Source organism: Miniopterus natalensis, chromosome 9, assembly GCF_054644295.1.
Source record: "Miniopterus natalensis isolate mMinNat1 chromosome 9, mMinNat1.hap1, whole genome shotgun sequence".
Taxonomy (NCBI): Eukaryota; Metazoa; Chordata; class Mammalia; order Chiroptera; family Miniopteridae; genus Miniopterus; species Miniopterus natalensis.
In genome coordinates, this window is record NC_142089.1 from 79,843,507 (window position 1) to 79,914,096 (window position 70,590).

General features: G+C 52.2%; 1 protein-coding gene across 2 annotated transcripts; it reads left to right on the forward strand.

Annotated features, from left to right (window-relative positions):
- The first annotated feature begins 3,228 nt into the window (after positions 1-3,228).
- On the forward strand, positions 3,229-16,510 carry IRF4 (interferon regulatory factor 4). 2 transcript variants are annotated; one of them, XM_016206376.2, is made up of 8 exons: positions 3,229-3,444; positions 4,730-4,916; positions 5,703-5,791; positions 6,437-6,581; positions 8,748-8,855; positions 10,994-11,347; positions 14,207-14,319; positions 16,141-16,510. In XM_016206376.2, the coding sequence occupies exons 1-8, from the start codon at positions 3,229-3,231 to the stop codon at positions 16,282-16,284; spliced, it is 1,356 nt and encodes a 451-aa protein (XP_016061862.1). In that variant the 3' UTR covers positions 16,285-16,510. The 2 variants fall into 2 exon arrangements, with proteins under 2 accessions (XP_016061862.1, XP_016061863.1); XM_016206377.2 differs by having other exon boundaries at positions 6,440-6,581.
- The last annotated feature ends 54,080 nt before the right edge of the window (positions 16,511-70,590 follow it).

The following is a 70,590-nucleotide window of genomic DNA, read 5'->3' on the forward strand; positions in this document are numbered from 1 at the left end:
CTGGACAATTCACTGAAATAAATAATCTCCTGAGCAAATATGATCAGCCTTTGTTTCCGACAGACATTCAGTCAACCGACTTCCTATTTGTTTTCACTTTTTAACAAGCTGTGACGTTTGAAAATAAATATCTAGTCCTTTACTGAAGAAAACTTTGATTTCTCAAGTTTGTGGGGGCAGGGTCGCCTTTAAAACCCTTTGTCATCTCTGTGTGAGCTATGACTAGATACGAAGTCTTCAGCGAGCGCCAGCAGCGTGGCCTGTCCACTCCCTCCCCGCCCCCAGGGGTAACGAGGGCGGCAGGAGTTTTCGTGATTGGAACATTTTATTGTTTGTACTCACCTCATCATAAAAAAATCATTTATGGCAGATCAATATGACAAATGAGTGAGCCAGAAGATGGCGTTGAAGATTAGCAGTCAGGGGAGGAAGACCGGTGAAGTCTCAGAAGGTGTCATTCAGTGGCTGCTGTTTTGTTTGAAATTCTAAAAGTGGAAGAGGGAGAAAAGTGCTGAAACTAACTGGGCACAGGACCAACGGACGAAAGTGTGAGAAGCTCCAGGCCGCCGTTCTTGTTCTTAGCCACCCCCCTGCCTGTTTGTGAGCGCTTTGGGGAAAAATAGTTCACTGACTAAAATGTAATGCAGCAGGAGGGCAGCTTTGTTTACCGAAATATCCCAGTTCCTAGAACAGCTCCCGACGCGTGGCAGGTGCTCAACACGCATTTGTTGAAGGAGCGAATTGGTAACAGCACAGGAAAGAACAGGTTATGGCCAGAGTTTCCTCTGAACAAAACCCTGCTGTTTACTACAGACACTCTGATCATGGAAAATTTACTCGGGTGAATAAAAATATGTCACCCTGTTAATTTCTGAGAAAGTCCATCCCGTTTCAGGAAAACTGTGCCTAATCTATGTCTCATTGCCTGTTTTGTTCTACACTAAACTTAGTGTTTTCTTTGGGTAGGAGATATTGACCCATCATATGAGATTAAAAGAAAAACTGAGAAATAAGTGAAATCAAAAGCTTTTCAAAAGTTGTGAGTTGACCTGGGGTGATGGTGGTCTAAAATCATATAGAAACTGGTGCTCTGACGGCTTACCTGAAATGTCTAAGTAAATAAACATGCTCGGAGTATCCAAAATGCTGTGGTGAACGTTTCGTGGACAGGTGTTCGGGCGATTTAACTTTGATACTAAGGACAGCTTGGAAATTATGTAGAATTTCTGGTCCACTTAAAAATTACCCCTCTTCTGGACATTTATACTCCACTAGTAAGTTGCTTCCTACCCGGCTGAGGTTAAAACTATGTCATTTTAAGGTGAAGTCCGGAAGCAAGTCAGCCCTTGGATACTTCAGGACCCCCCCAACTCTCCCCTGCAGCCATCGCTGAAACTTTGGGGGCTCTGCACTGTCTGACCAGGCACCGCAGTTCACCAGCTGAATAGACGCAAAAGCCTGAGCCCTTCAAGCGCGCGGACTTCTGTGAGCCACAGCTCGCGGCTGGGATCTGGGCCATTTCCTTTCCCTGGAGGAGCGCGCCCTGCTCTAGACGCCGCGGGGCGCGGGCGGCGAGGGCGCCCCACCCGCCCGCCGCTCGGCGGGGCGCGCGTCCCGCCCTGGGCTGCGGCGCCGGCCCCGCGCCGGTCCCGCTCCGGTCCCGCTCCTGCGCGCCCACCTCCCGCCCCGACCGCACGGCTGTCGCGCGGCTGCTGCCGGCCTCCCGCGGGCCCCGGAGCAGAGCCGAGGTCGCCATTTCGCGCCCTGCCCCTCGCAGGAAACCGCCGCGAGCGAGGGTCGCGGGGCGCGCCGCCCCAGCGAGCCCCGGCCCCCGCGCGGCCCGGGCCCGCCGCCCGCTCGCCCGCGGCCCCGCGCGCCGCCGCGCCCCCCGCCCCGCGCGCCGCCGCGCGCCCCGCCCCGCCCCGCTCAGGCCCCGCCCCCAGCGCGGCTTTTAAGCTCATAAAGTTCCTCTTTCGCACCTCGGAGTCTTAGTTTCACCACTTGAACTTGGGACTCACTGCTACCCTCGGCGCCGAGTCCGGGGCAAGGTAAGACCCGGGTCGGGCAGGAGCGTGAAGGCGCGGCCGGCGCGCGGGGACCCTGGAGAGCGAGGCCCGGGGTCCCAGGGTCCCCCTCGGGCGGCGCGTGGGACCCGCCTCGGAGCCGGGAGAGAGCGCCCTCCCCTCGAGGGAGCGCGACCCGTGCGCGCGGGGCCCGGGGCTTTGTGCCGGCTCCGTGGAGGCGCCCCGGGCACCCCGAGCATCTCCGCGGCTCCCCCGGGTCCCGCCGCTCTGTGGGCGGCGCGGGCCGGCGGGGCGGGGCGCTGGCACGCGCTGGACCCGCGCGGAGGACCAGGCTGCCCGGGGCTCAGGGCGGCCGGGCCGGCCGTCGAAGGCAGCCCCCGGGCGCAGGCTTCCCGCGAGGACAGCCCGTGCTGGTGCCGGCTCCCGTGGGGCCCGAGCCCACCGCGGCCTCGGCGCGTGTTCCCCGGCCGGTGGCGCAGGAGGAGGAGCTCCAGATTCGGGCGCCCGGGGCCTGCGCCCTGGCGCCGCAGCCCCAGCCGCCCTCGCCCCCTCGCCGCCCCCCGCGCCCCAGCGCCGCTCTCCCGCGCGGGCTCCGGGCCGGGCCGCCCCTCCTCCGGGCGCCCGTCTCCCGCCGCCCGGCTGCGCTCCTCGCGTGCTGCCCGCAGGCCCACTGGACCCGCGCTCTCCCGCGAGGGCGCCGGGGTCTCGGCGCAGAGGACGCAGAGGCCGGGAGACGGTTGTGGGTGCGGGGCACCTGGCCCCCGCCCGCAGGCTGGCCCGCATGCGAGACCCGCGGGGGCCACCAAGGGGCTGTGAAGTGGGGTGAGGGCAGGAGTGGGAACGGGCCGTGCGAGGGAAACGGCGGCCAGCAGCTTCGGGATGGGCAGAGAGCAGCGGGGACCACGGGTGAGGCGGACTCGCGTGGCCTGCCGAGAGGGTGGCGGCTGGATTGGGGACGGCGCGAGGCGAGGGCGCGCGGGCTGCGGTGCGTGCCGGCGGAGCCCAGGGGGTGGGGAGACGCTGGGGGCGGGACGGTGCTCGACTAGGGGACCCCGGGCGGCTGAGAAGGCGACCTCGTGGTCGCTGCGGGGCGGCTGGGGACAGGGCACCCCGAGCGCTGCGCCGCGGTGCTCAGGGCCCTCTCCCGGCAGCGCGGAGAGTGCGGGAGGCAGAGCGGCGAGAGGACGCCGTCGGCGCGCTGGGCATGAACCTGGAGGGCGGCAGCCGAGGCGGAGAGTTCGGCATGAGCTCCGTGAGCTGCGGCAACGGGAAGCTCCGCCAGTGGCTGATCGACCAGATCGACAGCGGCAAGTACCCGGGGCTGGTGTGGGAGAACGAGGAGAAGAGCATCTTCCGCATCCCCTGGAAGCACGCGGGCAAGCAGGACTACAACCGCGAGGAGGACGCCGCCCTCTTCAAGGTCACGCGCGGGGAGCCCGCGGGGGTGCGGGGGGCCCGGGGAGCGCCGCGGCCCGCGCCTGGTCCTCGGGGTTCTGACGGACGCGCGGCCGGCGGACCGCGCGCTGGGGCGGTCCCGGCAGGGCGCCCGGGCCGCAGGGGTCCGTGGGCCGGGCCCTGGGAGCAGAGAAGTTTCACCTTCTCCAGCGATTTCACCCACGGGGGGCGGGGGGCGTCCCGGATCCTGAACCCGTGGAGCGAGCAGCACCCCGGGGCGAGGGGCGGGCAGAAGGCTCCGGCCGCGGGCGGCACCTGGAGGCCGGGTTAGCGGAGGGCGGCAGCCCCAGGACGCCGCCTTGAGTGCTCTTGGCTGCGTCTCGTGGGTTTCTGTTTCCATCGGAGCCTCTTTCTGGGCTCCCGGGCCCCTCCTGCCGCCTCCGTCCGCCGCGTCCCCCTCGCCGCGCCCGTGCGCGCCCGCGGGTGTGCCGGCCCCTCTGTTTTTGCCTCTGGCTCGCTGCACGTTTCGCTATGTTTTCGCTGTTTGTCTCTCTCCGAATTTTTTTTCTTTGATTCACTCTCTCTGGCAGGGGCGCTGTCTGGCCCCAGCTCTCTTTGGCCCCTCCGTCCTGCCTCTGCATCCCTGTCTCTCTGCCTGCTTGTCAGACTCCCTCTTTCCAAGTCTCCCTCTCTGGAAAATGCGCTCTGCTTCTCTGTCTCTCTCTGCCATTTCCCTCCCCACCCTTTTGGGTTTTTCTCTTTGCCTTTCTCCTCTCTCTCCCCCTCCAGGATCTCAGTGTTGGACCTCCCTCCCGATCTCTCTTGCTCCGGTGCGTGGCCCTGCACCATTGTTTTCCCCTAGAGCAGCTTGCCCAGTGAGCTGTGGGTTAGGGCCAGCCCAGCCCCTGTGGGCAGAGCAGCAAAGGGGACTTCCTCAGGGAATTTGCTCTCAGAAACCTCAGACTGTCAGCCCAGGCGCGCTCTGGGAGCCCCAGGGCTCTGTCCCCAGTTCCAGTCACACCCTCCTCAGAGACTGGGTGAGCAGGTCCTTTTCCAGGGGTCCTCCACATCTCACCCACCTGTCACAGATACTTAGAGGGTGCTCAGACCCCTTGTCTTCAGTCAGCAGTGAGAGACCAGGGGGACAGCACTGTACAGAGAAGACACCTGATGTATTTCTGGCCTGCATTCTGAGCAACAGTGTGAATCTGAAGCACTGAAGCATCATTTTTTTTCTTTAGAAATACAATTCCCAGGTTATTTTTTAAAAGACCTTGTATTTTAACTTTTCCCCGCTTCTTTCCCACCAGGCTTGGGCACTATTTAAAGGAAAATTCCGAGAAGGCATCGACAAGCCAGACCCGCCTACCTGGAAGACACGTTTACGATGTGCTTTGAACAAGAGCAATGACTTTGAGGAGCTGGTGGAGAGGAGCCAGCTGGACATCTCGGACCCCTACAAAGTATACAGGATTGTTCCCGAGGGAGCCAAGAAAGGTAGGACTTCCTGGGTCTGGGTCACAGGATATTGGCAGCCTGACACATGTAGCACCTTAATTTCATTCTGAAGCTCACTTTTCTATTTTGTCTTTTATAGCGTGCCTGCCATCTGCCCCATGGTCAAGCCCAGCAGGCTCATTGTCCGAGTCCTCTGGTCACTAAGAAATCCCTGTGTTATGAGTGTAGGATACTCTCTCAGACTCCATGTCTGCACCTGCATGTGTGCACGTGTGTGCACACATGTGTGTTTTCCAGTTAGTTCTATTAAGTCACGGGCCAAGTTTCCTAACAAGAAAATGGGAAACTTGTTGGAAGCTTTGCTTATTAGTCTTTCATGATGAACCTTTTGTAGGGGGACGCATGCATATATTTATACATTGCTACTATTTATGGTAATGAAACTGTCAACTTTTAGGGTGCACTGTGGTCAGCTGGGCTGCTTATTCAAATCCACATTCCCTCTTTTCAACATGCTGACTGTGTGAGAGTAGAGCCCAGGAACCTGCATTGTAACACCCTACAGGTGGCCTCATTTGCAGCACATTTTGCTGGTGGGGCCCTGTCTGTCACCAGGTGCATTCACACACCATGGGACCTTGTACAAGTCAGTTTAATGGAATGACCAAAGAATGGCCCAAGGGAATTGCTGGAAAATGTCTTATTTGTCAACACTGTTGTGCACTCTAGGAATTGAATTCTCAGACATTTTTCAAAGATTTGATGTTTAGTTATGTTGGTTCCTTTTTTCACACTGTGCCATTTCTCTTTTGCAAAAACACATAGGAGCAAAGCAGCTCACCCTGGAGGACCCACAGATGGCCATGAGCCACCCCTACACCATGCCGACTCCTTACACCTCACTCCCAGCTCAGGTATGGTGCAGGTGCCGGGCTTCTAGAAGGGAAGGCCGGGAAGTACACAAACAAAACCAGCATCACTTTGTTTCTGCTATTGGTCAAATAGCCAGACCAAATCCCTGGCTGTTGAATGAAGGCCTCACTTTCCACCTGGTGGGCTCTCGGTGCTGGTTTGAAGTGAGGGAGGCTGGGTGTGTCTGCCTGTTGGTGTAGACTTCTACTGGTTCTGGAATCTGGGAAACGACCTGTTGTGGAAGTTGAAGATTTTGGAAGTAGTACTTATATCATGTGAAACCACAGGGCAGCTGACCTCCTTAGGCTTTTCTGCTGTGAATCAGAGCTCTGTTGCATTCACTTTGGTGGGGAGAAGGCAAGTTTCTCTACAGGACTTTTGGTGCCAGGTTTAACCATATGATAGAGCTTCACATAAATCATCACTTTATAACACTGTCTCCATTGTGCCTCTTTGATTCTTTATGGCTAGTTTTCACCTAGTGTGATGAGCCACTCACTCCAAAGTCTTTCAGATGATAAAGTGAGTTGGCTGCCAACCGAATAAGAGATTGCCTGAGGAGTTTGGGAGGGTATAAAAGCATCTGCTCCCTTTTCTCAATGCCCAGGAGCTGTTCTGTGCTGACCTGGTTGCCTTTGCCTCTTTAGCAGGTTCATAACTACATGATGCCACCCCACGACCGAAGCTGGAGGGAGTACGTCCCTGACCAGCCTCACCCCGACATCCCATACCAATGTCCTGTGACGTTTGGACCCCGAAGCCACCACTGGCAAGGCCCGGCTTGTGAAAATGGTGAGGACTGTGCTGGGGCTGGTTCTTGTGGCTGCCATTTGAGCCAGCAGAGCAAACCTGGCAAACGGGCCTTGTGCCTCCTGTTCGGTCCTTCTGAGCAGGACCACAGCACTCTCTCCTATCAGAACCACTGGGAAAGATGGCCTGTGGGATGGTAAGGTCCTCGGAGGAAGGATGCCAAGGGTTAGCGACACCTGTCCACTATGTGCTAGAACCTATGCTTACCAACTGCCTTATGTGGAATCTATTTAAACATCACAGGGATCATTCCAGGGAGCTAAAAACTACTCCATTTTTGATAGAGTCAAGCTCACAGAATGCACTCTATGAGCATGAAGGGCTGGGATCCTTTCAGATCGCCTAACGCCAAAGCGCAGCCTTCCACTTAAGACAGGGGATGTCAGATATCAAACTGGTTAGCTCTGTTTTTTTAAATTATCTGTTCAATAGGTTAACATTTTTCATCCAAGGTGAATAATCTTAAGCTTTATTTTTAATCTTTGGCAAAAAAAAAAAAAAAATAGTAGATTTTAGCAGCCTTTCGTCCCGGATTGTCCCTTAATGTTGACTGAAGGCCACAATATTTTGCTTTATCTGTTTCTGTACGTATCTGTAAAATGGGCTTACTCCAGCTGTGCCCAGCCCCTTCCTCTACAGGGACACCAGGAGATTGTTGAGTGATGTATTTCTCTTTAACAGTGGTGTGCCTATTGTAGTTGTTCTTGGGATTAGAGGTGATAAGAGGAAGGGATTGAATACATGCTATGAAAAAAACAACAAGTCTTCACAGGGTGCATAGTGCTGGTTTGGATCCCAAAGGGCTTGACCTGTTCTTGATGAGACGTGGCTCCATGCCCCTAGGGCATCAAGACGAGCTCCCTCAGCAGAAGCACTGATCAGTTAATTCTCTGAAGAGAGAATTTCACATGGTATCTTCAGTACAGCAAACACAAGCTTTTAGAACTTTTTTTTCAAAAGTATTTATTGATTTTTAAAGAGAGAGAGAAACATCGATTTGTTGTTCCACTTATTCATGCATCACTGGTTAATTCTTATATGTGCCCTGAGCAAACCTCGAGCCCACAACCTTGGAGTATTGGCACAACGCTCTAACCAACTGAGCTACCCGCCAGGACCAAACTTCTAGAACTTTTGGGTTAGTTATTTAAGTAGAAATCCTGAGAAGGATCAATGCATAAATTCTTTTGTATGTTCTGGGAATGCTTGGGCAGTTCCCGTTTCCCTAGTCCTGTTCAGGCCACTCTTGGCGTGTGGCACTGAAGACGTGCGTCATTATTTAAGACTTGTATTGAGTCGCATGTTCACAGAAAGACTCAGAATTCAGTTTTATTAGCTTTCAAGGATGACTTGCGACAGAGATTGGTTTTCTGTGTCCTAGTGGAGGAATCCGCTAACTTTAAACCAGCTTCTGAAATTCAGACCGTGTGCGTGCTCAGGCCGTGCTGAACTAATACCCAGTAAAGAGTGCCTAGAACAGTGAAAAAAGATGGGACAGGCAGATATAGTTCGAAGCAGTAGGTGCCATTAAATAACGTGCCAGCTTTTCACTGGGCTCTTTGGCGTGTGAACTCGTGCAGACCTGAGCTCACAGTGTGGCCGTGAACTTGCTGTGTGAACAGGGTAAATCAGTTCATCTCTCTGAGTCTCCATTTCCCTGTTTACCAATTATGGAGGGATGTGGTCACAGGGTACAAACTCCCAATTATAAGATGAGTAAGTTCTGGGGATCTAATGTGCAGTGTGGCAACCAGTTAACAATGCTGTATGATATTGAAAGTGGCTAAGAGAAAAGATCTGAAATGTTCTCACCACACACATGCACCACAATGGTAGTTGTGTGTGGTGATGAAGGTGTTAATGAGCAGGAAGGAAGAAAGGAAGGGAGGGAGGAAGGAAGAAAAGAAGGAAGTTACAGAGGGAGAATTCAAGTTTCCTTCCAAAGCTGTCAAAATACTCCTTCCTCCTTGGACTTTGGTTTTTCCCACAGGACTTCAGCTTGCCTTTGCCTGGTGGTCAGCTCTGGAGGGGCCTGAAGCCCTTCCCTCCAGGGTTGGTGCACCCCCACCAGGGGCTAAGTGGCCACACCTCAGGGAGAGGAGATGTCCCTATTTGTGGACAAACTCTGACTTTTATTTGCAAATGCAGGTTGCCAGGTGACCGGAACCTTTTATGCTTGTGCCCCGCCTGAGTCCCAGGCCCCTGGAATCCCCATAGAGCCAAGCATAAGGTCTGCCGAAGCCTTGGCCCTCTCAGGTGAGTGTGCGGTTCGGTTGGAGGCACCACAGGAGGCCGGCGTATGTGGCACTCGCCCTCACGTCTGGGGACACTTGATGGGACAGGCCGTGAGCACAGCCCTGGGACTGGCTTTCCTTCAGCTGGTGCCTGATGTGTGTGGACACACCTGACTCCCGTCTGTGTGAGTGAGGAGCTCCGTTAGAGGCCTTAGCACTGAGCAGCCAGCTTGTGATCCTGATGCAGTGCTAGGTGCTGGCTTTGTCGTTTAAGTCCTTCAGGCATCTCTCTAGAATATGCGGGCACTCCAGTTTCACTTACGGGGGCCCCTTCAGCTCACAGACTCGCAGTGTAGTCCACCTTCTTAGAAAAAGGCACCAGGACTTCTCATCTAAAAAGCTGATCATCCTTCTAGGTTTAGCCACAAACAGGTCTCACCATCCACTTCCTGGGGACCCTAGTTCTGGCTGCTTTGCCTTCACCGCATCTGTATGAGCATTGCAGCCTTCCTCTGAACTTTGACATACTTGTAAAAGATATGGATTAGATCTGATTTGTAAAGTTTCATTTCTAAAAGACTCCTGGCACCTCAGAGAGCTGACCTGCATTAAGGAAGGGCCTCAAGGTGTACTAACCACATGTGGTATATGCATGTTTTTTTTAGATAATGTGTTGCATTGTTTAAAAATGGGACTTGTAATTATATTAAAAATGAAAAGCTTAAGTTTCCAGATTCCTTGCCACCCCCCAACTTCTTCATAAGTCAGTGATGGAAAACATAAGTTAAATTCTCAAGGTTTCAGGGAGATAGAGTTGGGGGCACCTTTCTCACTCCCAGGGGAACTGTAGTTTTTATGGTTCCGTTCTTTCAGGTTCCAAAGTTCTGAATGAGGGGCCCTTCTCAGATGCTCCTGAGTGATGGGGAGAGGACAGTTTCCAAGCAGAAAGGCTGGTGTTTGTTTTTAGAAACTTTCAGACCCTTTCTTAAGCACCTACAACTTGTGTGGGTGCCTGAAGAGTAGGAAATAAACAGCTATTTATATCACTGTGACCTTGTGATTTCTGATGACATTCAATGAAATGAAACCTGCCCCGAAAGTCACCTCTAATGGCCAACGCCCACTCTCCTGAGGGTGCACCCTCCCAGCTAGCTCTCCGCCAATGTTTACGACAGCAGAAATCGAAGAGGAGAATTGAGATAGTTATGTGGGTTCAAGTCTCAAGACCTGCCATTGAAGAGTAGGAGGGTTTTGTGGGTTTCTGTTTTGGGCATGCACAAGACAGAGTAATTAATCTAGTACATTTATTAGACATCTGCAACTCCCGTTCCTGTTTAAATCCATGCAGTTGCCCATGAGTGGCTTTTGCCTATCCATGATGCTTTGTGTATTTCAGTGAGGGGGCCCTTTGCAAACCTAGCTTGGTCCTTCCAGTCTGTGGGTCATAGTTAGAGAAGGTTCTGGAATCGGCAGAGTTTCATAAATGAGTTCATCTCTCTTAATGTTTTAGAAAGCATTGTTTTTGAGTTATTTTCAAACTTATATATAATTATTTTAACTTAATGGCATCTTATTGATATTTTAGGGTAGTTTCAGATATGGGAACATATTTGCCTTTTCCCCCCGAAACATCATTTTACTCCTTCTGCTGGTAGGAATTAAACTCAGGAAGTAAACTTTCTCCAAAGTCAGAATTGATCGCCATGCCTAAAGATGAATTTTTGTTCAGTGGTACATGACTTGGTATTTTAGACATTACCACTACCTTCATCACCAAAGGGGAAAAAAAAAAAAAAAGACAGGAAGTTCTTAACTAATACAAGTCAAATGTATTTTGCAGAAAACTCATGAAAGGTATACTCCTTGACCCCCCAAAAAAACCATGGTCACATGAATATGGGAAATGTGGAGTTAGTCAGCATCAGATTGCCTTCCTGTGGGCCTTCTCTAACTTCTCGATGTCTGGGAGCCTCGGGGAGGGAGAGAAAAGCACACGACATCCCAGGATTCCTCCACCCTGGAACTTACTCTGCCCACGGAGCAGCTTGGGACAGCAGTGTCCCGCCAAGTACTCCGCTCTGGCTGGTGGTCTGGCATCGGGATGGGTGTGCAGTGCTCCTCAGCCCCTTAGCACTGACCCTAAGTGTTCTGTGTTTGCAGACTGCCGGCTCCACATCTGCCTGTATTACCGGGAAATCCTAGTGAAAGAGTTGACCACGGCCAGCCCCGAAGGCTGTCGGATCTCCCACGGGCACACCTATGATGCCAGTAACCTGGACCAGGTTCTCTTCCCCTACCCAGAGGACAATGGTCAGAGGAAAAACATCGAGAAGCTGCTGAGTCACCTGGAAAGGGGTGTGGTCCTCTGGATGGCCCCCGATGGGCTCTATGCCAAAAGACTCTGCCAGAGCAGGATCTACTGGGACGGGCCATTGGCCTTGTGCAGCGACCGGCCCAACAAACTGGAGAGAGACCAGACCTGCAAGCTGTTTGACACACAGCAGTTTTTATCAGGTAATGCACCTAATTATTGGTTAGAACAGAGTGCCCCTGACCTGTGAGCCTTACAGAGAGTAAGGGAGGGCAGGTGTGTCTGCCACAGTGGTCAAAACAGCAGGTCACTTGCCTGGGCAGAGGTCTCCTGTTGACCCCTGAGCCCACCCACTGGGCATGATCCCAGAATAGGTTTTTTGCTTGGATTGCATCTCACTTCTCCTTTTACCACCTGCTTGTCTCCATCAGCAGAAGGGTGTGAAGAGGAGGGAGGTTGGTCAGGGGGACTGTGGTCCAGGTGCTGACTTGAAGTTCTGGAATTCAACAGTCACCTAGTAATAAGGTTTTATTGGCAGGATGGCCCCAGCGAGCACATCTGTTTCTGTTTCGGCTCCTTCAAGGTCCTTAGGGAAAGTATATTGGCGATAAGATGCGTCATCCTGGTGCAGGTGCCCTCCAGCAGGTGGGCCCGGGCTGCAGCCTGCTGAACTGATTTTGAAGGGAAATTATGAGAAGGCTTTGAGCTATCTCTATATGTGTGTTTCAAGTCACATTTTCCAGAACCAGTAAGGTTTGTTTTCCTACTCTTGATTTCATGACAATTAAATTAGCCCTGGGCTGGCCTGTGTAGCTACTGGTGACGTTATTGTTGGAGCTTCACGCAAGGTGTCCATGTGGCCATCCGTGTGGACACGGCCACTTTGGAGAGGGGGGAGCTGTACTAAGCTGCCCACTAACTGTCAGTTCTTTCTCTACCTTATCCCAACCTACTATTTTCAAAGTGTCCCCTTCAGAAACACCCTGTCTTTGAGTTTCCTTGTGCCTCTCCTTTCCCTGAACGTGCCTCTTAACTCAGTCCATTTGAAGTAAAAATAGGAAGCTCATTTTACCCTAGCACCATTAGCATTGGCTCAGCCTTTTGGGTTTAAGTTGCCCAAATTCACTTGGGCTCATTCAAGTTCTCTTTTGGTGCCCCAAACAAATACCTCCCTTGATGGCTAACCCTGCCGCAGAGGTGTGGCAAGAAGAGGGAGCACTGGATGCTGGTTCCCCGAGGCAGCCAAGGTGAGAAAGCCACCTGGGTTTGAGTGCCCCTCCCTGACGGAGCTGCAGAATTGCCTCCAGGCCAGTGTTGGGACTGTTCTCTCTGTCCACCTGTCTGGAGCCCAGCATGGTGGTCGTGGCGGGCTCGTGAGAGCCACTGAGGGGCGCCTGTCTGTACCTCCTGTTCTGCGGTGGGGTCTGAAGGAGCCCACTGGGTTTGGATCTCCTCAGAGACTGTGGATCTTGATTTCTTTGGGTCCAGAAGCTACCACAGAGGTAGGGCTTTAATTAAGGGACCCAGAGATATGGCCCTTGTTTCTCTGAGTTTCTCTCCCCAGGCATCTTAGGAAGGTCGATTCCTCCCATTCTAATGAGGCTACAAGCTCCTGTTTGAGTCACAGCGAACTGAGAGGTAGATACAGGCAAGGAGCGGGCAGGCAGGATGCCGGCTGTCAGCATCCTCGGCTGTGAATCCGCTTGCCTAGAATTTAAGACTTATCTGTGAGCAAGAGTTGTTCTGGTTTCTTTTCCCTTCTTCCGTAGCCAAGAGCTGTGCTTTTGTCCACAGCAGGCTCTTATCTGGAGTGTTCAGGAGGCGCGGGGAGGAGCCTGCGTTGCTGAGCCTGTGGCCCAGCCCGGTGCCATCGCGGGCGCCCTCAGGTCAGCCAGCTGGGAGGCAGGGCCTTTTCCGAGCGCTGCACCGCTCAGCTCACATTCTGAGGAGCTCCTGCGGGTGTAACCTTCGGGTGTCGTCTCAGACCTCCCAGCGTAAATGCTTTTACAAGCTCTAAGTCGGTGAGGTGTGATTTGAATTCTGGAAGAAAAAACAAGCAGGAAGTCAGATGGTCCAGTGAGTTAGCTAGAAACTTCTCTTCAGTTGAAGAGAACAGTGGAAATCTTTGCTATCTACCCAGTCGGGATTTGCAGGCTGCTAGGGACAGCCCCGAAGGCAAGGCTGGGGTGCAGATCTGATAACAGCAGCAGCTGCTGTTCCTCAGAAGTCGGCAGAGGCTGTCAGCGCTTCTTTTGCAGACATGACATTTGAGTCCAAAGGAAAGAAGCGGAGCCGCTAGAGGCTGAGTTGCCTTGAATGTGGGTGAGGGGACAAGGCTCAGCGTCAGGGCTGAGCACATCTTTCCACAGTGCTCTGTCCCTGTTTTGCATCCTGAGGGTAGGAGTGACTCCCACAAAAGTGGGCCCCCTAGTGCTTCATCGCTACCCTTCTCTTCTCAAACCATTGTCTGCCACCGAAGACGAGACAGGTCTGCTAAAGTCACACTTTTGGGCCTGATGCCAAGTGGGACGCCGCTGCCCGGAACTGGGGCTCTGTCTCCAAGATAACATCAAACACTGTCGATGGAGCCTAAGTCACACAGGGTCCTAGGCCACAAACACTGGATCGTGAGGGCTCAGCAGTTTTGAGATGAGGATTTTAAGAAACACTGGGACGAGTCAGAAATTTCGATTGTTTTAAAAGAAAGTTTCTTCTTTGTATAAATTATTTTCTTGCCTTCACATGGCTGTATTTCTATTCCTTTCTCTTCTTCACTCCGTTCTGCCACCTTTTGCATCCTCATGGGTTCAGTGTTGCAAAGCGAGGTTCTTAACCTGAAGTTTTATTCCCCTTGGGGAGCCCGGGGCCCCTGTGCGCTCTCAGGGACCCGCACACAGGAGCGCGCACAGGCTCCTGCCCCGGGCCTGAGGCTAAGAGCCCGCTTGGAGAAACCAAGCACTCGTTCCTATTCTAGTCCTCAGAAGCTCCCTGTTTTAGCCTGGCGTGCCCAATGGGGAGGGTGTCTGACATGTTTTCTGTTTTTCCTCGTGGGCTTTCTCTAGAGCTGCAAGTGTTTGCTCACCATGGCCGCCCGCTGCCAAGATTCCAGGTGACTCTGTGCTTCGGGGAGGAGTTTCCAGATCCCCAAAGGCAAAGGAAGCTCATTACTGCTCACGTGAGTATCAGTCACATTCCAGGGATTGTCTCCCTGTTTTTCCTCGAGGACAGGTGTCCATTTAGAGAGGTCTCAAATGAAAGTAAACATCAGGCAACCTGGGAAAATGGTGAGGGAGGACATGGGACCCAGTGAACGGCGCAGGGGGTGCGGCCAGAGGCCCATCCTGTTCCCGGCCCTAGAGACCTGCTCATCAGAAGTGCAGCTAACCTCCAACCTTGGGCTTCATTTCTCCCATCTTTTTTATTTTTCAAGGAAATTGTCCTATTCCCATTTTATAAGGACTTTAAAGGATTGATGCTAAAAGTTGCCCTTTAAAATTCTGCAGTTTCATATTGCGTTTAAAATGCTGATTTTCACTGGATAGAGAAGTTTTTCCCAAGTGTGTATTTAGTAGTTGCTTCAGGTGTTTCCCAAATCCTCTTTTATTTCTGGATTTAAAAAATATATAATTTTTGGAAACAAGAGCCATGTGTTATTTGGAGGAAGCTAAATCTTTAAGGACTGCTGGAAGGTCAGACCACGGTAGAGCCCTGTGTAAGAGTTCAACCGTGGCAAGTAAACAGGTTTTCATAAGAAAGAATAAGAGGTTTCTATAGATAACATTTAGCATTAATTTGCCACAGAGAAGAGTTTTCAGTACCTTGGACTTTAGAATTTGAAAGCTTTGCATTGCTACATACCTTCAGGAATTATTAATGGGCCCAGGTAATGAGCAGCAAAGGTAAAAAATTATACCCAGTAATACAAAAATTCAGGTCATATCTTAGTTCTGATAATGTTTCTTAGTGAAAACTCAAATAAAACACTATCTAATCTTAAACATGCCGTCCCCCTTCCTGATTGTAAAATGATGAACCAACCAATAAACAGAAATGTAATCTCATAGACGTCAGACTTTTCTCATGAATCCTCTCCAGTTATTGATATAATTACTAATATAATCCTGTTAACAACTGGGGTTGTTAAATGACTAAATAAACTTGGCATTGATAACTAACATTTAAGAAGTTGGTGACAGACTCCCACATCAATCTGGTTCCAAGGGTTTGGGATGTACCAGCTTTCTTGTAAACTAGGAAGGGGGGGTTCCCCAGGTGAGGACCCCAAAAGTGGCACTGTATGGTGTGGCAAAGGGAAACGGGGTGTACACCCGGGAGTTCCAACCAATTATTTCAGGTGCTTCCTGAGTTATGCTTAAGTTTCTGTATATCAAATAACTTGAAGGCTCAATTTAATAGCACAGTTGACTGAAAGCACTCAGTTTTCTTAGATGTTGTAAATTTAGGAAAAGCTGAAAATTAAATTTTTTATTGAATGCAGTCCACGCTAATAACCAAGCTAGATGAATTTGGGGTCAATTAACCTGTATTTTCCCACAGTAGCAGTTTTGTCTTTGATTCCGCTCCCTCTCTTTTCTCTTTGGTTAAGAAACACAGGTGGCCTGGGTCATCCTGGAACCGTAAACCGGTCAGGATGAGTCCCTCATCCCTGTCAAAGTGGCCTAAATTACACTAAATATGACCTTGTTTCAGTGTCAGTTAAATGTAAATTTCTAGTGACAGGTGATTTAAAAGTACCATCTTTAACTTCAACGGAAACCCAGAATTAAGTAGGTTCTGTTTGGAGGTTGATGTATGGAAGGACTAACAATGAGTTCTTCGGAGGCCCCAAACATAAAATTTGTGACGTGTTATAGCACCTGACCTTGGACTTAATTTCACTACACCCTTCTGTATAGTAAGGTATTTAATGATGAGCCACCTGCAGGATGTTAAGAAGAATATCTTAGTAACGTCTTCTTCAAATCTCTTATTAAAGGTCGAACCTCTACTGGCCAGACAACTCTATTATTTTGCTCAACAAAACAGTGGACATTTCCTGAGGGGCTATGATTTACCTGAACACATGAGCAGTCCCGAGGATTATCACAGATCCATTCGCCACTCCTCCATTCAAGAATGAGCAGCGTCCAGTGATTTTGTTTTATTGTAAATATCCGACACTGGCAAACCCAAACAATCCTAGCTCAGTGAAGCCCTGTTTTTCTTCAACAACACTTGAGAAGAATCTCAGCAAGAATATGTGAAAATCGGCTCCATCTGATTGACAGAGGAGCTTATCCCAAAAGGACGGCCAGTGGTCTTCAGGCTCCCCTGCGGACTGCCAACATTAATGACAACTGTGAAAGTTCACCAAAGAGTGTTTACATGCACTTAAATGCAAGATTTTATTTGATATGGATTATTTCTTGCTGGAAGACTGCGAAAACTTGTGTTTCAGTGTTAACCACTAGCTAGAGTGGTGAGAGCACTTAAGTGTTGTATTATTTCTCAGGAAAGTAAAACCTAAATTTGAGGCTACCCTGCCGGCAAAAGAAATGAATGAGCGCACGTAGGAGATGCTTCTGCTGTAGAAATGCTTGCTTATAGAAAGAAAGGAATCTCCGGCTGAGGCTGGGCCACGGCGCCTCCAGCTTTGGGGGTGGCTCATCTCCCCAGCTGGCCTGGATCTGACCCCAGGGTAGGCTCCCAAGCCCTGCCTTTCACTGCCCTGTTTGCTTTCTCTCTTTGGGTGTCCCTGGAAACCAGTTGGTAGACTCTGTTGCTATTTTCTTGAGCCAAAAGCATTAGGGCTACCCTTGAGCAGTAGGTTTTTTAAAATCCATGTAAGATTGCCACATAACATTATATATGTTGTAGGTGTACAACATTGTAATTCGACATCTGTATGCACTACAAAGTGAGTGGTCACCTCCAAAAGTCTAACATCTTTCACCACACAATTGAACCCCTTCACCCATTGCGCACCCCCCAACCCCTTTCCTCTCTGGTAACCACCAATCTGTTCTCACTATCTATGAGTTTGTTTTTTTCTTTAGAGTCCACATATGAATGAAATGATACGTTATTTGTCATTCTCCATCTGACTTATTTCACTTAGCATAATACCCTCAAGGTCCATCCATGTTGTCGTGAATGGCAAGATTCTATCTCTTTTTATGGCCCCATAATATTCCCTTCTGTATATATACCGCATCTTTATCCATTCCTCCACTGAGGGACACTTAGGTTGTTTCCATTTCTCAGATGTTGTAAATAATGCTGCAGTGAACATAGGGGTGCATATACCTTTTCGAATTAGTGTTTGGGATTTCTTTAGTTAAATACCCAGAAGTGGGATTGCTGAGGCATATGGTAGTTCTAGTATTAATTTTTTGAATAATCTCCATACTGCTTTCCATAGTGGCTGCACCAACTTACATTCCCACCAAAAGCGTACAAGGCTTCCCTTTTCTCTGTATCCTCTGCAGCATTTTTTATTGTCTTTTTGATAATAGCCATTCTAACAGATGTGAGGTGATATCTCATTGTGGTTTTATTTTGTATTTCCCTAATAATTAATGATGAACATCTTTTCATGTGTCTGTTGGTCATCTGTATGTCTCCTCTGGAAAAATGTCTATTCAGATCCTCTGCCCATTTTGTTTTCATGTTGTTGAATTGTATGAGTTTTTTTAATATATTTTGGCTATTAACCCCTTGCCAGATATATGATTTTCAAATATCTTTTCCCATTTAGTAAGCTGCCTTTTCATTTTTGTGGTGTCTTCCTTCACTGTGCAGAAGCTTTGGCGGGGTAGTTAGATGTAGTCAAGTTGTTTACCTTTGCTCCTGCTTCCCTTGCCTGTAGAGTCAGGTCCACTTGAATACTGCGTTTTTATCTTCTCCACGTCTAATAATGATTGATTAAGATTCTTTTGGCCTCTTTTGGCCTTATTCTATAGAAATTGCTGCTTACACTTTTTTTCTTCTTCTTCTTAAAGAAGAAAAAAAAGACAGATCAACAATCCAAGTACGAGAGCTATATTTGGGAAACTCAGTGACATTTCCCCTCACGCCCTATTTGTTTTGTTTGGCTCCCAACAAGTTGTCCATGACAACGCTGAGGGCGGAGCCAGTGCTTTCGAATTGGTGGCCTCTCTTAGGGAAGACCGCAGGGCTTCACGCTTGCAGAACTGCAGACTCAGTGGGCTCTTTTTGCTTATTGTGTATATTATGAGCTTCCTCGTGCCAATAATGCTTTCACATGTTCATCATTCATTATTAGGGAAATACACAACCGGGCTTTCTCCAAACACATCTTTTTATAGAACCACTAGGATCTCCACTTGCCTAAGTAAAACCCGATTGCTTACTTGTTTGTTGTTGGAAAAGTACAGCACCTGATATTTCGGTCATACCACAAAACGACCGCTGTTACCTCCAGGCTCAGCAAACGAGTTGACAGTTCTCAAATATGTGCTCCTCTTACCTGAATCTGTGCCTTTGATCATTCAACAAACTGTGTGCATCCCCTGCATTAGAGAGATTGTAGCATTTCTCTAGCTTAGTGAGCAATGAAGCATCAGAATGTCTTTTTTTTTTTTTATTTTTAAAAGATGTTTCTAATGATAAAATAATCCATATTAACTACAGAAAATGGAAACAGTATAAAAGGGCAATTCCCTTCCATAAAAGTGTCCAAAGGAAGAGTTTGACTTACTTTTCCCACACATTTCACTTTTCTACAAATACACATAAACTGAAGAACTCCCGGGCTCGCCGTGCGCCCACCGAGCCACGCAGGGTTACTCTGTGCGGGAGGCCGTCCGCAGACCACCGCGACTTAGGCCGGGAGCGAGCGCAAGGAACCCCGTCAGCCAGTCACGGCGACTCCCTGTGGACAGCAGGCTGTTTCATGCACTGCGGTGATTTATGCATCTTATAGATGCAAAGTGTTTGGGGTATATTATCCTCGGGCAATAATGAAGACTTACCAGGAACCACTGTGACGCGGCCCAGGCCGGAGTGGGGCCCCCTTCCCCGCAGAGCGTCTAACCCCGTCCCAGAGGCTCTGTGCCACCTGTCCAGGGCTGTAGCTTAATTCTCCACTTCGACACTTGGTTTCAGTTACTGGTGAGAATTCCTTTCTTCCTCTTATTTCCTCTGTCTCTTTTTAAATATTAATCTGCTTTAACACAGGAGTTACATTTTCTGGAAAATGCTGTTGGCTTGGGCCATTTCCCCCCTCTCTCATTATTACTCTCAACTACGCTGGCTTTTTCAGTTTCGAGGGACCCAGAGTGAGGCTAGTGAATGAACCAATTTCAAAATATCCAGGGTGAAAGGTCCTGACAGTTGCCTCAGGACTTTGGAAAGGAATGGCTGCCTCCTCCCTGACTTGATGAAATGGGAGTAGCAACCAGAACAAACTAGTTTGTTCTCAATGAAAGATCCTGTAAAAGATTTTAGGTGCTTGTTATGTTAAAAAGCTTTAGACTGCAGGGGAAAATATTTGTCTCACAGATGCATTTTTATGGCCTGTTTCTTGTTCTTGAAATTTAGTAAAACGGTGGACAGTAGCTGACGTCTTCTGGATCGCTATAGAGAACCAGGGTGACCACTCATTTCCAACCAAAACCTCGGAATCTCCCCCCACCCTGGGTCCGAGACAAGGCAGGACGGTAGTCACCCTCGAAAGCCCAGTGAGACTATTGTGCTTGAGCTTGGAAGAGCCTGCTCCACGGGGAGAGGACAGTTAAGTCCTGCGCTGCATGCGCAGGACGGCAGTGTGGCTGTCGCCTGAGCACAGGGCTGTCCAGCTTGTGTTCAGAGAAAGGTGTGCACCGGGCTGAGGTTTCCCTCCGTCGCTGCTGGGAGGTGCCGGGGCAGGACCAGCTCTGGGGGTCCCGGGAGGGGTCTCGTACGAGCTCTGAGAAGCTGAGCAGTGGGTGGTAGGCGTCTCCAGAGGAGGCTTACTCCTGCACCAGGGAAGGTCAAAAATCATTTTTGGGGCATCAGTTATTTTTTGAGTAAAAATGCAGACGCAGTTCAAACCCCCTTCCATCCCTCCTTGGCCATCTTTCCGCCCTCTCTCCACAGGCGCTCCCTGAAAGCCGCGAGGCCCCTGGGGCTATGCTCGTTGTATCTCTAACCGGCCTGTAGCTGAGGGATGTAGGGCAGCCCTAAGGCCAGCTAGATTGTTCTGCAGCTTGCTTTCCTCACACCGTGTCTGAGATTGATCCGCGTCGATGCAGGTGGTCTCACTGGTCCCTTAGTAACCGTCGGATAGCACGTGCCCGTGAGCGCAGCGAAGGTCAATTCATGTCCATGCTTTAAGGAAAGCAGGTATATGAAGGGGAAGAGAGAGGAGATTCGGGAGAGAAGAGAGGCCAACAGCCAGTCCCCCTGATATGAACTCTTAATTTTGCTTTAGACTCTTTGGGATAGAAGGCGCCTCATGGGTAGCAGGGCTCACTCTCCTGCACCCCTGATTTATGAGTGGGTAGGACCAGGCAGCTCCCCGGTTCAGTCCAGTGCTGTGCTGGTTCTTTCTTGTTGCCAAGCATCCCAGGCAGGGGTGTCCTAAGAACGGGGCTGGTCATTCCGTGGACAATAGTTGTACATAATCATGTCATAAATGTTGGTGTAAATTGCTTTTGAACTCTGATATTTGTGATACTCTGGTGTTTTAGGTGGTTGATAAATAAATGCTTTTTTTAAAATAGTGTCATGGGCTGTGTGTGTTATTAAACACTCTTCTCGATAGTTTTTCAAATACTTCCTCCTTCTGGTGCATTTTTTAGCAAGGTTGTTTTACAGCCTGCTTCCTTCCTGGTTGTCATATGCATCCTTAAAATCAGATTTCAAAGTGTTTAGCTTGTTTTTTAAAAAAATGCAAAACTTGTCCTAGCATTGGGAAGTTCCTCCAGCCCAGGAACATATCTAAAGAGAGTGTGACCACCTTTCCTTTCCTTTCCTCTCCCTCCTCTCCCTTAACAGGTCTAGTGGACCAAAGAAATCACTATTAATGTTCCTTCGATACCACAGCTCTGATTTTGTCCTTGCTGTCGAAGGGGAGAGGATACAGGTTAACCGGTGTCCTGAATGTAAACTGTGACATAGGACTGCATGTGGAAGGGGCACACTGTGGCCTCGGTGGCCTCTGTCTGCTGGGAACTGGTCTCTGTGCAGCCAGCAAGGGGCCACCTTTCTCAGCCTATGTTTTGCTCTATCTCGAACGAGACCCGGCCCCTCAGGCCTATCAACTACTGAGTAATCTGCAGGACACTAGGAGAGAGGCTGTGGCTGTGGAGGTTGTGTGGAGCTCTCAGAATGTTTGTAGTTTGCAAATAGGAGCCTCAGAATAACAGATTAGAATGATTTTGAATCTGCTAAGTGGTAACTAAGTAGAAATATGGGAAAATAAAGGATCACACTGCTTTGGGGGACTTGGTCTGCTTAGCAAGTAAGGATGGACCTGAGTCAGTATCGATGAGCAAGTCTTTTCAAGTAATAGATCAACTCTATATCTGGAAGAGTTTCAACGGGATTTTTAGCCCTTGAACAGGTTCTTAAGTAATTTTACACTCCCCTCAGATACCAATGGTTATGAACCTTTCTTTATACCGAGTGGAAGTTTGACCGCATTGGGTTGTTTCCTTGAAGCGGGTATTACCTTGAGGAAGAAACGCTCCTATGAAGTGCACTGGCAGAGCTTATCTACGCCAGGAAAGCACGGTCGGTTCTGCACGTCCTCTCTCCAGAAAGACATTCCAGGGGCCGTAATATGTCATTATTTTCTAGGACAGGCTACACCTAAATTAATCCAGAGAGTTAGTTAATTTCTGAATTAGTGGAGAGCTGTGAATCACAGGGTACTACAGGCACTCCTTTGAGGGAGCCCTACTCCTGCCAGGCTGGCAGCATGCCAGCAGGTGGCCGTCCTGGGAGAGCCCCTCCAGTGCCAGGGGGGCCTGCCGTTGTCAGCAGCGTGGCCTCCACTGTCGTGCGTAGACCATCTGTCTGGCACAATCTATTGTAAAGTTCAATTTATCCCAGCACTTGAGTGAATGGTCAAAAGTTTGGCATCTGTGGGGTTCAAGTTATGGACATTTATTTTCCTGAAAACCTGTTGTTTCTCTTCTTCGGTGAGTCACAACTGTCCCTTTCTTCCCTCTCCCCACAGGCGTGGGCATAGCCGAGGCTTTAAGGGGAGTCGCCTGGTAAACACAGCATCCTTTGCCTCCGTTTCCTATCCTCCGGGGTCGGGTCCCCACAATGACCTTTATCTGGAGGAAGATCACAGGCACCTGGAACCCCTGCCTTCACTTCTTACCACCCGCTCTGGTTCCCGTCTCCGGCCCCATCGCCCAGTGGCTCCCCTTCTCCGGGAAGACTTCTGGGGCTCTCTGGTCACCTGGCCAACACTCTCTTCTCCGCTGGGTCTTAGCTATGCCCTCTTTTCTTTCTGGAAGCATTTCTTCACCTCGCACGCTAGGTCAGGAGGCATGCTCATTCGTACCCTTTGTTTGGGCCTGTGAAGGATAATGGTGAAGTGCTGAAAAAGGTACCCCGCTGTGGACACCCCCGTTCGCTTTCTACCAAGCAGCCAGGCCGTCGCTGCGGCTGCATGGGGCGGAAAGGACACGCCTGCTGTCTGCTCCTGTCCCTCCGAAGCCCTGGTTCACCGGGAAACAGAGGGCTCGGGGCTCCGGGAGTTTCAGTAAGATCCTCTCACTCCTCTGGCCCGGCCCGACGAGGGAAAGATGCTCCAGGCCGAGGAAAGGAATGAGAAGAAATGAGTGTGCGGACCTCGGCGGCTCCTGGTAGAGCAGAACCGTCTCCAGCCGCTGGAAAGAGCTGTGGGCTGCAGGGACGGCAAACCTGAGGGGTAGCCCCGTGGTGACCTGTGCGGGCGATGACCGCCCTGAGCCTGGCCGGCCTCCTGGGTGAGCCCAGCGGAGGCCACGCTGAGGCCCAGACTCTCCCTCCTTTCTTTCTCCACCACTCTCCCGGCACCACAGAAGCCGTGCCGGCTTAGTGCCAACTCAAGGAAGGGGGGATCCGAAGTTCACCGAGACGGAGCTTCCATCACCCTAGTGGAACAGCGGCCGAAGTGAAAGCTTTGTTGTTAAAGAAAATAGGAGCTGTATTTCTTGAAAACTTTGGCTGTGGACTTCGGTTTGTACCTGCTGTGTCTACAGGACAGCGTTGGCCATTCTTTAGTGCAACTGCCTGGACATTAGTTTTTCTTCCCCTAATACCAGCTCCCAGAAGACACGGCCTGGTCTGCGCTGCGCTCCTGCCCCGGGGCAGCGCCCGCCCGCAGTGGGCACCGCGCAGCGCGGGGCCTGTGGGCAGCGCCGTGGGAGCTGGGGGGCTGGCCGTCTGTGCGAGGAAATGTGGGTCACCGCTTAAAATCCTGTATGGTGTACGCGTACTTTATCACGTGGAGAAATGTTTGTCACTAAGAAAAAGAAAGCAAGTTTCAAAACAATGGGATGAATTTATTGAAATTTTTATGGAGTTATAGATACATTTTTAAAAAGAATACTCGGAAGCGCACACCGAGCCTCCGCGGCGCAGGGACGGGGTTCCACATTTCCCGCGCTCCTCTGTGCTGAGCAAGGCGGACCCCACCCTGCGCCCGGCTGCCCGGAGGCCGCTTGGACCCGGGCGTGGCCTTCGTCCCGTGGGAAGCGCGGGCTCGTTTCCTCCCCGCCCGGGCCCAGCCTCGTCCCTGCCGCCCCTCGCGCCGGTCCGCTGGCCCCGCGTGTCCCAGACGAGCCGCGGGCGCCCCCCGCCCCCCGCCCCGCGGGCCGCCCCCCCCGCGCCCAGGCTCCTCCCCGCCTCGGCCCCTGCTGACCCCAAGCGACGGGGCGGCCTGGAGCCGGGCAGGACAGGGGCGTGGCGCGTCCCTCCAACGCGGGAAACGCGGGGGTAACATGCCGCGGCCGCGTCTCGGGACGTGGCCCCCGGTGCCCGCAGCCGTGTCCCCCCCACGCATCGGAGGCTCTGCCCCGCAGGACGGAAGGCCGCGGCCCGGAGCACCCCGCCCGCCGCGCACCCTCCCTGGCCCCGGCGCCCCGGCCCCGGTAAGCGGAGCCGCGGTGCCGTCGGGGTGGCAGGCCCGGGGCGCAGACTCCCCAGGGCAGGCGCGCCCGCGGCGGTGCCCATTCGCCCTCCTCTGCGGTGCTCGCGGCGGTGCCCATTCGCCCTCCTCTGCGGTGCCCGCGGCGGTGCCCATTCGCCCTCCTCTGCGGTGCTCCGGCCTCGCTGCCGCGCGTGGCTGCGCCTCTGGCTCCGGGGGCCCCCCGCCGCCGCCCCCAGTGCTGGGCCGGTTCACACCCCTGCCCACAGCGCGCAAGGGCTCCAATCTCTCCGCATTCTCTCCTACACTTATTTTCTGAAGATCATTCATGTTTTAAAAGATTTACTTCTTCCACAAACATCTGAGACCCGCCGTGTCCCCAGGGGCGCGCAGGGACACAGGGCTTCCGGGGACGGCGTCGGGCCGGGGGCTCCCGGCCTGCTAACCGGGGCGGGGGGGGGAGGGGGGCTGCTAACCGGGGGGGGGGGGGGGGGGGGGGGGGCTGCTAACCGGGGCGTCTGCGGCAGCCAGGGCGGGGCGGGGCGGGGAGGGCTTCCAGGAAGACGCTACTTTCATCCCCCATTTTTAAGCTGAAGAAACTGAGGCTCAGAAACCAAGTTACCAGCCTCGTGTTGCACAGCTACTAAGAGGCCAAGCCAGGATTCTAGTCGGCACTTGCAGGTCTCAAGGCCTCTCCCCGGTTCCGACGCCAGCCGCAGGAGGTGGCACAGTGTGCCCGGAGCACACGCTGGTGAGCCCGCCGCTGGCAGTGAGCCCCGGCTCTGCAGGGCGCTTGGCTTGCTTTCTCCAAGAGGAGTCACACAGACGGGAGCCCGTCACTGCAGACGGGAAAAGAGGCCAGAAGCAGAGAGCACTGCCCAGTTTATAGAAAGAGAAACGCCAGGAATAGGGGATTGTGCACCAAGACGTGGCCAACCCTCACCTAGAATCCCATTAATTCACCACGCCCTTGGGCCTAAGCGCAGTGGCTCGTGTGGCCCCTGACCTAACCCTAAGGGGCAGGCAGGATCTTTCTCACCTTACAGATGGGGAGACAAGGGCCAGGCAGGTGGGTACCTCAGTAAGACTGCATGGCGAGCAGCTGTCAAGGAGGAGACATACCCCGTTCACCCCATGTCAGGTGCTCCAGCTCCCTGCTGTAAAGCTCCCCTTTGGTTCCCTCTGTAAAACGGGGCACTTGCTTTGTAGGCTGCTGTCAGGATTAGAGGGTCAGAAGGAATCTTATTTCCGTGTTTCCTAAGCTTTAGTCACGTATTTACTGCCTTCAACGTTGTGTTTATTATTTAAATATTGAATTAAAATTTATAATGACAAATATCATTTATTTATTTAAACGCTATTATCTATTTAAATGTGACTTCTCAAAATAATTTACGAGTATTGATATTTTCTTAAAATCTTTAGGTGGACTCACATTTCAAATTTAAATGTCACTTTAGCATCATAGTAAGCACTAAAAATTGGTACAGAGCACAAAGTTGATGTGATATCTATTTTCCAATGCCCATTTAAAATAAATAATAATGGTTGAGACAAAAATACCCATCACCACACCGTCTTTAACACTCCACACATTCTCTGTGCGCAGGTCCTGAAACACCCCTCTCCCTGTCCTGCAGGTGACCTTGCCCCTCTGCCCACCAGAACCTAGGGTGACCGGGAAAAAGGGTGATCGGAACCTAGGGTGGCTGGAACCTAGGGTGCCTGCTAATCCCCTGCCATCCGCCTCTGGGGCCTAAGTGTTCTCTAGACTGAAAGTGGCATTTGCTCTTTAGAAACCATTTTCTCTGATCAAGCATGAATCTCAAGTAAATAAGCAGACCGGTCGTCTTTGAAAGCTGGTGACTAACCCTTCCTGAAATCCCAGGCAGGGAACTGCCCAGACGTGGCCCGGGCGGGCTTCTCTGGCCACCTTTTTCTGTAAAGGAAACTCACAGGGAGCCCTTGGCCAGTCTCTACAATGACTTAGGTTTTCTCATGTTGCTAAAATGTTACTGTTCTCTAAATGATTATGTGTTAGAGCTTTTCCTGGCAAAAAAAAAAAACCAAGAGATGCAAATACTAAATCTGACAGACGAAGTGGAGAGGCCCTCAAACGGCTCAGTCATCCAGCCCGAGCCGGGCTTACTCACCGGGTGGGATTCTGTCATCACGCTGGCCCTGCCCCACGCTTCAGGGATTCCCATGACGGGGCCGAGTGGCCACTTTCCATCCCATTAATAAATAACTGCAACAAATTCAAAGTTTTCTGACATTTAGGACCCCACTAATCACATGCAACATTCAACCTAAAAAATGCGTAGTTGTAGAGTTAAATATTCTTTATACTTTTGAAGAAAGGGAACAGGGGTGGGGGGAAGCAGAACGTGTGAGCTGTTCGTCAGCTGTGGGGGTCCCTGAGCTGGGGCCCTCCAGTCCCATCTGTGCTTTGGGGGCCTCTGTGCCCCCTTCCAGCCAGAACAAGCCCTAGCTCGTGACTCCGAGCTCCACAGTGACCACATGGGTTGCAGGGGGAAAGGTTGCTCAGGAGAGCTCTCCCCACCTGTCGGCTTGGAGGTGTGGAGGGAAGGACTTGGGCAGCAGGACAGGCACTGGCTGGAGCAGGGCCCCCCATGCTCCGGCCATCCTCACGAGCAGGCTGGGGCCCTGTGGGGGGAGGGTCAGGGGAGTCTGCATGCCCTCCACACCCCCTATTCCAGATTCTGTCTTCAGACCTGTGAGACCTCGGGGGCCTTGGGTTGCCACTCACCCTTCAGGGTGAAGATGGAGATCCTCCAAAAGTCCATTTGGAAACGCAGGAAGAAAATCTAGCTGTTTAGCACAGCTATTTAGAAAACGGAAAGAGACTTGTGGGACCAGAAAGGCTGAGCTGGCATCGGGTGGGTGGTCCCAAGCATTCAGGAGACACTGGGGGAGGAGTAGGACCTGTGGAAGGATGGGGCGGGAAGGCAGGAAGAGTACTGAATGGAGGGGCTTTGAGGTGAGAAACTCGGTCCTGCCCACGGCTGTGCGGAGTAAGCTTTCAGGAACTTCCAGCATTGTCCACTGGCACGAGTTAAAGAGACTGGGCCGCCGTCAGGTCACTGTAGAGACCCCAGCGAGTGGGGACCCTCAGAGCGGCTGATCTGTGTGACGTGGGGTCCAGGAGGAATCACGAGGGTCTTTAATCGTGTCTGTAGAGGGCAGAGTATGCTGTGGTCGGACAGTCTGTGCAGTGTGCTCCCCTTCGCTGGGCGTGGGACAGGCAGGCTCTCCGGGCCCTGTGTGGCTGCGGCCTGGCGAGGGCGAGCACCTGGCCGGCCTGTTCCCGGGAAGCCCAGCGGAAGTCCCGCCAGCCCAGTGCTGAGTAACTGCCCCGCAATTAGAGTGCAACACAAAAGCAAAACCTCTGGTCAGGGGAATACAAACCTCTGCTCATCCGACACCCAGGTTCCTGGGGCTCTCCTGGGCCAGCAGCACAGGCTTCTGTGAGCTCCCCATCCCTGAGGACCCCACTCCCAGGCCCCAAGAGGCCCTGCAGGCATCGGCGAGCTGTGGGCCCCCTGCCTTTGCCAGTTGGCTAAAGTGTCCTCCAGTTCCAGGGACTCTTGAGCTCTCTGCTGCTCAGCCTCCAGCTCTGGGTCTGCCAGGGAGTCTGGGTGTCAGTCTGTCCTCCGGGGGAGAGGTGCCAGGTCAGCAGAGCTCCATAGGTTTCTCAAGCTGCGCGGCTCCTTGTGGCCGTGATCCTGGACATAAACCCCCACAGCCAGGCGGCTGGGAGCTCGAGTGGGCAACAGGGAAGCAGGAGCTGCAGGCCGCGTGGGGCAGGCCTAAGGGACATTCACAGGGCCCAGGGAGAGGGCAAGGCAGTGGCAGAGGGTGCCCTGAGCGGGGCACTGCTGGGCGGCTGCTGCGAGGCTGTGCTGGGGCCACTGGGCACTTGGGGCCAGGGCCCAAGGAAGCCTTGTCTGGAGGCCAGCACGTCAGGCTGCTCAGAGGACAGAGAGTGCCAGGGTCCGTTGCTCAGGTGCCCCTTTGCATGGCCCTGGAGGAGGAGATGACGGCATAGTGGGGTTTCCTATGAGTCAGAAGTCTGTGTTCTCTCTGCCAAGGAAGGGCCCCTGGGGTCTGCAGAGTGTGTGCGTGTGCGTGTGTGCGTGTGCGCGTGTGTGTCACAGGAGGAGAAATGTGGCCCAGTGGGAGGCCACCTGGGACCCTCTGCCTCCTTCCCCGCCCCACAGGCGAGGGCGCTGCTGCCCCCGAGCTGGTTCACGCTGGCTTCCAACAGCCAGCATCCACCTTCCAGGGGTCAAAACAAAGCCAAATATTGAAAATTAAGTTACATAAATGTACAAGAAATTATGTGAAAAACAAAGGCAACATATCCTGAAAATGCTCATTACTTCCTAATTATTTGACTCGGTTCCCTATGACCTCGGCTTTGGGACGCCTTGACACATTGCCTCCTTACGGTGGGACTGCACGTGGCGTGAGCGACCGCACACTGTTCCCACCCAGCCCCCAGCGTTGGTGACCCTGGCGGAAGGACTTAACACCACAGGAATCAGCCAACACTGCAAATCAGGGCTCCGCTCTAGTTCCTTCCCTCCGACAGCCCAGCGCTTATCAGCACATCACTGGGTGGAGCCTGGCTTGCCCTCTCTCTCCCTGTCCCTCCTCCCTCTGGGTTTGGCTGCTTTTGGGGTGTCAGGGGGCAGAGGACAGCAGAGGTGGAAGGGAGAGGGAATGAGGCTGGTCGGAGGCGTCCAAAGCTGGCTTTCGTGAGTGAGCCCATGGAGGGGGGAGGAGGCCCGCCAAGGACCTTGGTTTACAGGGACAGAGGGAGCTCGTGGACCCCCCAGACCTGCAGGCCTGGCCCTGGGCTCCCGTTCCAGGCCACCCCCTGACACCAAGCCTGGCTGCTTCTGTTGTGCCCACTCTCCCGCACACCCAGGTGTCTCCCTGGCCCTCTCTCTAGCCCCTTCCCCTCTTCGCAGTGGCAAGGAGGTGGGCGGCCCAGCCCTCCCTCACGCAGGCCTCTGTAGTGCTCGTGTGTTTCCTGGGGTGCTTCTCGCTTGGCTGTGATGCAGGAGAAGCAGCTCACCTCACGATGTCACAGGCGACCCCCTGCTGGAAGGATCCCGGGCCCTCCCCTCCCCACAGCCCTCCACCAGGACAGGCAGTGGGGCCCTGGGCAGAGGAGCCACTGGGTCTGAGAAGGGATCTGACCCAGACTGTTTCCAGATTTGCTTCCCGGTGGGCTCACGCATGCCTCTTTGTCATCTGCTGGGCCACAGCGGAGCAACAGCAGCTTCCTGGGGCCACAAACGGGAGGCGGGCTCAGGACAGGAGTGCCATCCAGGGCGCTTCCGCGGGGGGCTTGTGCGGTGGCCCTGCCACCCTTGAGAGGGCCCCAGGTGGGGTCCCAGCCGGAGAGACGCACCACAATAGCCCAGACTCGAGCACCCCACCCGCCGAAACGCCTGCTCGCTTGGTTAAAGGAGGGCCACTAGGGTCCCCGTAGCAGGTCAAGGCCTGATCGTCACACAGCCTGCAAATGGCTGGTCCCTGCACTCCAATCCCTACTGGGCCTTCTCTTTTCCAAACCTTTTTTTTTTTGTCCCATGCTCATTATTTATTTATAATTGAATTTATTGGAGTGACACTGGTTAATGAACGTATGCAAGTTTCAGGTGCACATCACCTGTGTGTTGTTTTGTGCTCACCACCCCAAGTCAAGTCTCCTTCCGTCACGTTATCCGTCATTGCTCCCGTCTCCCGCCCTCTGCCCCTCTAACATTTTAACCTCATCGTAAGTGGGGCAGAGAAAAGAAACTTTTAAGAAATTCAAGGGAAAAGCGGCCACATGGTGGGCCCCACCCAACCTTCCTTTGCCCATCGCCGCTGTGCCGTGTTCCATAATCCATTTTCACTGGTTGAGAACATCACCTCTGTGAATTTCCTGTCACAAGCACATCACCCAGGCTTGAGAAGAAGCCCTATGGCAGCACAGAAGGCACGTGGCAATAGGATGTGCAGGCGCGTGGGTGACTCTCTAGGGTAACAGTGGCCTCGGCCCCCGTCCTTGACCCCGAGAGCAGCAGCAGCTTCGGGTGGGCCGTGTGGGCAGCGTGGACGAGTCAGGCCCTCTCCTCTCTCCCGTGTCCTGTCGTGAAGCGTCGAACATCAGACACATCCTCCGGGATGTGTTCATCGAGCCCCGGCCAGGGAAGGACTGTTTTGCTGGTTCTAGACCATATTTCTCCCAAGGTGGCTAAAATAAGGTGCAAAACACTGTGTGGAGGGTGTCGGTTTCAGAGACATGTGCCTGGGATCAAATGGAAAGTGTTGCAAAGGGTATGATTTGTTTTTCCACATTTTTATTCTCTTAATTTAGACACCTTAAGTTCAACTTCATATCCTCACCACTTTTATGTCATCATCAGTAATTCCAATTTCTTGTTTAATTTCCATCCAAGATGGGTTTGCCTGTAAAACACATTGACAGAGGCAATATTCTATATTTAGTGAGAGAGATGTTATCTATAAATTACAGGGAAATGATTACATCAAGGTCCTCTGTTGAAGAAATAAACCACAAGAAAGAAAGAAGATGAGAGAAACAACATCCTAAAAGTCACTAAGAACCGGAGCCGGCCGACTCTCTGGCATCTCAGCTTTCTCTTGCCCACATGTCCCTCTGGGCGAGCAGCAGCCCAGCCTTTGTGCCCTCTGGGAGCTAAAGGAACAGCAGTGGTGCTGCAACAATTTCTCCTGAAGCCGAGAAGATGGTCTTCTCTGTGCAACAGTTGTATGTAAACCACAAACCACTAGAGTCATTTTACCCACTGCTGGAATGACAGGGAACGTGTCACGTGTCCCCTTGGCTTGCAGAAAACTTGGAGTTGGGAGAAAAGCTCACTGTCACCTCCCGTGGCCAGTCCTTTCACTTTCTAAATAAGGAAACTGAGGCACAGAGAGGGGAAGTGCCTGCCCAAGGTCAGCAGGCTGACTGAACTGGGACCACACCAAGTCTTCAGCCTTCCTGCCCTGTTCCTCCAACTCTCTCAGCTTCTCCCAGCAACTGGAGCTGCCCACAGAAGCACAGGGCAAGGTGCGTTGTGCTGACCGGTAAATATATAACTCAACCCACAAGCGTGGATCACTTCTGTAATTTTAAATTTCCTAGTAGCCACATTAAAAAAGAATAAAAATAAACAGGGAGAATTAATTTTAATAAAATCTTCTATATAAACACTATCTTTTCAACATGCAGTCACCCTGAAGCAACTCTTTTCTCATGTGCTAATTTGGGTATGCATGCCACACCTGTTGTGAATGCCACACCTGTTGTGAATGCCACCCCGGTTGCACATCTCAGCGCGGATGAGTCACGTTTTCAATCTGGACTGAGTTGCAGGCCAGGCATTGCTGCCACTTCTCAAGGTGTGACTTTCTAGTCTCCAAGTCCCCCGGAGCTCAGGTCTCCTGGGGGGTAAAGCCGGGTGTGAGCCGACCGAACGGGGCTGTGAGGCCTGCGTGGCCCACCACGTCCAAGATGTCTAGGAGGCATCCTCCGTGGCTTCTGGCACCTCACTGCCCACGTCTGTCACTCTCTCCGGCGCCGGTCTCCTCATGAGGTCAAGTTCCTTCTGGGGATTCTGGGAAATAAGTGCAGCTTGTCCCCTGGAGCATCACTCGGGGGCTCGGCACCGCGCTCCAGTAGAGCGCCAGTGGTGAGAAACTTGACTCACCTTCTAAGAATGTCCTGAAAACGTGCTGTGCCTCAGACCCTGGGCTTGCAACAGGAGCCACGCTTCAAAAGGACGCAGTCACTGTGCAGGATGGAGTGGCGGACGGCAACATTTGGAAACTCTCGGGACTCTTGTGTAAGTTTTCCGCAAACCCCAAACTGCGCTAAAGCGTAAGGCCTGTCTGTGAAAAGGAAAACGGGACGGTGGCTCGTCTGGCTGCCTGCGGCGGCCCCACCGTTGGCCTGATGGGACCTGCGTGCACGGGAGACGGAGCCCCTCGTGCCCACAGCACTTTATCACCGACAATCGGAAGGCTGTACTGATAAATACACATAAACTGTTATGTGCGTATTTGTGAGCACAGCAGTGCCCCAGAGCTGTGCAGCGGAAACAAGCTGTGCATGGCCCCGGGGGAAGCAGACACGGAACTTAGTTACTAAACTAAACGGAAAGGCAGAATGAAACAGTTCAATAACGGGAAGATGAAACCGGGGGGGGCAGAGAATAAAGGAGGAACCCGTCCTGGCAGGACAGGTGAGTGGAAAGGCCAGGAGAGAGGTGGGGAGGAAGGGGGTGGAGTGCGGGCACGGCCTGTGTAGCGCCAGCCCCGCCCTGGCCCCCGAGGGGAGTTCCAGAGAACCCGCCTCCAGCATCCGTGCCGTCAGGGCCCATCCAGCAGCCACCTGGAACCGCACCTCACAGGGCCGGTCATGGTTGCAGAGAACCAGGGAGGCGATGTGGTGCGACCACACCTACCAGAGGCTACGTGCCGCCCCAGCCACCTACAGAGAGGCTGCAGGCAAAGGTCAGAGAGGCCGTCAACAAGGACACAGCCTGGCAACCTCGCGGAGGCCCTTAGAGGAGGCTTGAAGGGGCTGCTCTTTAACGTTGGTGATCATCTCCATTTCCAGAGACATACTGCTCCAGAAATACTCCATTCGTTTTACTTCTCCAGCATATTATTTGTGGATATCTACAGAAGTAGTAAATGGACTGAAACATTCATGGAAATTATTCAATCAGCTTCAGTACACTGGCTAGCTCTTTTAGACATTCATGGTAAGTATATGAGCGTATGTTATATACCTACCTGTATGTTTGAGCTATTTTACTACCAAATAAACCTCCACAGAAAAAGATATATGGCAAATGAGCACATGAAAAAATGTTCAATATCATTAGTCATTAGGGAAATTCAAATTCAAACTACAATATGTTCTATAAACCTATTAGAATAGCTAAAATAAGAAAGAAAAAAACTGACAATAACAAGTTTTAGCAAAGATGTTGAGCAACCAAAACTCTCCTATGTTGTTGGTAAGAAGGCAAAATGCTACAAGCAGTTTGGAAAACAGTTTGGTGGTTTCTTATAAAGTTAAACATACACTCACCACGTGACCAAAATATCCTACCACTAGGTATTTCACCAAGAAAAATAAAAACTTATCTTCGCATAAACATAAATTAATCTTAAATGCAATTTTTAAGTAAAAGAAGCCAGATGCAAAAGTCACCTGCTGTAAGATTCCACTTATGTGACATCTGGGAAGAACAACACACTCTGGGGACAGAGAGCACCCGTGGGTGCTGGGTGAGGATGGGGGACTTGAGGAGGAAGGGACTCCCTGGCGTCCTGACTCTGGTGAGGGTCACCTAGCACTAGGCATCGTCAGACCTGAAGATCTGTACACTGAAAAGAGTGAATTGCACTGCGTGTAAATTTTTATTAATCAGCAATAAGAGTAGGCATTGTAGTCTGCTCAGGTCTCAGAAAAATCATTTCCCTTCTGAAGAATGTCATAGAATTCTGTATTTCTAATAGATAATATTTCTAGAGAAGTCAAATCTAAATTTTAAAAACCTTTACAGAGTCCCAACATTGCAGGGTCCAGAAATGATCAGAAAGAGAAGGGAGCTGCTGGAGGGCCACGGCAGAGAAACGTAAAGCCTCAGAAGGTTCCTGTGGAAGGTGCCTCCACGACCAAACAGGTTTGTTTCTTCATAAAAGTCGAAGCCGACATCACATTTGGTCAGCACAGAGGTGGCCTGGACACCAGCTCTCTGGGTCCAGGTATGCGCTGGGGGGTGTCATGGGGGCAGATGGAGGAGGGGAGCGAGTGGCAGGGGCAGGTACCCAAGGTGTCCTCCTAGAGCCTCTCTGCTTCTGTCCCCAAACTGGCTCAGCCCGTTCTCTCCCTGGGCTTCTCTGTCTTGCTGGGCAAAGCTTCCTGCCAGGGTCAGGAAATCTGCAGCAGCCAGCCAGGCACCCTCCCCACAGAAAGGTCAAAAGGCCATAGCACTTCTTTCTTTGGCCTGCCTGACGCTAGCTTCCCCAAGAGCATGTGAGGACATGGGGCCCGTGGTTGGAAGATGCAGTGGCACTCAGCATCTTCTCTCCACTCTCCCCCTGGGAGCTGCTAGTGGTATGGGCCCTGTTCTCTACACCAGAGAGCAACAAGCAGCTCGAGATGTCACTGATGATTCATAAACATGTGCTTGGAAGAAACCAGAGCAGGGTGAACGGGCTCAGACTCTGTCCCTGACTCTGCTGCTCAAAGGAAGGGAGAATATTCCAGAGACATAAAAGATGACATCTTTTGGGGGAGAGGCACCTGGTATTAGATGGATTATTTGCACAGCACCTCAGACCACACACATCAGCATGAAGATTTCATTGAAATGAGAATTACCTTGGCTGCAGAACCAGCAAGATGATTTCTAAAGGGAGCCGGTTAATTCACTTTGGCCCAGAAAGAGCACATGGGCCCTTTGTGAGCTGTGCATTCTTTATGCCCGTGGGGTGGCCCGGAGACCCTCTGTGCAGAACAGCAGGGCCAACCGGTGAAGAAGCAGGCCTCACCCGCCAGGAGGGCTGGTCAGAGCACATGATTCATTTCTGCACTGCTCTGCTCTCCTTGTTGCAGCCTCATAACTGTCAGCTTTCAGAGGAACCGCCCAGGTCAAACACGATTCTTCAGTTATTAGAACACGGTGGTTCCCCCAATTCTTGGCCTGAGTCACTGGCATATGCTGAAACACAAGGGTGATTTGCCTGCAAGTGGGCCTCATTTGTTTCTGATTAGGGTTATTTTGTGTTGGGAAGGGAGAGACAGGTCTTATCCACACTGGATGTCGGGGCCAATGGTCAGGCTCTCAAGGCCGCAGAGGCCGGATTCTGGGCCAGAGCCGGGGGGGGGGGGGCATCCGGTCAGCACGCGTGGCCATCGCCGCAGCCTCCATGAAGAGGCTGGGGGGTGTCAGGTGAGTGTGAGTGTGAGTGCCGTACCTCAGAGCTGTCACTTTCCCCCTTCCGGGAAGAGCCGTGCCCTTTGACCTCTGGGCCCCGGTCAGGGCTTAGTTGGGTTCCTGGCCCATGGACAATGGTGCAGCTGACACTGGCGGTCATGTACGCGAGCATCTACTCTGGCTCCACGGCCGGTCGGCTCATCGCCATGTGGTTTCCGAGCTCAGCACCCTGCTCGATCTGCTGAGTGATCGGGCTGCTTCCCCAAATCAGGCTCATTGACATCTACTGTGGATATTCAGAAGGATGTGTTATGTTCTGCTCTGGAGAGCGTTCCAGGAAAGGAGACCAGGCCATGAGCTAGGTGCAGGGGATACAAAGGTGAAGAGAACTCGGACTTGATCTTCTGTTTTATGCATGTGACATACAATTTACTGTCTCAACCATTCTTAACTACGACTCTCCCTTCTCCCCCCCCCGCAGCCCCTGGCAGCCACCATCCTCTCCGTGTCTGTGAATCTGACTCTCTAGGAGCCTTATATAAGTGCAAACCTGCAGTGTTTGTCCTTTCGTGACTCGCTTATTTAACTTAGCATGAAGTCCTCAAGGCTCATCCACATGGTAGCATGTGTCAGAGTTTTCTTCCTTTTTAAGGCTGAATAATATTCCATTGTATGAATGTATCATGTTTTGTTTATCCATTCATCTTTCTAAGGATGGACACCTGGGAAGGGAAGGGAAGGGAAGGGAAGGGAAGGGAAGGGAAGGGAAGGGAAGGGAAGGGAAGGGAAGGGAAGGGAAGGGAAGGGAAGGGAAGGGAAGGGAAGGGAAGGGAAGGGAAGGGAAGGGAAGGGAAGGGAAGGGAAGGGAAGGGAAGGGAAGGGAAGGGAAGGGAAGGGAAGGGAAGGGCCATTAGACAGAAGTGGCAGCAGTTTTAACCTGGCAAGAGTTGGAGTGTTTAGTGTACCTAAAGGACAGATTGGCTTTTCTGCTACTGTAAGGAGGGTAGATCTAGGGACTCGGCTAAAGCACTGGGTTACACACCCTACTGACGTGGATTCAGACCACATGAGGCCGGGGACCAAAGTAACGTATCAATAGCTACTGCTCACAGGTATTAACTTACTGATTCAAGATAACAGCATCTGGAGGGAGGCACTGTAATGCCTCCATTTTATGGATGTGGCACAGAGAGGTCCAGTAAATTCCCCAAGGGCACACAGCTTAGGAGAGACTCAGGTCAACCCCAGGCAACCTGCTCCCCAGTTCATGGTCAGTGTCTGTTCTCACTGCAGAGGACGGTGTTGAACAACCAGGCCAGGCTCCTGCCCTCAAGATGTTCGCAGCATAGCTGGGGATACAAATAATAACTGAATACACAACTGAATAAATATATATCATAACATATAATGTATACATACAAGGTACACAGCACAGGGGTGGCAGCTGACTTTTTCTGTAAAGCTGCAGATAGTAAATACTGTGTGCTTTGCAGGCCAGAACTAAAACGGATGATCTTACGTAGGTCCTGTTGCAGCTGCTCCCCGAGACAACAGATAATTGCATGGGCCTGGCTTCAGTTAAACTTATTTATGGTCATTGAAACTTCACATGCCTGAGGAGACGGGGCCACAGAGGGGTCTGCTTTGCTGGCCAGAGAGACTCCGGTCCTCCTGTTGCCTTAGCCTCACCTGCACCTGAGATTACAGGAGGGTCTGCAAGCTGCCACATGGGGCAAATCTGGCTCACCACACTTGTTGGGGTTTTTTCAGCCATTAAGAAAATGTGGAAACTGTTTTTAGTTCTTGGTATTTGACCTCATTAAACGTTTTCATCATTGACAGCAGCACCAGGAATGGCTCTGAGGCCTGACCTGACCTCGCCAACTCAAAGTGGAGATAAAGTGGCTTTTAAACCAGTTATTAATTCAAGCAAATGCTAACACAGAGAGGACATGGTGCCCCCACACACTCATCAGAGGCCCCAATAACTCTCAACTCTTGGCCTGTCCCATTTCATCTGGGACTATCTAACACCCCACACCCCCAAGATTATTTTGAAATAAATCTCAGGCATTTCACCAAGAAATAAATTAATTTTAAAAGTGCATATGCCTTAGAAGACTTTTTACTTAGCATAAATATATCGTGCAAATCAATTAAAGACTGCATTAAATATCTATTAGTTTGTATTGTTCAGGCTTATCCGAGTTTACCAGAAAAAACCCTCAACGTGTCCTGGCATTAAGGCACCCAACACATTTTACTGACCTAGCTGCCTCGAAAATCAGACTCCAGTGCATATTCATTTTCCAAAAAATGGCCAAAAGGAGCATCACGTAATATTAGCAAACACAGAAAGTTTAATTTCCCAGGGGAACCCTATTGATCTGCTGATACGGGTGTAACAAAACCACTTCCTGCCAAAGTCAGCTGTGGAGGCTGAAGGGGCCCAAGGCCAGGGTGTTGGCAGCAGGACTTCCGAAAAGACAGTTGTAACAAGACACAATGTAGCCGGGATCAAAAACCTTCCTGATAGTTAGCATTGGGTAACCTGTCACAGGATTTGGGTAATAATGAAACATTTAACACTTGTCAACACATTTCAGCCAGTGAAACTCTGTCCTTGAAACTCTGTCCCTCGCAGGTCACAGGAGGAATTGAACCAAAACATAGGTGCAGCCCAGGCAACGTTCGTTCTTTCCGAGGGCCCTGCCCGCGCACATCCACTCCCGCTGCGGGACTGTCCTTTAGTATCACATCTTCCTGGGGAACGACGTTTATCCTGAACAGCCGGCCAGCCAGAAAGAGGCCTTTCTCCTCGGGGGTATGATGCTGGGGCAGGGGAGGCACCAGGGCCTGGGGAGGAGCAGGCAGGTCCAGCCCAGCAGTGTCACTCCTGGCTGGAGCTCAGTGGCCCTGGCCCGGACCTGGGGGAAGCAGGCTTCCGCTGTGCAGTGGCCTCGAGGACCTGGGCCACCTGCCAGGGCCACCTGTCATTCATGATTTGGAGGCATCGTCTGTGCTCTTTGGTAAGCCCTTCCCATTGCTGAGGACAGTCATTTCCCTTAGTGGGAACCACTCAGGCTGTTGGCAAACACTCTGCCCCGTCACCCCGCCAGCCCAGGTAAGGCTGTCTTCTTGCCTTCTTTGCAGGTAAGCGCTGGCATGTGCCTTCCTCTGACAGGTGAGATGTGGGAGGGGGTGACACATGTCACCTGAGGGTGGACATGGTAAGAGGGAGTATGTGGTTGCCACATTTTCTTTTCTCTGGCCAAGGGGAGGCGTCTGGAAGCTGGTGTGTGGGTGGAGCTCTCTCGGCCTGGTGCGCAGCGCCCGTGCCACCTGAGTCTTGCTGCCGCGCACTTGGAGTCCAGAGTGAACAAGCGCTTGGACAGGGGTGTAGAAGGGAAGGCAGAGCGCAGGCCTTCCCGGAGCTGCCCTTTGGGTCCACCCTCCCTGCAATCCGTGTCCGGTGGGCTGGTCTGCCTTCCCCAGCAGCACTGTCTCTGCCAGGACATGTCACCACTGGGATCTCTCAAATGTGCGGGATGACCAACCACCCCACTGCCTAAGACTGAGGGGTTCCTAGGACTTGCTCTGGCCCCTCATAGACCCTTTCTGCAACCCCAGTCTCAAGAGTGGCCTCTTCGTTGTCAGCATCAGCTGCTTGATGATGGCTGTCCTATCAGTCAGTCTTGTCTGTGGGTGCTTGGGGTGCAGGCAGGATGCAGGTTCATACAGACTGAGGGGGCGCAGGCTGTGTGTCTTGGCTGCCTTCGGGAGAGGTGGAGGGCCGCTGGCAGGGGCAGGTGTGCTGATTCTACCCTCAGTGACTCATTTGGAGTAGATTATCACAGCTCTTTCCAGATGCCTACAAAGAGGCCACATGATAAAGGTCAATGCATGGAAAGGGATGGAAATTACACCAGGGAAATTACACCAGTCCCCTACCGCCACCATGGCTGAAAAACACCAGGGCACAGGGATCCTGCCTGTGGCCCAAGGTGCATGTGCCCCAAGCAGGCGGCCTCCCCAGCTCAGGACCCAGCATGGCAAAGGTAAAGGAAGCCCCCAAAGGCACAGGGCTATCCTCTGTGCTGTCACCTTCCAAGCTCAGAGATATCACTTGTTTCAACTCCTCCCGTAGCTGATGCTGTGGAATCCTGCCCATATCTTTCCAGTGCTCTCCAGGGGCTTCTGGCTCCAGGTTGGGGGTGACAGAGCAGGAACACCCAGGTAGAACCCTCAGGCAGTAGACTAGGAGTGGAGGGAAAATGCCCCGGCTTCTTTGTTTTCATGATGAGGTGGATCCAGAGACCACCGTTTTCCAGCATCCCAGGCACCCCACAATAACCTCGACCCTCCCCTGCTTCACTCTCCTCTCCCTATCCTGTGTCACCTACCAGACACTTGCTCACAGTTCCTGTCTCAGCGTCAGCTGGCATCTTGGGACAACCACAGGCTCTCCTTAAGTCATCAAGACAGAAGGCTGCTGGCACTGCAGGCACCCCCTTAAAGAGTCAACACATAAACTCTTGCTCACAGGCTCACAGACTCATCATGGGCTCTGGCAGAGAGACAGTGGCTCAGGAGTGTTAGAGTCATACAAGGGGAGACTGGGTTGTGTGGCTTCAAGGTGAAGCTGTAGGGACAGCCTCCAATGATTGTATTGGGTTCTCCTACTACATGGTCCATGGGCACTATCTTTTCTGGGTTAAGAACTACCCCCACAGGGCAGTAGCCTGATGAGCTACACTGACTTCCTGATGACCACCTGAGGTCCCACCCTACCCAACTCATGGAAGGCCCAAGGCTCTGGTAGGAACAGCCAGCTGGGCCTGTGCTGCAGTCTTTTTTCCAGAAATTCCAGTAGAGCTTGGAGGGCTGGGGTGACAGAGACTCACAAGGAGAAACAGTTCTGTGGCCTTAGGGCAAGGGAATTCCCATAAGACTGGCAGCTGATTACTCAACAGATATATTTCAGGCCAGAAGGGATTGGCATGAAATATTCAAAGCAATGCAAGGCAAGGACAGACAGCTAAGACCACTCTACCCAGGAGACTAACATCTAAAATTGAAGGAGAGATAAAGAGATTCCCAGACAAGAAAAATCTAAAGGCGTTAATCACCACCAAACCACTATTAGAAGAAATATTTTAAAAACTTCTTTAAGAAAAGAGGTGTTGGGGAGAGAAAATAAATATCAATGATAACATTGCAATAACTACATACCCATCAATAATCACTTTAAATCCAAATGAATTAAATGCTCCAATTGAAAGACATAGAGTAGCTTAACGAATAAGAAAACAAGACCTATATATATATGCTGTTCAAAAGTGACCCACTTCATATCAAAGGACAAATACAAACTGCAAGTAAAGGATTGGAAAAAGATATTTCATGCAAATGGGGGACAAAGAAAGCTGTGGTAGTAATATTTATATCATACAAAATAGACTTTAAAATAAAGTCTATAATAAGAGAAAAAGAAATTGGTTGCATTTTTATACACAAATAGTGAACTATCAGAAAGAGAATATAAGAAAACAATCCCATTTACAATTGCATAAAAAAAACAAAAAAACAAAAAACAACCCACACACACACAAAAAAACCCCTAGGAATAAATGTAACCAAGGAAGTAAAAGGTCTGTACACAGGAAATTATAAGACACTGAAGAACATACAAATAAATGGAAGCATGTATTGTGACCACGGGTAGGAAAAATTAATATCATTAAAATGTGCATCCTACCTAAAGCAATCTGAAGGTTCAATATAATTCCTGTCAAAATACCAATGGCATTTTTACAGCACTAGAACAAATATTCCAAAAATGTATATGAAACTACAAAAGACCCCCAACAGACAAAGCAATCCTGCAAAAGAAGAACAAAGTTGGAGATTTCATGCTGCCCGATACCAATGTATACTACAAGGTTATAGTAATCAAAAGAGCATGGCACTGGCATAAAAAGCCACATAGATCAGTGGAACAGAACAGAGTCCAGAAATAAATCCAATATTTATATGGTCAATTAATACATGATTAAGGAGCAAGAATGGGATAAAGACAGTCTATTCAATAAATAGTGTAGGGAGAACTGGACAGATACCTGCAAAAAAAAAGAATCCAAGTCACCTTTTCACACCATAATCAAGAATACACTCAAAATGGCTTGAAGACTTAAATGTAAGAACTGATACCATAAAACTCCTAGAAGAAAACATAGGCAGTAAACTCTCTGACATTCCTCTTAGCAATGTTTTTTCTGATATATCTTCACAGGCAAAGAAAACAAAACAAAAAATAAACAAATGAAACTCTATAAAACTAAAAAGTTTTTGTCCAGCAAAGAAAACTATCAACAAAACAAAAAGACAACCTACTGAATGGGAGAAGATAATCACCAATGGTACTTCTGATAAGAGATTAATGTCCAAAATTTATAAAGAACTCATACAACTTAACAACCCCGCCCCCCAAACAATCCAATTTAAAAATGGGCAGAGAACCTGAAAAGGCATTTCTTTCACACTCACAAGTGGCAGTTTAAAATCAAGAGATATATCTCAGCTGTGGAGGTCCCTTCTAGAGCATGAGGGGGTCCCAGCCCCACATCAGAATCCTCAGCCATGAGTTCTGGTAACCAGAAAAGAAATTCTCATAACTTCTGACTGTGAAAACCAGCGAGGATTTTGGCTGAGTGAGACAAAGGACTTCTGGAGTCCCAAGCATTTCTCTTAAAGTGCCTGAGCACAACTTACTGAGAGTCACTTGCTTTGAGCCTCTGGGACAGCTTCAAGTGTTCCAACATTAGCATCATGGGGAAGTTGGAAGGAGAGGAGAGGGAACAAGAAATTGAAAACCTATTTCAAAAAATAACGACTAAAAACTTTCCTAATCCAGTGAAGGAAATAGACATACAAGTCCAGGAAGCACAGGCAGTCCCAAACAAGATAAACCCAAAAGTGGCCGCACAAAGACACATAGTAATTAAAGTGCCAAAGATTAAAGACAAAGAGAGAAGCTTAAAAGCATCCAGAGAAAAGCAGTTAGTTACCTTCAAGGGAGCCCCCATTGGAGTGTTAGCTGATTTCTCAACAGAAATTTTGCAGGTCAAAACTGATTGGCAAGAGATTTTCAAAGTGATGAAAAGCAAGGACTTACAATCCAGATTAGTCTAGCCAGCAAAGCTATCATTTATAATCAAAGGACAGATAAAGAGCTTCCCAGACAAGAAAAACTAAAGGAGTTCACAAGATTATCCTACTGTTAAAGGGTCTTCCTCTAAGAAGAAGGAAAAAAAGATTTAAAAATATGAATAAAAATGAAAATAAAGACATATCTATCAACAATTACTTTAAATGCAAATGGATTAAATGTTCCAATCAAAAGACATATGGTGACTAAATGGATAACAAAACAAGACCCTTGCATATGCTGTCTACAAGAGACTCATTTCAGGTTGAAAGACACACACAGACTGAAAGTAAAGGGATGGAAAAAGATGCTTTATGAAAATGAAAAAAAAAAAAACACAAAAAAAACTGGGGTAGCAATAGTGATACCACACAAAATAGACTTTAAAACAAAGTCTATAAAAAGAAACAAAGAAGGTACCTAGCAACTCCACTTTTGGGTATTTATCCAAAGAAACCCAAAACACTAAATTGAAAAGACCTATACATCCATCTGTTCGTTGCAGCATTATTTACAATAGCCAAGATATGGAAGTAACCTAGGTGTCTATCAATAGATGAATAGATAAAGAAGACATGGTGCATACATACGATGGAATGTGACTCAGCCATAGAAAGGAATGAAATCTTGCCATCTGCTGCAACATGGATGGACCGCGAAGGTGTTGTGCTAAGTGAAATAAGTCAGACAGAGAAAGACAAATGTAGGATGATTTTGCTTATATGTGGAATGTAGGAAACAAAATAAATAAACAAGCAGAAAAGAGGCAGACTCATCGATGCAGGCAATATGTCAGACGGGGGAGGGTGGGGATGGGTGAGAAAGGTGGTGGGATTCAGACGTGGGCGTTGCTGGCTGTAGAATGGTCGTGGGGGTGTTGAGTGAAGCGTAGGGAACATACCCAATAATATTGTAATGCCTATGCATGGTGTCCGATGGGTGCTGGCCTCACCTGGGTGATCATTTTGTAGGTAATATAAATGTCTAATCACAGGTTGCACGCCCAAAACTAATACAATATTGTACATCAACTGTAGTTTAAAAATGAAACAATAACATTTTTTACGAACATAACTGTGTATACGTGATGCAGGCTTGCTTTCCCTGAGGGCTGATCAGTCCTCACTCCCCTTGTCTTTGGGGGCCTCCAATTTTTCCTTAGAAACCTTTTCCCTCCATTTAAATGGTATCGCATAGCTCTCATCAGTGTTTTAATTTATTTGCTTATATTTGTGGATGTTCTTCAAGTGTGTCCTTCCTCTTCCCATAATGATGGTAACGCAGTAATACTACCACAATGGCTGCTACTTGCAGCACACAGCTCGTAAGATACCTAAATGCACAGTATCTGCTTTGACCCTCCCGATGACGAGGGGGGGCAGGAAGGGGAGGGGAGAGAGGGTGGGCATGCGGATTGCAGGGGGGGCAGTCGCTCGTCCGCCCGCCCGCCCTGCAGCCCCTGGCCCCCGGACCCCGCCGGCTTGGGGACTGAGTACACGCTGTCCCTGGACAACCATTCGCCAGCTCTGAGCGTCAGAGGGGCTCTTTTCCTGGGATGGGAGCGTTTTCCTGTCATTTCTCTCCAGCAGCAATGCCCCTGATGCTGGCTCCAGGATAGCACAGCTGAAGCCAACGCCCAACACTCCCCGTGGCCCTTGGAACCCCTACAGGGCCGGCGGGCCCGCATCCTTCACTCTTACGTGGTGATGTCTGTGTCGTCCATGTTCTGCCCTGACCTGAGTGCTGGGGGAGTGGGTGACCTTGCAGCGTGTCAGTGTCACATCTCCAAGAGGAGGTGGCAGAGAGAGTTCCCGGGGGGGGGGGGTGCAGTACTAAATGCCCGGAGGGACCTAGCCTGTGACAGATGCTCCGAGGGCCTCGTCCCAGCAGCAGCAGTCGCAGCACCTGTATTTGTTGGCCTTTCATACCTTCATCCACTGAACGCCGCTCGAAGCCCACCGGTCGTCACAGACAGTCCCGTCCCCTGGGCCCCACCAGGCGCAGGCTGGAGCTGCGGGTGGAGAGGCACAGAGGCCGCAGGAGCTCAGAGGGACACACACATTGGGCTTCCAGTAGGTATTTGGTGAAATGATTTGGTAACATGCTCATCAAATTTTTACTGAATGAATGTTGAATGATTTTGAAATCAAAGACCAAACCACAACACCCGTGAAGAGGAAACGAGAGGATGGTTCTAGAGAGAGTGAGGGTTACGACGCAGAGAAGCAAGGGAAAGGCAGCTGGTCTGGGCGGGCTCGGGACCCCACTGCGAAGTGCGTAGAGCTGTCCTGTTTCCTTCTCAGGGGGCACCGAGGATGAGTGGTTTTCTCTCTCTGACTTTTTTCAGTTTGAAGCAATAAGTTTGGGGATTATAAGAATCACTGTAAATAAATAAGATGGAGCATATCCTCCAGCCCCGCTGGTGGCGACTCTGGTTTCTGTGGTTTTAACTTTAATGTTACGAAACAGTCTCTGGAACAAAAACAGGCTTGTGGATGAAGGAGCTGTGCTCAGGGGCCCGCGTTTGGGCCTTTCCAGGAGCCACCCTGGGAGCTATTCAAAGAAACTGTGTAAAGCGCAATGACAGGAAAAAAAAAATGACAATGTCAAACTCATCTTCCTCCAATGTAAGGCTAGCACCGCATTCAAACTGCAGCTCACCACGGTCCCTCCAGCCCTGGGTCCCCAACACTGGGCCACCAGCATGAAGGACACCTGGGCTGTGGTAGGGCTCGGGGAGCCAGGCTAACGGCCGGATAGTGGGAGCAGTGGCCCTGGGGGCCAGGGTTAGTCCTGTGTTGGTGGCATGAATGTACTGGGTCCGGTGGGTTTTCAGAAAGGACAGGAGCAGGGCAGAGGCTGGGTTGGAAGAGGAGCGGGCCTGGGGCGAGGGCCAAGGGGCTGGGCTGGAGGCAGAGCTGGGAGAGGGGACCGAGGTGGCTGGCCCTGGAGGGGCCTTGGAGCTGCTGCCCCTGGGCGGGCTCCCCCAGCCCAGCCCCAGAGCCACACCTCTGCCCGTCTGCCAGGGGCCTGGCCTCAACGCCATGTCACATTTTTAATGGAGATATTTGGAACCTGTCCCTAGACTCCTATCCAAGATTCCAACTCTTCTTCTCTAGACCCCTGAGCACTCAGCTTCAGGCTTGGGGCCTGGGCTTCCAAAACCCTCCTCACCTGATCTCTAGGACCTGGCCACCTACCAGCCTGGCCAGGGCCAGTACCTCCCAGTGAGACCTGCCTGTCCTCTCCCAGCGCAGCCTGCCCAGCTCAGGGCCAGTCACGCCCTGCGGGGCAGATGGCATTCGGAGAGATGGGGAGTGTGGACGCCCTCCCGGGTGGAGATGAGCCCAGGAGTGGAGGATCCTCTGGGCAGGGCTGTGGGAGGGCTCTGGGGCTCAGCATGCAGGCCAACACGGGAGAAATTGCTCTAGTTGCAGCACCCAGAAAGTTCTGGAGGAGAGAACGTAGCAGTAGGGACTCTCATCCTCCCGAGCCCCGGCGGCTCCTGCCTCCGTGTCTCAGGACGTCCTGGGCTCGTGCTGAAGTTTGTCACTCTGATGGCGACCTCCACACCCGGCGGCTCCATCGCGCACCGGCCAGGGACCATTTACTGAACCAGGAATGTGGGCAGCTGGTGAGTGCACCCATCAACCCGCTTTTGACCTATTTAGTGACATAAGCAATCTTTAAACACACACACGAAAACAACCACAGCCTTTTACGTGGTGAGTCCCGCCTAGAGAGAGAGGTTTGGTGGAAAGAGTGGCCGCGCACCCCCGTGGGGCTGGCAGAGCAGCTGCAGCCGGGGCGGGCGGCTGGCGCCTGACTCAGTGGGAGGAAGTGGGCTGTTTCCATCGCAGACTCAATAACAAGGTGGTTTGAGGAGCGGCTTGCGTGTCACTGGCATTTCCCTGTTGTGTTTATGAAATAAGGTGGGAATAAATCTTCAGGGTTACTCTAATCTCATCTTTTACAAGAAATCAAGAAGCCCCCAGTGGAACACAGGCAGGGGGCTGTGGCAGCCCCCGAGGAGCTGGGGAAACCCGAGGGCAGAGCAGCACCGGAGGCCGCACCGCCCAGCCCGGCGACGCCCAGCCCCGGGACGCCCGCCCGAGACGACCGAGGCCTGGGACCGGCCCTGCCGGCTGCTCCTTCTCCAGATGGGCGGGCGTCCGGGCCAGGCCGAGGTGTCCACGGAGGCAGCCTGTGAGACGGGCTTGCAGCCAGAGACTGGGAGATGCCAGCTGAGCCCCGAGCACACCGTTCCCTCCGCGCTGGTGTCGGGGGGATCTCACGGGGTTGGAAGTTTCACCAGAAACCAGTTCCCAGGTCCCGAGCTCAGCCCGTCTCTCTCCACGGAGACCGCCGGCTGCAGGGCCGCCCGCGGGCGCAGGGCGATGGCTGCTGGCTTCTGCACCAGGAGGACAGCGGCAGGTCTCCCAGACGAGGCTGGGGAAGGGCCAGACAACTGCCCAGGCCCCTGGGCGGCCAGGGTCCCTCCCCCCAGCAGCAGCCCTCACCCGCATCTCCCTGTCCAGGCAGCCCCCGGAGCGAGCCCGGGTCAGGGTTCATCTCTGTGTTAAACGGGAGGAAACACGGTGGACCCGGAGGCGGCGGTGAGCCTGCCCGTCATGCGCTCTGGGCTGAGCCCCAATGTTCCACTCGCTTGTTTGGGTTGCGATCAAGCAGCAAAACAATGGGAGTAAAAATCCCCACACTTTCACGGGGAGGTTTACTGGAAATGCTTCTAATAAACAGTCGGAAGTATAAGCACAGCAATCTTGAAACCGCCTTTTTGTCACTCAGTGTTGTTTCCAGAGCCCTCTCCCCTGGGCACAGCTCCCTCCAGGGCCTGCAGCTCTGCCCGTCTGTGGCTGGGCACCCGCAGGGGCTGAGCGGTGCCCCCCCAAACGCACATGCTGAAGCCCTGGGCCCAGCCCCTCAGAGTGTGGCGGGCTGTATTGGAGACAGACCCTTACAGAGGAGATTTAGGTTCAAATGAGGTCACTGGGGCCCTAAGCCAAGCTGACTGGTGTCCTTATAAGAAGAGGAGATAGGGACACAGACCCTCACGGAGGGACGCCCCTGTGAGGACACGGGGAAGGCGGCCGTCTCCAGGCTGCGGAGAGAGGCCTCCAAGGACCCAGCCCTGCCACTGCCTGGTCTCGGGCCCCAGCCGCCGGGCCTGTGGGAATAAACTTCCCTTGTTTAAGTTCCCAGCCTGTGGTGCTTTGTTCTGGCAGCTCTAGCAAACTAACATCGTCTTTCTGGAGACTCTACTTCTTTAAAAGAAGCTTGGAAGTCAGTGAGCCCCTCGCTTCATAGATGAGGAAACGGAGGCCCCAACTCTAAAGAGACTCATCTGAGATCATGTAGGTCAACAGCAGCCGATAGGCATTCCCTGAGTGTCCGTAGGGAACAGGCACTGCTTTGGCCTTGGCAGGGTCCCTGCCTCACAGCCTATGTTCTACCGCAGGCATCAGACGGCAAATAAACACGCGAATATGTCTGTGACAAGTGTCCCGGGAGAAACAGAGCTGTGGGTGTGGCTGTGCTCGGTGAGTCCTTGAAGAACAGGGGGTAGGCTGTGAGGCTGGAATGGAAGGAGTGAGGGGAGGATGCTAGGAGGTCGAGTCAGAGTGGAAGGGGCGCCGACCTGGTCCCAAGCGGGAAGGACCAGCCCTGCTGCGGGTGGAGTGAGGGGCTGGGGGCTGCAGCCGAGGCCTGACCGCTGCTCCATCCTGAGGGCTCACCCAGGGGACAGACGGGGGAGCAGCAGCTGGAGGGCCACTGGGTGCAGGGGACAAGGGTGCTGGCAGCGGGCAGATTCTGAATATATTTTATGGTAGAATTAATTATTTTCTAATAGATCAAATGTGCAAGAGAGAAAAAGGAGAGTCAAGAATGATTCCAAGAGTGTGGGTGGAGCGATTGGTGGAATGGGGGTAGTGGTGGGAACAGCCTGTCTTTAATTTGGGGCACATTAAGCTGAAGCCCTTGGTGGACCCTCAACTAGACGTGGCCGGAGGGCAGCCGCCGGCCGCCAGCCCAGCGCGGAGGCAGGTGGAGCTGAGGCATCAAAGCTTGGGAGTGGCGAGCAGCAAGACGGCAGTTAAGGTCCCCAGCTAGGACAAGCTGACCACACGAACAAGATGATGAGACCCTCACTGGGACGGGATCAGGGAGAAGGTGAGAGGCCACCCAAAGGCCTCGAGGGAGCCGGGCTGGGGGGCAGGGCCAGGCAGCTGAGAATGCGGGGGGCAGCTCCCAGGAAGACATGACTGCGGACTGTTTGCCGTGGAGACTCTGACACCAGGACTGAGACGCGGCCACCGGCCTTGGCCGGCAGAGGTTTGGTGGCCTTGGCGCTGCTCCGGTGGAGATGGGACTGCGTCTGAGGTGAACAGTGCGTGAGCGAAAGGGTAGTGAGCACGGGCAGGTCCAGGGCTTTGCCTGTTGAGGAGGCCAAGGACTGGGCAGCAGCTGGACGGGCGCCTGGGGCGGGGAGGGTCTGCAAGGTGCAAGGAGGGCAGCCGGCGGGTGCTGCCGAGACGACGTCACGTCCTTCAGGGGTCAGCAGAGGGTGGGAGCCACTGCGTGGCTGGAGGGCTGGGGGCAGGGCACCGACAGCCCCAGCTAGGGCCAAGGCGTGGCTGTCCCACGAGCTCCCCACCCCTTCATTGCTAATGGAGCGCATGTATCGGTCACCCCTGAGAAGCCACGTCACTGGTCACTTGGGAGGCCGCGCATGGCAGGGGAGCATGTTGGGTCTCAGTCCTCTTGCCGGGATGCCACCTTGAGTAGGCGAATGTGGGGGTCCTGGGAGGCTTCCTCACCTCACCTATGTCAGGGAGCACAGGACACAAGTGTTCCCTCCTTTTCTTGACCCTGGATTTCCCTCTGCTGGTCACAGGCATCTGGGGACCTGGGGGAACTACTTTGAGAGGAAAGCTCCCCGTGTAGGGGGGCACTTGGGCCCCTGGTCCCATCACTGGGTCACTCAGGCACTGCCAGCCCAGAGCTTCCACCCCCAGGCTTCCCACAGGTGAGAGGAGAGAGTCATGGCCGGTCCGGTGATTTTGGATTTGCGTTGGTCCAGCAGGCACAGATCAAGCTTGTTGGCCATTCTGAGTCATCTCCTCGCGGGAGTGTGGCGGAGACCCAGATCCTGTCCCCACACTCAGGAGACACGAGCTTCAGAAGCACACGTCCAGGTGCGTCTCCCCCGGCGTTTACACAGCTTCAGGTCCCCTTGGCAGGATTCAGGAGACTCACGTACACGCTCGTGCCTCAGTTTCCTCAAGTGTAAGGCAGAGGTTGTAGCGGTTCGGCCTCCCGGTGCCCGCAGCAGGACTAAGTCAGTCTGCATGTGGCAGCCGTTTCGACAGTACCTAGTCCATGCTATGTGCTAGAACATTACCTTTTAGCGTAACTAGTCCTTGGCCTGTGCTATTTTTTTCTTTTGTGAGAAATAAAGGTAAAAATAGCTGAAATTTACTGCACACTATTAAGTGCCAGACATCGCACAACATGCTCTAATTCACACATGCTCTAATTCGTGCTCTAAATCAACATGCTCTGGTTCCCAGAGGCCTGCTGCTAACTTTGAACCACCCATGGGTGCTTGTCTTTGGTCAGTTTCCCCAGAGACTCCCAGCACCTGTCAGAGAGAAAACGCCAGTGTCGCCCAGCTCAGCTCTGACAACACACGCCGCAGGCCTGTCCCAGAGGACTCCTCTCCCGGCGCCACACACCCAGGGGCTTTCCCAAGCCTGCCCCGACCTCCACCCCCACCCTGAGAAGAGGGCGAGGACAGGACTCTGAGAGAAAAGGGGCCAGGGCAGCAATGTCACCCCCTGGCTGGGTGGGGAACACCCCTGAGGTGCACCCTCCACATGTACCCACATTCCCCCCGTCCTCGGGGTGGTCCAGGGTGAAGGACTTGGAGCTGCTTCTCTCCACACCCCGCCTCCATGCGTGACCAAGGGGAGCCCCTCTCCTGGGACCGGCAGACCAGCCTCGCCGGAAACGGAGCAGGACGCCTTCGCTGCTGAGGCTGGAGGCCATGTGCGGTCCCGCCGGCCCGAGGGCCTGGGACTGCGCTAACTCAGGGATACACTGCCTTGGAGCAGTCCCTGGGGAGCTCGGGGCTCTGGCACCAGCCTCTCATCTAGTCACAGGGACACAGGGACAATTCACATTTCCAAGAACTGCAAGCGGCTCCTTGGCCCTGTCTCCGATGTATGACCCGCCCTCCCCCAGGAGCCTGGAACAGCTGAGGCCGCTGCTCTGACGCACCGCGGCGCCCTCTGAGCCCTCGCCCTGCGACGCCGCTCTGGACCCCCGGCCCGGGCGAGGCAGCCTCTTGGCCGGCTGAGCATGCTGGGGGGCGCTGATGGGCACCTCGCCTGCCTCCTTCCTGGGCTCTCAGGTACCAGTCCTGCCACCAGGCCCTCAGTCCCAGAAGGAGGCCAAGTAAGGCTCAGAGGCGCCCCCTCGGCAGCCGTCACCCCAGGGCTGTGGGGCTGGAATCCCGCCCAGGGACAGGGCTCCTCAGAGCTGCGCCATTCCCGACGGCCTCTCATGGTGAGCGCAGCAAGGGCGCTGGCTGCTTTCCTGCATCGGCCGACACGATCGCACACTTTTCCTTTCTGTCTTTGGATGGAGGGGTGACGCCTCAGGGGTTGGCCACCTCTCACAGCTGGTTCAGACCCCACTGGGTCACGATACGTCATCGTTTTCATACCTGGCTGGGTCCGGTGAGCCAAGACGGTGGCACGGGTTTCAGGGTCACTGTTCGTGAGGGACGCGGGTCAGCAGGGTTTCCCTGCAGTGGTTTTGTCTCGCCTGGCCCCAGGGTAAGGCAGGAATTACGGAATGAGTCGGGAAGCGCTCTCTCCTGCCTTCCGAAGGGGTCGGGTATTCCGTAAGCAGTTAATTCTTCAGAACTTCAGTAGAATTTACCAGAGAACGCACTGAGCCTAGAGGTTTCCTTACGTGGGAGGGTTTTAAACGGAACTCAGTGTGTGTGTTTTTCGTTTTCATTGACTATATTGGGTGACGCTGGCCAGCGGGGTGCGCAGGTTTCAGGCGACAGCTCCGCCGCACACCCCCTCGCGCCGCGGGCGTTCGCCGCCCCAGGCAAGGCGCCCTCCATCGCCGTTTGACCTTAACTTCTTGAATAGATGTCGAACGGCTCGGGTTACCTAATCCTCCCTGAGTGAGTTTTGATAGTTTGTCTTCTAAGGATTTGTCCGTTTCACCCACGACACGGAATTTTTGGCACAAAGTTGCTCACAGCATCCGTGTTGTCCTCGTAAGGCCCGTGCGGCCGGAGTGGCGGCCCCGCTCCCCCGACGCTGGCGACCCCGGCCCGTCTCCTTCCTCTGTCACTCCGGCTGGAGAGCGAGCGATTTTATGGGTTTTTTCCCGGCTGTACTGATTTTTTCTGTTGCTTTTCTTGTCTTCAGTTCCATTCATTTCTGCTCTCCTGTTGTCTTGTGTGCATTTGCTCTGGGTGGCCGTGGCCGTGGCCATGGCCGTGGCCGTGGCTGTGGAGGCCGGGGACAGAGCTGAGCCCTCCTGTGTCACCGCACAGCCCCTCCTCCTCTCAGCTGGGCCTCACTGTGCCGCGCAGGCTCCCATTCCCTGTGTTGCTTGCTACTCGCTTCAAAATATTTTCTAAGTTACTTGTGATATCTTTTTTGAGCCACAGGATATTTAGAAGCATATTGTTTAACTCGAAGGATTTGAGGATTTTCCAGATATGTTTCCATTGGTGATTTTTGGTTTAATTCCACTGCGGCCAGAGAACATGTGGAAGCCGCAGCGAGTGGAGGTCCCTGGGGCTCCCCGTGGGGGTGCTGGGCAGGGGACGCTGTGTTCCCAGCATGGCCCGTGACGCGCAGGGCAGTGAGCCTGCGGCGCGAAGGCTCCCGGAGCAAGGTCTGGGGCATGCGGAGAGGCTGGAATCAAGGGCGCAGACAAGGGTAGACCTAAGGCGGGAGAGGGGATGACACATTTTCAGAGATCAGTAAACAGGAACTAAAGAAGGGGTGAGGTGATTTCAGGTAAAGGTTAATGTTCCGGGGACTCATGCCTGGGGACCAGTAACTCAAAGAGGAGGTTGTCTGAAAACAAAGAAGATGACAGTTGAGCACGTGGCCTGAAGATGGAGGGGAAGGGTGACCTGGTCATCGTGGGTGTGGAGCAGGAAAGGCGGACAGGACTCGTGGCAGGCACCCTGGGTGCTGCCCACAGGCCACGAGTGTCAGAGCATCCGGCCAGGCGTCAGGAAGGTGCTCTCGGACTAGGGTGACTCAGCGCTGGGCCAGTGGGGGGCTGTGCCCAGAGGCGGGGCAGGTGGTGTGGAAGCGAGGACGGTCGGCCCACCGGGGGTGGCGGGGACCCCTCCCGCCTGCGGGCCTGGAAGGAGGTGGCTCCACAGGAAGCGCAGGGAGGGCTGCTGTGAGCGGAGGGGCGGCTTTGGGCGAGGGCATGGCCAGGCCAACCGCCTTCTGCCTTGTCTCCTGTCCCCAGCCAGTGTCCCCATTGTTCACACTGGACCAGTAGCTAGAGCCCGTGGTAGCCTGCCCATTAGCCCGTGCCCAGGGCAGAGAGTGGGCACGGAGGGACCGGAGGGGGGCCCGTGAGAAATGTCCAGGGCTCAGGGTATCACTTAGGGTTGGGTCACTGAGAGGAGGGGCGATGACCTGGTGCTGATGAGATCCAGGGACATTCACATGGCAGGAGGTGGGAAAGGAGGGTGACAGCAGCCCACGGACATCTGCCTGTTCTGTGAGCCGTCAAGGAGGGGAGGCGAGTAAGTCTGGCAGTTTAAGGAGAAGAGAGGTCAGAGCTCGTTTCCAGCGGCAGCAGTTGGTTGGCTCACGAGCCGGTCGAGGGTGCGGGCACCCGGTCACGTGGCTCACCACACGGCCCCTCTTCCCTCCAGGCACACGGCCCCTTTGCCGGCCTTCGGTGCCGTTCAGAGGGGCTGGGCGGCGAGTGCGGGCCAGAGGAGCGTGAGCAGGAGCCGTGTGCGCTGTCCCCGCGGCTGGAGGGGCCTGCGTGCCCCCGCCGCCTGGCCCCACCTGTCGCTGGCACGCCGGCAGGACCATGGGAGAGCAGCTGCGTGCGGAGGAGGGTGTCCCGAGGGCCGCTGGGCCAGGACACCACGCTGGACTTTTAGGTGGGAACAAAATGAACTTACTGTGCCGAGTCACACAACCCTCGTGGTGACGCAGTGGACGTTCCTCCAGAAGGGCCCTCCTCTGTCCCGCAGGGCACAGTGGTGACGGGCAGGACCCAAGAAACCCTGGGTGGCAAAGGCGGCAGGCAGGTGACTGAGCGCCCCAGCGAGGAAGAGAGCGAGGGTGACAGGCAGATCTAAGACACGTCAGGATAAGCCTGGAACCCCTGAGGGACACTCCCAGTGACTGCAAAAGGAAAGCGAACAGTCGAGGAGCTAAATGGACCCGGAGGTGAAAGGCTTGGCCTTGAACTCGAGGTCGTTAAAGCTGCGCGGCCGGGGAGGCTTCCCTGGGCCGTCGGTCGAGCCCCGCCTCCGGCGAGGACACCGAGGGCCACAGGCTCTGAGTCAGGGGACGTGCCCGTGGCCGGAGGGTGGCAAAGCGAGAGAACGGGCACTGGGCCTGCCAGCCGCGGGAATGGGGCACGAGCTGCCACCTGCAGCTCTGGCATCTGCCCTCACTTCTGGCAGCCGGCTCTTTGCATGTCGTAGGCTCGGGAGAAGTTGCTGAGACAGTGACAGAAAGGAGGAGTGAGAATGATTCCTCCGGTAAATCCTGCCTGGGGCGCAATAGGTGTAAGCAGGGAGGGGACACGCCTGTCACAGCGTCCAGGGAATCTGTCCTGACCCCGGTCCCATTTGGAGACCAGCAGCCAGCGCGGAGGAAGCCAAGCAGGGCCCGGGGGTTCAGTCAGCTAACAGTGGGCTCGAGGGGGCACCTCCTTAGAGAAGGTCCTAGAGCTCATTGGAAAGAGCCTGGGCAGAAGTTCACCTCTGAGAGCCCTTCCCCTCTTCCCTGCCCCTCAGGCCCGTTCCAGGCAGAGGACCCGCTCCCCGAGCCCCGGGGGGGGCAGCAGCTGCTTGGCACTGCTCACTGGCACCTCTAGCAGGTTTAGAAAATGTCCCCCGCCTTTCCCCAACTATTCTGAAATAATGAGGAGTTGCGAGGACAGTGTGGTGTGTCCACATGCCCCTCACCTAGTTTCCCCAAGTTCATATCTTACATAAACACAGTGTAAGGATGAGAACTGACACGATTACTGTAAAAACATAATTTTTATTCAGTCTGCCTTGTTTCGATGAAAGCAGTGATCGTGCCATTTGCAGGGAGGTCACTGCTGTCCCAGCCGACAGCAGGCCTCACATGACACTCTCCACACCCAGGACAGTGCGGGGTCAGCTCCTGAGGTTCTGCCCGCAGCTCCGTGGACGGAGAGAGGGCCCAGGGCCTTGCGTTCACACAGGGAATAGCACTTGGGCGAGTTCTGAGGAAGGGGAGCAACTGAAGGGCTGGAGGAGGCACGTTTGGAAAGGGCTGGGGCCCGGTGGGGGGCAGGAAGGCAGGGCGAGGGCAGTCTTCCCCTCCACCTCTGGGCTGCCCCGCCTCGCCCCCCCCCCCCCGCTGAGGAGTGAAAGTGAGCGCACCAAGGCTGCTTGGGTCACTGTGGGAACAGGCCAGCCACCTGATACACAGATAATGGCACTTTACAGTTTATACAACTTTTCACAAAATGACTAATGTGTGTCCAGAGCTTGACTAACTGCAGGCAGTGTCAGAGCCACAAGGTACCTCCTAGAGGACCCAGCTCAGCTCTGCAGGACGGAGGAAGGAGAGGGGGCCAGGCTCGGCTCTGCAGGATGGAGGAAGGAGAGGGACCGGCTCAGCTCTGCAGGATGGAGGAAGGAGAGGGGGCCAGGCTCAGCTCTGCAGGATGGAGGAAGGAGAGGAGGCCAGGCTCAGCTCTGCAGGATGGAGGAAGGAGAGGGACCAGCTCAGCTCTGCAGGATGGAGGAAGGAGAGGGACCCGGCTCAGCTCTGCAGGATGGAGGAAGGAGAGGGACCAGCTCAGCTCTGCAGGATGGAGGAAGGAGAGGGACCAGCTCAGCTCTGCAGGATGGAGGAAGGAGAGGGGGCCAGGCTCAGCTCTGCAGGATGGAGGAAGGAGAGGGACCCGGCTCAGCTCTGCAGGATGGAGGAAGGAGAGGGGGCCAGGCTCAGCTCTGCAGGATGGAGGAAGGAGAGGGGGCCAGGCTCAGCTCTGCAGGATGGAGGAAGGAGAGGGACCGGCTCAGCTCTGCAGGATGGAGGAAGGAGAGGGACCGGCTCAGCTCTGCAGGATGGAGGAAGGAGAGGGGACCCAGCTCAGCTCTGCAGGATGGAGGAAGGAGAGGAGGCCAGGCTCGGCTCTGCAGGATGGAGGAAGGAGAGGGACCAGCTCAGCTCTGCAGGATGGAGGAAGGAGAGGGACCAGCTCAGCTCTGCAGGATGGAGGAAGGAGAGGAGGCCAGGCTCGGCTCTGCAGGATGGAGGAAGGAGAGGAGGCCAGGCTCAGCTCTGCAGGATGGAGGAAGGACAGGGACCGGCTCAGCTCTGCAGGATGGAGGAAGGAGAGGGGACCAGGCTCAGCTCTGCAGGATGGAGGAAGGACAGGGACCGGCTCAGCTCTGCAGGATGGAGGAAGGAGAGGGGGCCAGGCTCAGCTCTGCAGGATGGAGGAAGGAGAGGGACCGGCTCAGCTCTGCAGGATGGAGGAAGGAGAGGGGGCCAGGCTCAGCTCTGCAGGATGGAGGAAGGAGAGGGGGCCAGGCTCAGCTCTGCAGGATGGAGGAAGGAGAGGGACCAGCTCAGCTCTGCAGGATGGAGGAAGGAGAGGAGGCCAGGCTCGGCTCTGCAGGATGGAGGAAGGAGAGGAGGCCAGGCTCAGCTCTGCAGGATGGAGGAAGGACAGGGACCGGCTCAGCTCTGCAGGATGGAGGAAGGAGAGGGGACCAGGCTCAGCTCTGCAGGATGGAGGAAGGACAGGGACCGGCTCAGCTCTGCAGGATGGAGGAAGGACAGGGACCGGCTCAGCTCTGCAGGATGGAGGAAGGAGAGGGGACCAGGCTCAGCTCTGCAGGATGGAGGAAGGACAGGGACCGGCTCAGCTCTGCAGGATGGAGGAAGGAGAGGGACTGGCTCAGCTCTGCAGGATGGAGGAAGGAGAGGGGACCCAGCTCAGCTCTGCAGGATGGAGGAAGGAGAGGGACTGGCTCAGCTCTGCAGGATGGAGGAAGGAGAGGGACCGGCTCAGCTCTGCAGGATGGAGGAAGGAGAGGGACCAGCTCAGCTCTGCAGGATGGAGGAAGGAGAGGCGGCCAGGCTCGGCTCTGCTGGCCAGAGCTGCTTCTGCGGCTCTGCGCTTCTAATTTTCAATCCCATTTTTGCTCTACTGGATGCTTCACTCACATCTCCAGAATACCCCAGTCAGGTGGTAAGACTCCCATCTAAGGCAATGAAATGGCAAGACCTGCTCTTGATGGTGTCTTTCCAATTGAGATACAAAGTCTGTGCCCTGAATTGGAGTCTTTATACTGAGGTCACCTAAAGCAAACAAGGCCAGAAAAAGAGAAGGAATTCTGTTGTGAGCCAGGAAGGGATGCTTAGGAAACAACAGGGTTTGAAATGTGGACTTTCAGTGCTGACACTGTTGCAGATATTTGTGCAGAGATGCTGCCCTGGGGTTTTCCAGAGCCCTGACCTCCCAGGAACCTTCGTGCCTACCAGCTTTCAGGCAGCTCCTTGTTTCCCCACGTTCTTTAAGTGAGCAGCTTTAGGTTTTTAAAATATCCCAAATTACTAGCATCTCATTTATGAGGGCAGGTATCAAATATGTTGTCTGTTTTTATGAAAAACAACAACAACACTTTTTTCTGAGTGAAAATATTTGTGGGATTTTCTTTCAAATGAGACAACACTGAGGTTTCCTGAAACCAGGGGAACAAGGTCCTGCTCGTCTGGACGCCAGGAAGCGTCCGTGGAGCCTCCTGCTCTCAAAGTCACACCGTGGCCTCTGTAGAGGCCCCTCTCACGGGGCGAGGGGCACGGCAACGCCTTCTCCCGGGACCACGCGGACACCCCCGCCCTCCGCCCTCTGCCCGGGGGCACGGAGGCTGGGATGAGGCCTGTGCCTCCGAGGGCGTGGGGGCTGGTGCTGCATGTGTCACACTCGGGGTTAGATGGCGACCCGGTTAGCGGGGATGGCTAGTCAGTGGACGACCTTCCACCCCAGAGGGTGGAGCTGGAGACAGGTTAGGTGGGCTTTATGGAACCACTTTTTTTTTTAATTAAACTTATTGGAGTGACATCAGTAATAACATTATGTGAGTTTCAAGTGTACAAGTGTGTGACACGTCATCTGTACATCGCATTGCACGCTCACCACCCAGAATGGAGTCCCCTCTGCCCCCAGGCGCTGGCCCCTTTATGCTCTTCACACACGCACACGCACACGCACACACGCACACGCGCACACACACACACACGCACACACCCACCCCACCCTCTAGGAACCTGCGCGCTGCTGTCCGGGTGCGAGTTTGCCTGTTTCCTTGGTCCATTTGCTGCTGTGTTTTCACCCCACCTACGCAGGAAGGCATGTGGTTCTCCTCCTTTTCTGTCTGACTGACTTCACCTACGTGATGCTCTCAAGGTCCATCCACGTCTGGCAAACGGCAGGGTCTCGCGCCTCCTCGTGGCTGAGCCTCCCCTGCGCGCCCACACCTCTGCCCCGGCCTCCGTCGCGGGCACTGAGGTTGCTTCCATGCCTGGGCTACTATGAATAGCGAACATAGGGGTGCACATATCTTTACAAATAAGTGTTTTCAAATTTTTCGGGTAGATACCAGAAGAGGGATTGCTGGGTCATATCGCAGCTCTATTCTTAATTGTTTGAGGGCCCGCCATCCTGTTTCCCACAGCGGCTGTACCAGTTCACATTCCCGCCAGCAGAGAATGAGGGTTCCTTTCTCTCCACCACCTCTCCAACACCTTATTTCTTGTCTTACTGCTAACAGTGTGGGGAAGTATCTCACTGTGGTTTTGATTTGCATTTCCCTTAGCGCTAGTGAAGCGGAGCATCTGTTCATTTGTCTGCTGGCCATTAGTATATCTTTTTGGAAAAAGTGTTTAATCAGGTTCTCTCCTCTGCCTATTTTTTTTTTTTTTAAATATATCTTTATTGATTTCAGAGAGAGGAAAGGAGAGCGAGAGAGAGAGAAACATCAATGATGAGAAAGTCATTGATCGAGCCCGCAACCCGGGCATGTGCCCTGACCGGGAATCGAACCCCGATCGCCTGGATCCCAGGTGGACGCTCAACCGCTGAGCCACGCCCGGCCGGGCTGCCTATTTTTTAATTGGATTGTTTTTTGTTGTTGAGTTGTTGGGTTCTTTATATATTTTGGATATTAACCCCTTATTGGAGGTATTGTTTACAAATATTTTCTTCCATTTGCTTGGTTGCCTTTTTGCTTTGTTGATGGTTTCTTTTGCTGGACTTCATCAATTTTGTGTTAATGTTTGTGTGTCAGATCGCAGTCTACTTTCATCCCTTTGCATGTGCTTTCCAATTTCCCCAACACCATTTATTAAGAGGCTTTCCTTTCTCCATTGTATGTTTTTTGCTCCTTTGCTGAAAATTAGTTGCCCATATATGTGTGGGTTTATTTCTAGGCTCTCAATTCTGTACCATTGGTATGTGTATTTATTTTTCTGTTAATACCATGCTGTTTCAATTATTGTAGCTTTGAAATTTAATTTGAATTCAGGGAGCATGTAACCTCTGGCTATGTTCTTTTTTTCTAAGGATTGCTTTAGCTTTTTGGGGTCTTCCGTGGTTCCATATACATTCTATTAAAATGCTCAATTAAATGGGTATAGCAGGAAAGCATCTTGACATAAAAAAGGCCACATATGACAAACCCTCAGCTAACACCACACTGAAAGATGAGAAATGGAAAGCTTTTCCTCTAAGATCAGGAACAAAACAAGGATGCCCACTCTCACCCTGTTTTTCTACACCATACTAGAAGTCCTAACCAGAGCAACCAGGCAAAAGTAAGTATTAAAATGCACCCAAACTAGGAATGAAGAAGTAAAACTATTGCTAATTGCAGAGAACATGATTTTTTAATATAGAAAACCCCAAAGACCCTATCAAAATGCTGTTATAAACAATAACCAGACACAGTGATGGTGCAGGATACAAAATCAGTGTAGAAAACCCACTGCCTTCGTGTATACTAACAGTGAAATGTCAGAAGAAAGCAATTCCATTTGCAATTGCAACAAAAAGAATAAAATACCTAGGAACAAACTTAACAAGGGAGTGAAGGACCCGTATACTGAAAACTACAAGATGTTGTTGAAGGAGACCAAAGACACAAAGAAATGGGAAGACATCCCATGTTCATGAATTGGAAGAACGAACATAGTTAAAACGGCCGTGCCACCTAAACAATATACGGATTTAATGCAGCCCCATCAAAATCCTAATGGCATTTTTCAAAGAACTACATTTTTTTAAAAAACAGACTCTTCGCCCCAGTGGGAGAGAGTTTATCCGGCTTGGCTCTGGGGTCCTGGGCTGCGGCCTCACACGCGCCACAGCTGCCTCCACCTGATGTCCAGCAGGCGACCTGAGCTGCTGTTTGAGCAGACACTGCTGGTATAAAGAACACGTTTGATCCAGGATCTCCTTGGAAAGTGCAACCAGGCAAACCAATCTTCTATCAGCAAATGTCATCCTCCCCTTTTTAAAAAAGCTGGAGATGAGGCGGAGTGAGGGAGGACAGCTGTCCCCATTCTTCCTTCTTCAGCTAGGTAGTTTCAGAGTGTTAGATGCTTTGGTGGTCTTCCGGACACCGCACACCCCCGCCTCCTCCTGGCACCTCCTCCTACCATCTCGCTCGCCGCACGTGTGCTCTCCGCCTGTGGTTGTTTCCTCCGTGAGACCTGCTGCTGTCCTCAGCCCCACCGGGGGCGTCAGGCTCAGTTCCCAGGCCCCTGTGCTTGGTCCCACGTGTAGCAGGCTGGTTGGAGGAGAGGTTTAGAATCACCAGGCTCTTCAGAAAGTTTATTCCAGAAGCCTGGTTGGAGTCATTGTTTCATCAACACTGAGCCTATGCTTGGCCTCGGAATTTAATAAAACTATTTAAGATCCTTGCACAGAGATATAAAGTAGAAGGAAGTTTATTTAAGGTGATAATTATGTGGAAATAGTGCCAACAATGGGGAATGGAGGCAGTGAGCCAGACAGGTCATATTATTTTGGATCCAAATGAGGTGAAATTCTAAAGTTGTGTGACTCAGTTTCTTTGTGGTTCATAAATTGGTTCTGAGGGCATTTCCAAAAATCAAAAAACACCCTAAACAATGCTTTGACACTGCGGCAGCAGAGCTGCTGTCCACCCAGGCTGTGTAATTACCCCGGTAACCCTAACCGCCCGACTGTGGTGGAAGTGGAGCCCACCTAGCAGGGGGCCACGGCCCAGGCAGGCACAGTGCGTCACACGCCTCCCCCCCCGCGTCCACCCTCCAGTTGCCCGTGTTGGGGCCTTGTCTCATCCCCCAAATGCCTCGGTATAGTAGGGTCACCGATTGCATTGAAATAATGTTATAAATTATATTGAAGAATGAATTTGTTTTCATGCATAAGTTCTGATGTGGGTTTTAAAACATTCATTCTAAACACCAGTGTCTAAAAAGCACCCTCTTTAGGGAAGGACCTGGAGTTTCCAGGGCACACACCTAGTGGTCTGAAGCAAGGAGCTGATCCCAGGAGCTATTCTACAGAGGGCAGAGGAAGGGCCTGTCGTTTCTGTTCCGTGCCGGCGTCTTCACCCCAGGGCAGGAGCTGAATGTGGAGTTTGAGCTACGTGAGACTCAGCGCGTCTCGGTTTCATCTCAGCCGTCTGACAAGCTAGTTTGGGGATCACAGGGAGCACCAATTTCTCCCAGCCTCAGTTTTTTCCTTGGTAAAGTCCAGATGAAAAATGCTAATTCGGCTCACTTCACTGTGAGTCAAGGTCTAACAGATGAAGATTCTGGGAAAGCACAGCCGTCACTGTGAGAGGTGACGCCGTGAGCAGGAACCACGTGCCGGCTTGGCTCGGGGGCTGGCCTTTCACGATGTTACTGCGCATAAAGATATCTGAGTCCGTTATTTGCGCGTGTGAATAATTAGCTTGTTATATAACAGCACAGAGACCTCCCGCCACGTGCCTCACTAAGGGCAACAGTGTTTCTCTCGGAAATGCCAGGAGATAAAGCAGTAAAAATACTGGCGTCAGGTGGTGCTGCTGGTCTGTGGCATTTCCCCCTGAAAATTCGAGGACACTGATCACGCTAAATGGCTGGTGTGAGTACATTTCCTAAGAAGTACACTTTTACGTAACCCTTTTCTTTTGCATTTGCCCCAGAGCCTCTGCTCCCCTCGTGAGGGTGCCCGCGGAGTCTGCGAGCCGCCCTCAGGCCCGGGAGCCGTCTAGGGGTTTGATGTGATCTCATTAACTCCCCGGGTCCACCAGCATTTCCAAGGCGCTGTGATTCCCCTTGTGCTCCCGACCGTGGGAGTGCTGAGTGGTAAAACCACTTTCTTTAGACCCGAACGGGAATATCAGGAACTGGGGGCACAAATTTAATTTCTCCGACTGGCTCTGTACTCCTCGTGGCAGCTAAATATGACTCATCTCCGGAGCCTCTCGGAACCCGAGGGGCCCCAGCCCGCCCCGTTACCCTGCATTTCTGTCTCTGGAGCCTGACAGATGGTTTTGCTGTGACTCTGCGACTTTGGAGGGGACCCTCGTCCGGTAACATCCGCCACCTCCTAACCAGCGTCGCGTCAGGCAGGCAGATGCAGGGCACGTGCAGGCGCCTTGGGGCTGGAATCTGCGCTGGAACCCTAGCTCTGTTTCAGTCAGTTACGTGGCCTTGGGCAAGCTCTTTGGCCTCCGTCCCTCAGTTTTCTCATGTGTAAAATGGGGATAAGAGTATAGATTTAAAAGGGCTGTTGTGAGAATAGGCGCTAATACCTGTGAACTTGTAACAACGTCGGACGGTCAGCAGGTGCTCAGCTCTGCCCGGGTGCCCAGGGGCCGCACGTGCCTGGACGCCGCGTCACAGGCCGGGGAGGGTGCGGAGCCTGAGGCTGCCAGGGATGCTCAGGCCTCGGCCCCCTCCGAGCCGCCAGGGAGCTGGGACCAGCACGGCTGCCGGCCCTTCCCGCGCCCCCCCCCGACTTCGGTGCCCGCCCACGGTGAGGGCCACTTCCGCAGGCCAAGCTGGGTTATTCCCGCTCGCAGGCCCTTCGCAGGTAACCAGTCAGCCGTCTTCCCCGAGCCCTCCCGCGGGCGGGCGCTGCTGCGGGGCGTGGAGGGAGGACCGCGGTGCCGGGCACTGTCACTGTGTCGCTAACGACGCAAGGCAGCCGATCTGTTCCTAGACACAGCGGCATTTCTGAAAGGTTCTGATTAGGAACCTCCATTTCAAAGCCATTTGTCACTCAAATTGTCACTGCAGATAATATACCACCGACCGTCTCATACATAATGGGGCTTCTTGTTGTGACTTGGTTCTGTCAAACAGAGAATAACGAGCCTTAACAATCATGTATGTTCATCTTCTCCTTCTCAAAAGCAGCTCTTCTTGGCGCGGAGTTGTTTAGGCCGCGTGGGAGTGACTGACGGGGGCTCGCTCAGCCCCGGCCCAGCAGTTCCCTCGTGGAAAGCGGCGTGTGTCCCATTGTTCCCCCACGCCTCGGTCTGCTCCCCCCTCATTACGTCGGTCGGTCTGGCCAGATTTTGTCTCTGATAACCCCGTTTTAAACGTACTCGGAGAACCAGCTTTTAGCCTGCCGGCTTGGTCACCTCTCTTGCATCTTTGCTTTCGCTTATTATTTCCTTCTCGCTACATTCTTTGAGCTTGTTCGTTGTTTAAAAGCTTTTTAGTTTGATGCTTAGCTCACGTTCAGTCTCTTCAGCTGCATCTCACATTTTGACATGAATTTTTTCATTACTGTTCAGCTCGTGACTTTTTTCCTGATTTTTTTGATTCTTTGTGGGGATTTTTTGACCAATGTGTTCTTAAGAAATATTTTTAAATTCCCAAATATAAGTGGGTTTTACAAATTATCTTCTTGTTACTAATTTCTCATAAAATTTTATTGTGGCTAGAGAACTTTATACTGATGCTTGGTTATTTCTTGAGACTTGCTTTGTGGCAAGTATGTGGCCCATTCTCTAATTTATGATTGCAGGGCTATATGAATTTCTGCCTGATTAAGTTTTCTAATTGTGCTTTTTCAAATTTTCCTTAAATTTTATAATTATTTTGTCTGCTTAACCCATTAATACTGAGAAAATGTGTCTAAAATCTACCGATATAGTTGTGGATTGTGAATCCACCAATGTAAAAATTATATATCTTGAAGTTATCATTAAGTGCACCTAAGTTTAGAATCATTTTATCTTCCTGGCAAATCATTACGTGTATCCTTACATAGTCGCCATTTGTATTCCTAAATGTATTTGATCCCAAATGAGCACTACTAGCTTTCTTTCATCAGTAGTTTCCTGACTTATTTATCTTTGACTGGCATTCTTTTGTGTGTTTTCAATCTTTATGAGTCTTTATATTTTAGGACCCTGAAATGAAGTACATTTTAAAATACCACAGAGATATTTTATCTGAAAATAGTTCTTGACGTTGTGTTAATTCATTTAAAAATATTTTTACCTTCTCAATTTGTATTTTCTATTTACTCTTTTGTGCTTCACCACCCCACCCCCATATTAGTTATTTCTTTTGGTTTAGTGTTATTTTTAATTACTCAACAACGTACACTGAATTGCTAGTTCTCTATTCTATAGATTTTTTAAAAATTAAAACACAATTTTTCATTATAAAATCATTTAAGACTTTACAAAAGTTTCAATAATAGTATAAAGAATCCCCATAATCTCTTCACCCAGCTTCTCTAAACAGCAGCACCTCACGTAACCACAGTAGTGATCACAGTACAGTGAACTGTTAACAGGAAATTAGCAGGTATACAATCAATTATTTATTAATATACAGATCTCGTTCCAACTGCACCAACCATCTCACTTAAGTCCTTTTTCTGGTTCAGGATCCAATCCAGGATCACACATTGCATTTGATTGTCTGTCTTCCAGGACCTGACACTTTGGAAGCACATGGCTTAGGTACTGTGTGGACGGTCCCTCAGACATGCTTGTTTCATGTTTGGCTGTGATTAAATTCTACTTGTGAGCATCCCCGGTATTGCTCCCAAAAATATATTCATGTTGCCTAAGACTCGGCCCCACACCCCTAATCCACACACAGGGAAGACTCAGCCCCACACCCCCTAATCCACACACAGGGAAGACTCGGCCCCACACCCCCTAATCCACACACAGGGAAGACTCGGCCCCACACCCCCTAATCCACACACAGGGAAGACTCGGCCCCATACCCCCTAATCCACACACAGGGAAGACTCGGCCCCACACCCCCTAATCCACACACAGGGAAGACTCGGCCCCACACCCCCTAATCCACACACAGGGAAGACTCGGCCCCACACCCCCTAATCCACACACAGGGAAGACTCGGCCCCACACCCCCTAATCCACACACAGGGAAGACTCGGTCCCACACCCCCTAATCCACACACAGGGAAGACTCGGTCCCACATCCCCTAATCCACACACAGGGGAAGACTCGGCCCTACACCCCCTAATCCACACACAGGGAAGACTCGGCCCCACACCCCCTAATCCACACACAGGGAAGACTCGGTCCCACACCCCGTAATCCACACACAGGGAAGACTCGGTCCCAAGCCTCCTAATCCACACACAGGGAAGACTCAGCCCCACACCCCCTAATCCACACACAGGGAAGACTCGGTCACACACCCCGTAATCCACACACAGGGAAGACTCGGCCCCACACCCCCTAATCCACACACAGGGAAGACTCGGCCCCACACCCCCTAATCCACACACAGGGGAAGACTCGGTCCCACACCCCCTAATCCACACACAGGGAAGACTCGGCCCCACACCCCCTAATCCACACACAGGGAAGACTCGGCCCCACACCCCCTAATCCACACACAGGGGAAGACTCGGTCCCACACCCCCTAATCCACACACAGGGAAGACTCGGCCCCACACCCCCTAATCCACACACAGGGAAGACTCGGCCCCACATCCCCTAATCCACACACAGGGAAGACTCGGTCACACACCCCGTAATCCACACACAGGGAAGACTCGGTCCCACACCCCCTAATCCACACACAGGGGAAGACTCGGCCCTACACCCCTAATCCACACACAGGGAAGACTCGGCCCCACACCCCTAGTTCACACAGGGGAAGCCTGGGGTCCAGGCACTGACTGATCAAGTCCTGTCCACGACGGTCGCCCTCCTGGGCACGGCCGGGTGGGCGGGCTCTCAGACTGCTCTGGAGAACATACAACTTGCGACTCTGCCCAAGGCTGCTTAGAAGGAGCAGTGACTTACTAATTCCCTTTAAAGTCTAAGACTCGGTCCCATACCAGACATCGGTCCAGATGTGCTTACTTCTGGACATTAAAGCCATATTCTAAACTGTTATTTTAAAAATCCAGGAAAACTTTCAGAGAGAAACCTTACTTAATAGGAGCCAAGGGGCAAGTCAGGGATGCTCCTGTCTCGCAGTCTTACCTGAATTTACTCTGAGGCAGAGAACACATTTGGCTGTGCTGAGTATCTGATTAAATCTTTAAAATAACGCTGACAACTCATGGAAAAACAGACCCACAGAACAAAGACAATGATCTTCCAAGAGCCTCGGGAATCGAGCTTGGGGCTCTCACCTCTGATTTGGAGTCACCTTGAAAACGCCCACTGTTCACAGCCGACTGCCTAGTGCTTGGTACAGAGCACTGCTCGGGAGTCACGCCTGGGTCCAGGCGCACGCTCCTTTGAGTATTAGGAGAGAGCAAAAACTAACCGCCCTCACAGACGGTAACAAACAGCACGTTTGCCGAGCGGCAGCCAGCACATGCGCTGGGCCGTCCGGGCCGCTCCCAAGTCCCAGCTCCGCTGCCCAGGGCCGGGCGCCGGGAAGCGACGTGCCCGGCGGTGCGGCGATGACAGGGCTGGGGGCGGGCAGGGCATGGGTTTCGTCTTCTCCACGCTGACGCGTTTCCTAGTCCACTGATTGCTACTCGTTGTCGCTTCTTTCATTCTACTTACATGGGGCTTAACTGCTCTTCTTTTTAACTTTCTTAGCATGGAAACTGAGATCGTTGGCCTAGACTCCATCTAACAGAAGCACTGAAATTACACATTTCCCTCTAAGCGCCCTGGCTGGAGCCCTCAGATTTTGGTGTTTCATTCTTCATTCATTCATTCACGTTTGTCAAGCGACGGTCCTTGGCACCAACCAAACACCAACAGGAACCCCCGGCTCGGGGGGAAGTGGAGCCGGACCGTCCAGTGCACAGTGTGGCTGCGACACAGCCCAGCCGCGGGGACCGCGGCGACGGAGCAGCCCCATCGCGTCACGGCTCGGTCACAGCTCGGTCACGGCTCGGTCACGGCTCGGTCACGGCTCGGTCACGGCTGGGTCACAGAGCGGACGGGCCGGGCTGCCCGGGGGGAGGCGGGCCGGGCAGGCCTCTGGCCGCACAGCTCTGCTCTGCTCTGCTCCGCTCCGGTCCAGCAAGACGTCCCCCCCGTTTTCTCTCGGGTGGAGGAAAGAGCCTCAGTCAGAGACGGGAGGGAAAGTGCTTCCCCAGCCACAGTGCGGCGACTCACATGAAGAGGGGCCCCTTCCCTGGCCCCCAATACTTCTGTCCTCAAGCAAATGAGGACTCCAAATCATTGCAGTGCTTACATTTGTCACTTACAGCCGACGTTCATTATATTAGTTTCAGGGACACAGCACAGCGGGTGAGCACATGTAATTTACAGAGCGGTTACCGGCGTAAGTCCAGCCCCCACCCGGCACCAGGCATAGTCATCAGGACATTACTATGTGCCCTGGGCTGCACTTCACACCCCGGGGCTATTTTGTAGCTGCCAATTTGTACTTCTTAATCCCTCCCCATTTTTCACCCAACCACCACCCCCTCCCCATCTGGAAACCATGTTTGTTCTCTGTAACTGTAAGTCTGTTCCTGTTCCGTTTGTTCATTTATTTTGTTCTTCAGATTCACAATATAAGTGAAATCATACAGTATTTGTTTTTCTTATTTCACTTAGAATAATACCCTCTAGGTCCATCCACGTTTTCGAAAATGGTAAGATTTCCTTCCTCTTTAGGGCTGAGTAGTATTTCGTTGTATATATGCACCATCTCGTCTTTATCCAATAATCGACTGAGGAGCGCTTGGGTGGCTTCCATGTCCCGGCTGTTGTAAACAACACTGCAAAGAACAGGGGGTGCATACATGCTGTCAAGTTAGTGGTTAGGATTTCCCGGGATAAATATCCAAAAGTAAAATTGCTGGGGCATAAGGCAGTCACTGATTTTTTGAGTAACCTCCAGCTTCCCATAGTAGCTGCGCCCGCCCGCACCCCCTCGCCAGCGCACGCGGGTCCCGCCCGCACCCCACCGGCAGCGCACGCGGGTTCCCCCCGCACCCCACCGGCAGCGCACGCGGGTCCCGCCCGCACCCCACCGGCAGCGCACGCGGGTTCCCCCCGCACCCCCTCGCCAGCGCGTTCTGTTGATTGGGTGATGCAGCCAGTGTGACGGGTGTGGGGTGAGCCCTCACCGTGCCCTAGTTTGCGTATCTGATTAGTGACCTTGAGCATCTTTTCATCTGTCCTTCGGCATCTGCATGTCCTCCCTGAAGCGTCTGTTCAGGTCCTCGCTCGTTTTTAACTGGGCCATTTGTGCGTACTCTTTGGTGCTGAGTTGAATGAGTTCTTTATAAACTTTGGACAGTGGCCCTCATCAGAAGTACCACTGGTGACCACCTTCTCCCGTTCAGTAGGTTGTCTTTTTGTTTTGTTGAGAGTTTCCTTTGCTGGACAAAAACTTCTTAGTTTTATAAAGCTCTATTTATTTTTTGCTTTGTTTCCTTTGCCTGAGATATACCAGAAAAAAAATACTACTAAGAGCAGTGCCAGAATTTACTGCTGACGTTTTCTTCTAGAAGATTTATGGTTTTAGTTCTTACATTCAAGTCTTCAAGCCATTTTGAGTGTATTCTTGTTTATGGTATAAAAAGGTGACTTGGATTTTTTTTTTTTCCAGATATCTGTCCAGTTCTCCCTACACTATTTATTGAATAGACTGTCTTTACCCCATTGTGTACTCTTGCTCCTTAATCATGTATTAATTGACCACATAGATACTGGGTTTATTTCTGGACTCTCTGTTCTGTTCCACTGACCTATGTGGCTTTCTATGCCAGTGCCATGCTCTTCGGACTACTACAACCTTGTAGTATACATTGACATCGGGCAGCATGAAATCTCCAACTTTGCTCTTCTTTTGCAAGATCGCTTTGTCTATTGGAGGTCTTCTGTGGTTCCATACACATTTTTGGAATATTTGTTCTAGTGCTGTGAAAAATGCCGTTCGTATTTTGCCAGGGATTATATTGAACCTAGATTGCTTTAGGTAGGATGCACATTTTAATGATACTAATTTTTCCTACCCGTGGTCACAATACATGCTTCCATTTATTTGTATGTTATTCAGTGTCTTATAATTTCCTGAGTACAGGCCTTTTACATCCTTGGTTACATTTATTCCTAGGTTGTTGTATTTTTATGTAATTGTAAATGGGGTTGTTTTCTTAGTTTCTCCTTCTGATAGTTCACTATTGGTGCATAAAAATGCAACCAATTTCTGAGTATTTATTTTGTATCCTGCTACTTTACTGAACTCATTTATCAGTTCTAGTAGTTCCCCCCCCCCCCCCCCCCGTGGAATCTTTAGGATTCTCTAATTATATCATGTCGTCTGCAAATAATGACAATTTTGCTTCCTCCTTTCCAGTTTGGATGCCTTTTCTCTCTGACGGCTGCGGCGAGGGCTCCCAGCACTATGCTGAGTAAGTGGTGAGTGGCCGCCTTGTTTTTTGTTCCCATCTTAAGGAAAACGTTTAGTTTTTTACTGTTGCGCACGTTAGCTGTGGGTGTCATGCCTGACCTTTACGTTGAGGTATGGTTCCTCTTTTCCCAGTTTGCTGAGCGTTTTCATCACAAATGGATGCTGAATTTTTGTCAAATGCTTCTTCTGGATCTACTGATATCACATAATTTTAACCCTTCATTTATTTATGTGATGTATCACGCTAATGATTTTTGGATCATGAACCAGCTTTGCAATCCCAGGAATAAATCCCACCTGATCGTGTATGATCTTTTTCATGTATTGCTGATTTTGGCTTGCTAGTATTGAGTTGAGGATTTTTGCATTTATGTTCATCAGAAATATTGGCCTATAAGTGTTTTGTTTTGTTTTGTAATGCTTTCTCTGGTTTGAAAATCAGGGTAATGGTGGCTCATAACAAGAGCTGGGCAGATTCCCTCCATTAGAATTTTTTGGAATAGTTTGAGAAAAACGGGGGTTATTTCTCCTTTGAGTGTTCGTTAAAATTCATCTGTAAAACCATTCAGTCCAGGACTTTTGTTTGCTGGGAGTTGTTTTTTTTAATTACTGAATTGATTTTGTTAGTTATGATCAGTCTGTTCAGTTGCTGAAATAGCCTCAAGTGTACACAAGTTGAGTAATTGGGGTCACAGGGAGTCACCAGGGTGGGGCAGTTTGTGTTCACCAAGTTAATGCAGATCCAGCATATGGTGTTTTTGTGTTTTAAAATGTATCTATTGATTTCAGGGAGAGGGAGAGGGAGAGAGATAGAAACATCAGTGATGAGAGTCACTGATTGGCTGCCTCCCGCATGCCGCCTACTGGGGATTGAGCTGCCCAGGAGTCGAACCATGACCTCCAGGGTCATAGGTTCATGTTCAACCACTGAGCCGCACTGGCTGGGCAGATTCAGTTTTTAAAGAAAGACTGATGCACAGTCCAAGGCCCACTACCTGTCCCCAAAAAGAGCCT

Excerpts from the sequence above, each read along its gene's own strand:
- IRF4 (XM_016206376.2), top strand. The coding sequence starts at position 3,229 with ATGAACCTGGAGGGCGGCAGCCGAGGCGGAGAGTTCGGCATGAGCTCC. Across the intron at positions 3,445-4,729 it reads AGGACGCCGCCCTCTTCAAG|GCTTGGGCACTATTTAAAGG; the intron begins GTCACGCGCGGG and ends CTTTCCCACCAG. Across the intron at positions 11,348-14,206 it reads CACACAGCAGTTTTTATCAG|AGCTGCAAGTGTTTGCTCAC; the intron begins GTAATGCACCTA and ends GGCTTTCTCTAG.